General features: G+C 48.5%; 2 protein-coding genes across 5 annotated transcripts; one reads left to right on the top strand and one right to left on the bottom strand.

Moving 5' to 3' along the window:
• Positions 1–9,186: 9,186 nt before the first annotated feature.
• Positions 9,187–18,739, top strand: LOC119102941 (organic cation transporter protein-like; the record flags this gene model as incomplete). The annotated part of the gene is made up of 5 exons (XM_037226389.1): positions 9,187–9,203; positions 10,175–10,230; positions 17,124–17,929; positions 18,092–18,532; positions 18,584–18,739. Coding segments are annotated over 5 exons (1,476 nt in total), but the record flags the coding sequence as incomplete, so codon positions are not given.
• A 9,435-nt stretch (positions 18,740–28,174) lies between these two features.
• LOC119103912 (uncharacterized) lies at positions 28,175–32,536 on the bottom strand. Of its 4 annotated transcripts, none has more exons than XM_037227608.1 (5): positions 30,716–30,889; positions 30,123–30,318; positions 29,117–29,245; positions 28,773–28,946; positions 28,175–28,454 (listed from the first exon to the last, which is right to left on the bottom strand). In XM_037227608.1, the coding sequence occupies exons 2-5, from the start codon at positions 30,224–30,226 to the stop codon at positions 28,442–28,444; spliced, it is 420 nt and encodes a 139-aa protein (XP_037083503.1). In that variant the 5' UTR covers positions 30,227–30,318; positions 30,716–30,889; the 3' UTR covers positions 28,175–28,441. The 4 variants fall into 4 exon arrangements, with proteins under 4 accessions (XP_037083503.1, XP_037083502.1, XP_037083505.1 ...); XM_037227607.1 differs by having other exon boundaries at positions 28,175–28,374; XM_037227610.1 differs by lacking the exons at positions 30,123–30,318; positions 30,716–30,889 and adding an exon at positions 32,509–32,536 and having other exon boundaries at positions 28,175–28,374.
• Positions 32,537–69,034: the final 36,498 nt, after the last annotated feature.

The raw sequence follows: 69,034 nt of genomic DNA, 5'->3' as shown, positions 1-69,034 counted from the left end.
GGCATTGATAAAGAGCTCCGTTTCACACGTTGCCAGGTTGTTCTTCCTTTCTACCGTCACTAGGTGTGTCCAAATAGAGTACCCTTTGCGTCCCCTGTACGCTCCAACGAAAATGCTGAACTGGAATGCTAATTGCTTATAAACTCTTAAAATTGTTGGAGGGAGCGCTGTCCATACGTCCATGCTCCGGCAAAGGCATTAAGATATCTAGCTAGGAAGATTGGTTTTAATTGGCTGGCAGCCAGGGCCTTCATTTTAAATTGGTCCAAGAATATGTTTGCAAGACAATGGCGCTTGGGTTCCCTATTGCTATGCTCAATTTCTGTCGATAATAGTCATCTCCGAACGAGAAAACATTCATGGCGACGCTGTTCTAAAAGAATGCATACATCCTCTTTTGATAGACCAAACGCATTCATTTCGTAGAAATGTATTATCAAAAGAAGATATCTGCACTCTTTTAGAACACTGTCTCCGGGATAATGTTTTCTTGCACGGAGATAACCGTGATCAACAGACATTCGGCATAACAACGGAGAAACTTTGCACCCTTTGGTGATCATATTTTTAGACGTTTGAAAAGTGTCACGACCTTAGTTCTACGGCAAATACCCTACCGACGGGAGTGCTACATCAGTTATGCGCTACAATACTTCTACTGCAAAAACTTGTACATCATTTACCTATACGTGACGTTGCTACTACTGCAAAGACGTTTGCACATGAGTGCTACAGGACAAAAATGTATGCTCCAAAAACTTATACAAGTCACGGCACCGACTGGAAAAATTTATATAGTTTTAGCCTACACGCGAAATTACTTTTAGTGCAAAAGAAACCCATAACATGACGTAGGACGTGCAGTAGTTACTTACAGAGAAAAAACGATACAGTATGTGCGGTTATACATCACATTTAGCGCAAAAACTCATACACGACATGAGTACTAAACGACAAAACTTCTGCTGCAGAAGCATATGCCAGTCATTTCTCGATACCAATCTCGTGTGTAAAGTCTTTGCAGCGGGACTTGAAAGCCAGTGTATCAGGCAAAGGCTGCTGGTGGTGTGCTGCGGTGACTGGGTGGTAGCTCCCCGGACTCCACGTGAGCACCTTCGGGCCTGTGGCAGTCGGCACAGCGCTCGCCTGACCAGCCCCGCCTCCGTGTTCCGCTGCGGACGAGGCGTCCGGCGGGGTCCGGGCGGATGGGACGTGGGCCAGGGGGCATGATTAATGATCTCAACTTCCCATTCTTGCAGAGTCATCTTGTGTGAAGTCGGAAGACTATGAAGATCACTGAAATGAGCGCAACTACATTTCATTTAGAGATACGCATGAGGCTCTCTGAAAGTTCTCAAAAATGATATAGTGCAATGAGTGACATCGATTTATGGTGTCAGGTATGTATAAAAAATTAGTCTATCTCATGAAGTTTGAGTCCTGCATACCGTAATGTACTGTACCAAATCACTTACATTTGAGATTCCTAACGCCCTTTCAGAACAAAAAATATTCACCATGAAGACAGGATGAAGGCAGAACGAAGAGCTAATCATACAACACAATGCACGTACACGTCTAACGCAGCTCATCCACCATGAATGCCGTACGCCTTCAATTGCTTCAAGTTTCTCTACTGGTGATGGCAGCGAAGGACGATTTCATCTTTGTCCGCAAATGTACGTCAGGCCCGCAACACGCTACTCCGCACACGAAGAGGTGACATGCTACCGATTTTTTAAATCATAAAATGCTCAATGGGGTAACGAAACAGCACCGACACCTGAGCGCGCCACGCCTTGTGCACACTCAAAAAGGTCAATTTTACGCCTTCATCCCTCGAATCTTGATAAAAACGGGTCTCATGAGTTGCCAACGGCACTGAAGATGCCTGTGACATTTCCGGGTCTTTCAGTTGAGTTGTTTCGAAGTTTCAGCCTCCGGTATGTTCGTGTGGTGTGGTTGAAAGGCTGCGTTCGGCGGCACTTTTTTACTACAACAAAAGAAAACCGCACAAACCTGCACGTAAAATGATTACAAAACCTTCCAGCCAACTTGTGTGTCGTGCTTGGAATCGGCATTGCACAAGACATATTGATTGGGACCTTATAAACATTTTTAATGCATGCCGAATCATTCTTCGATGTCTTTTTAACCTGCTCTCATTTGCACATGCAAGCCTGCGGTTTGGACCCCATAATTTAACAACTTCAAAATGAGGTTTGGGCTTGGAAAGGGTTGCAAAAAACGTCACAATACGGGCCTACGCTATACTCGCGCCAAACACAGTCGTCGTCGAGTAGGCAAACATCTCTGGTGAAATGCCGTGCTCTTTCAGTTCAAAGCTGCGACGAACCACGTACTACTGCACCGCTCCGAAAAAACTCGACGGGTTCTCTCTAGCGTGAACAGAGTCAACGTAAGGATCCGTAAGCGGTACTGAGGGCCATCAATAATTCGGAATTTTTCTTTGAGCTCTTTCATCGTGCGCGCGTATCTAAAACACCCGATGAAATAATGCTTGAAGCCTAGTAATATGACTTAAAAAACATGCTCCACAAGTCTGTTTTTCGCGCCACGTTTTGTCATTCAACAATTCAAACTAATCTCAATTTCTTACGCTCTGAGAAACTGCTGTTATTTGCCCAATGTAGCTCACTTTGTACCTGTATCTTTGTTGACTTTACGGTCATCGCATTGTCAGTCCGATACCTAAATGCGCGCGAGCAATACACCTTTCTAACCTTACCAGCCCTTGCCTCTTGGCAGGGGTGGTACCAGGAGTCGGAATGCGCACGCCGAAGGATTGTTCCAGTTTACGTTTTAATGACTTGGTTGCCCCCAACTCCTTCCCTCCCTGGGTCGCCTCTGTGATGCAGCTACGCCATCTGCAGCGAATCATATGTGTTACGAAAACGGCACTCTGTACAGGGAACTATATAGATGAAAATAAACTTGCGCTTTTTTACTTTATCTACATTTTTACTTTATGCGCAATATGCACGCTAAAAAACCCACAAAGTATCCGTCCTCTTTGCGCGTTTACGTGTGGGCGCTACTTCGCTAAGTTCAATTATTGCAGAAGAACTTTTTGGCAGACACGATCAAGAGTTTTCGAAAAATAAGGGTAAATGACGAAGTGATGAACTATTTAGCATTATAAAAATGCAAGCCCGTATTACGACGCACTGGTGTTTGTTCAAGACCCTCCAAAACGACTTCATAATTTTCTCCGGCTGTTTGCGATTCGTGGTAATCGGAGCTTGTTGAACTTTGCCCCTGGGACCGGGAGCTGGATAACTCGCGTTCCGGTTCCGCGACATGTTCCGCGTTATTTCCCCGCCGGAAGGTCTCCAGGGTCATTAATAACATTGGTGCGACAGCGGCAACACAGAAATGCTCAGTGTCCTAGAATTGCCGACTTTGGGTGTAAAGCAACACCCTATGAGGAGGAATTTTTCACTTGTTTTTCCCATGCTTTATGTGAATTTTTCATTCCATCTTGAAATTGTCTAACCGCACATACTGAGCCCATATGTTCCTCTCATGTTTTTAAGATATCATCAAAGTCCTAGCCCACTTGAAACCACTAGGCATTAAGGGCTCCACTAAGTAAGGCTCCACAGACCCTGGACACCTAGGGCCACATTCTGCCTCATCTACAGCTTAATCATGCCTATATGTACAGAGCAAAGGCAGTAGTTACCTCCAAGCCCGGGAGTTCCACCGACTCAATCCGGTTACGCTTGATCTTGGTTTGTGTACAAAATACTATCAACCTGTACAGTTGTGTGCCACATGCGGGGTTTTCATACTTCCCTAATTTTATGGGTCATACCGTGCAAGCACCACGCAGGGCCTGGTAGAGAATTTTACTCCACGCAATGTTTTAATCTAAAGAGACCTGGCTGCTAAATTGCACCGCTCACGAAATGTGGGCGTGAAAAATTCAAGAAAGGTCTTCTAAATGAAGTTTGAAGGCAAAATCTTACCACTTGAGTACTCATTTTGACAGATTTTTAGTCGAGTGACTTGATAAAAAAAATTGGCCGAGCAACTCTAAGCCCTTGTGCTTATTTATCTTCTGTCGTTTTTCTTGGTCTAATGTAGAGGTGATACAAACGCTTTAATCCTGCCTTGTTGATGATTTTAGTAGATGCGGTCTATAGCCCAAAATATGAACAAATTTCGCCGAAAAATTATACAATCGCAAACTTGTACACATTCAGCACATAGAGGGGATTTATTCGCCAGCCACCCAAACACGTTTCATAGGCACCCAAGAGCGAACAATTCATGGCAAATGAAGGAGACAATTTGAAGGAAATGAATTAGGTGTAATGGAAATTTCGCCTAAGTAAACATCTGTTTTGATGCTTTTTTTGTTCATAGTGGGGCTCAGCAATGATAAATTGAAGCCGATCCAGCTTCAATGCCTCACCATGTTAAATCATTTGGCGGCCCGATGGTTTCGGACAGAACTGGCGCGGCCGATCCGGAAGTGTTTACCAGCGAAATTCTGCCCAGCGAAGCTTTATTTTCGTCATGGGTGTAGCGCAGAGGTTATCTTTCTCATTTCGCACTTAAATGTTGTATGTTGGTGGGTATGACGGACAAGTACATTTTATGTTTGTGTTGAATGGCGGTATTTGTCAGCAATCCACGCGAAAGGTGCTGGCTTTATTCGGGAGAGCAGAAGGAAGTCCGCCCGCCAGCAATTTTCTCCTGTTGGGCACCTATTTGCGAACTTGACCTGCTTTCAAATCATGATTTGTTACCAGGTTTGCCCATTTTCTGTTTTATATCCATCGAACCTTGCTTATGACACACATTATGAGTCCACAAGTTATGTAATTAAGCTATTTTGTCCCCCACTCGTAAGCATTTGTTCTAAGTTTGTTGCAGTGGTCCCTCATGTCTGTCTCAACAAGATGTTTCCAATAGTTGTGATGGTTTGCTGACTGGGCAAATGAATGTACTGTGGAATAAATAATATTTTTAACCAAGAATACCCTAAGCTGCATAACTACATCAATATGAGGTAGCTCTAGGTGTTCAGCAAATAGACAACCCCCTTTGTAATGTAAAGCCGACATTTCAGACTTTAGATAATTAAGTATTGATGGCCAAGCCTAAATGATAACTGTATCGTGATGTTACTGGCGTGCGCCTGAGGCCGCCCCTGCTCGCGCCGCCAGTCCTGCTGCACCTTGGTACGCCGCTGCCCCGACCGGCGGCGTACTGCCTGGGGCGCCGCCTACTCGCCTCGCGGGTTAATACAGTTGCCGTCTCGCAGCGCTCGTGTCTGGTCTGGGCAGACAGAACACGTAAGACTTGAATATGGCGCAGCCGCATTGAACCTAGAGTAAGCTTAAGCAAGCGTGAGCAGCAGACTAATTTAAACAGTGTGAGTTGTGAAGCAAGTCGAGATGCCTGGATTTCGTCCTCCTGAGGAATTCGACTTCACATCGCCTGAGAGGTGGCCGACCTGGCGTGATCGGTTCGTCCGCTACAGACTGGCATTGGGACTACACAAAGAGGACGGTGACATTCAAGTAGCTGCATTGATTTACAGTATGGGTCCGCAGGCTGAACATATCGTACCAACATTAAAGCTTACCGCTGAGCAGAAGGAGGATTTTGAAATTGTTGTCTCAAAGCTAGACGGGTACTTCATTCCGAAAAGGAACTGTATTGCATAACGCCACAACTTCGAGCTTAGATCTCAAAGCTCAAGCGAGACTAATGAATCGTACATCAGAGCTTTGTTCTCTCTAGCTGAGCACTGCAGCTTCGCTGACGCTGATCAGCGTAACAGAGATCGTCTCATCTCAGGAATGTCTGACAGGGAGCTGTCCCGTAGAATTCAGCTGAAGTCACTAGAGGAGGAAGTGTCTGTAAATACCGTCATTTCGATGATGCGTAATGTCGAGATCGTGAGCGGCTGTGACAGCTCTGGTCCACCTGACATCAGTAGGGTTTGTGCACCGGTGCAGCACAGGCAGCCACGCCAGCAGCACCAGCAGAACAGACGTCAACAGCAGCCTTCCACCGCGCAACGGCAACAGCATAGTCAGCGTGCCGACTTTTCCACAGCATGTATATACTGTGCAAGAGCACGTCATGTGTCTCCGAAAAATTATCCCGCTAAGGGAAAAATCGGTGACAACTGCCAGAAAATGGATCATTTTGCATCTGTTTGTCGCTCCAGCGGTGTCAGAGCGATTGAGCGGACAGCGTCCATTGAAAAACTATCGCCGCCCAACATTTTTGTTGGCGAAGTAGACAGAGCTTGCGCGCGATGGAGAGTTTCAGTCCTTCTAAATGGTCAACGAGTCGCTTTCAAAGTTGACTGGCGCTGATGTTAGCATTCTGATGCTGAAAACGTACAACAAGCTGACACTACCGCCGCTTCAACATGCTTCAAATACTCTGACAAGTGTTGGTAGCGTGCTAAAAGTATAAGGAAAGATGCACTGAACACTCATGTTCAAGAACAAAGCCGAGCCTGAGGTGTTCTTCGTTGTTGACTCAGCTGATGATCTCCTCTCCAGGTCTGCTTGCTCAAGCCTGGGCGTAATGAGGTTCACAGGTGAAGCCAACGAAGACGTCTTCGGAGAGGCAGGTCTGCTGAAGACAGCACCGGTCAACATTCAGCTTCGTGAAGATGCTGTTCCAGTCGCCCTTGCCACTGCAAGGAACATCCCGCTGCCATTGATGAAGCCGGTGGAAGAGGAGCTGAAGAAGATGGAGCATCACGGCATCATCACGTCGGAGACCGAGCCAACGGACTAGGTCTCTGCGCTGGTCCCCGTCCCGAAGCCGAAGAGCAGCGGTGTCCGCATCACGGTTGACTACAAAAGACTCAATCAATCTGTGAAGCGACAGGTGTTCCCGATCCCTACTCTGGAACAGCTGACCTCCAAGCTGAGTGGTGCGACGCTCTTCACCAAGCTGGACGCCTCTTCCGGTTTCTACCAGATCCCGCTGGACGAGGCGAGCTCCAAGATGACCACGTTCATCACTCCGTTCGGCAGGAAGAGGTTCCCGCGACTGCCGATGGGGATCTCGCTCGCACCGGAGTGCTTCCAGCGGAAGATGGAGGAGATGCTGGACGGACTGCCCGGAGCCATCGTCTACATGGACGACACCGTGGTGTTCGGAGATGCTGCCAGCCACGATGCACGTCTCGAGGCCGTCATCAGGAGGATCCACGAGTCTGGCCTCAAGCTGAACAGGAAAAAGTGTGAGTTCCGGAAGAACGAGGTCAAGTTTTTGGGGATGAAGATCAGCAAGAACGGCATCAGCATGGACGAAGAGAAGCTCGAAGCGATCCAGCAGCTCCAACCACCAAAGAATGTCAATGAACTAAGGTCTCTGCTCGGAGTAATCAACTTCCTGGGCCGGTTCGTTCCACACATCCAGGAGTGCTTAAGACCACTGAACGAGCTTGTGAGGAAGAACGTAGCATGGATCTGGACGCCACAGCAGCAGCAGGCGCTGGATGACGTGAAAGCAGCCGTCACTTCAGATCCAGTTCTGGCATTCTACGACCCAGTACGAGAGACGGTGGTCAGCGCCGACGCCAGCAGTTTCGGCATCGGAGGATGTGTTCTCCAGAAGCACGGCTCCGTCTTCAAACCCGTGGCGTTCTGCAGCACAAGCCTGACTGACGCCGAGACCAGATGGGCCCAGAGCGAGAAGGAACTACTCTCCGCGACGTGGACGTGCGAGAAAATGCACATGTTCCTGTCCGGACTGCCGTCGTTCGAGCTGCATCTGGACCACAAGCCTCTGATCCCACTGGTTAACGCGAAAAACCTCGTGGATGCGCCGATCAGATGCCAGCGCATGCTCATGCGCTTAATGCGATGCAACGCCACAGCGGTCTTCGTTCCAGGGAAGCAGCACCTGGTGCCCGACTTCCTCTCACGTCACCCGCTCCAGAAGCAGGATGAAATCAGCGCCGTGCTTCAAGAAAACATACATGGATTCTGCGAGAGAATCTTCAGCGATCTTCCCGCCACACAGCAGCGTCTGGTGGAGATCAGCAAGGCGCAGCAAGCAGACGAACCCCTACAGCGCCTAGTTCAGCAGACTCTCTCTGGCTGGAAGGAGGAAGCGAAGCATCCCGACCTGCTGGACTTCTTCGCCTCTCGGGAAGAGACGAGCGTTCTGTACCTAACGTGTGGTATACTGCTGATGCACGGGCGACACATCGTCATCCCTCCGAGTCAGCGAGATGAAATGCTCACTCGACTACATGATGACGGACACTTCGGTCTAAACAAGTGTCGCCAGAGAGCAGCAGTATCGATCTGGTGGCCTCAACTCAGCATCGACCTGAAACGTCATCTCGAGAGCTGCTCGTTCTGTCAGGTGAACACGCCCGCCCAGCACGCTGAGTCACTGGTGACAACCCCAACGCCATCAAGACCGTGCACGCACGTTGCAGCAGACGTCTTCCACTTCAACAACTGCAACTGGCTCGTCACGGCGGACATCTTCAGCAGGTATCTGGAGATACGCCTCCCGAGTCTCACCAGCAGCGCAGTCATCGAGCGTCTGAAGCGCCTGTTTTCCCGCTTGGGGATACCAGACCTCGTGACAACAGACGGAGGAACGCAGTTCACTTCAAGCTCGTTCGCCAACTTCACAGCGTCCTACGGCTTCACAAACCGCATCTCAAACCTGCACACGCCGTCTTCCAACGGAGCGGCTGAACGGGCCGTGAGAACCAAGTGGATACTTCGCCAGAGGGACCCCCACCTCGCCCTCCTCAACTACCGCACGACGCCTGTGGAAGCAACCGGATACTTCCCAGCCCGTCTCCTGATGGGACGCGAACTTTAATCTCGTCTCCCCATCGTTCAGCCAACCGGAGAAGCGACATGGCAGCATGCCAGACTCCGAGATCGGCAGAGGAAGAAGAAGCTGGAGACGTGCTTCAACCGGAGACGCAGTGCCCGTGATCTTCAGCAGCTACAGCCCGCGGATCATGTTCGGATCAAGACGGAGAAGGAGGCAAGCTGGTCCGAGCCCGCCACCGTCTCTCGAGCCAGAAGCTCTCTAGACGCAGCTACCTTTTGAAGCTCAAGGGTGCTCGCTATCGTCGCAACCGACGTCATCTGATGCAGGTCCCCCCGTTTCAGGTTTTGACACAGCACGGTTCCACGCGGCGTGCTGACCGTTCTGCACACAGGGTGCCCGCTCCAGACCTCTCCTCTGGCCGCCATGCTGAGGTGGCGCCACCGGCGCTGCTGCAACCGCAGCCGTGCGAACCGGCGCCTGCACCACGATCGGTGGTGCTAAGGCCACCATCAGCTGTGCCGTCGCCCGCGTCGACAGCGGCGCCGCCGCCGTCACTGCCGCCGCTGACAGAAGCTGCGGCCTAGCCCTGCAACGCGCAAGTGCCCCAGACTCCAGACCCACCGCCACTGCTTAGTTTCAGTCGCGTAAAACACGCAGTGGCCGCGTTTTCTGAGAAGCATCAAAGAGAAGCAGCAGAGAAGCAGGTGGGAAGCAGCAGGGAAGCAGCAGAGAAGAAGCAGTCTGAGAATCAGAAGGGAAGCAACAGCCTGAGAAGCAGCAGGGAAGCAGCAGGGAAGCAGCAGTCTGTCGCCAATAATTTCGTTTCGCAAGCGTACTAGCATTTATTTGCATTTACTCAAGGAGGAGATGTATCGTGATGTTACAGGCGTGCGCCTGAGGCCGCCCGTGCTCGCGCCGCCAGTGCTGCTGCACCTTGGTACGCCTCTGCCCCGACCGGTGGTGTACTGCCTGGGGCGCCGCCCGCCGAGGTCGGCGCCGCCTGCTCTCCTCGCGGGTTGATACAGTTGCCGTGTCGCAGCGCTCGTGTCTGGTCTGGGCAGACAGAACATGTAAGACCTGAATAATTACCTTTGCTGCAGTTTAAACGGCAAGCAGCAAAAATTGTTCTGTGGCCGTCCTGAAGTTATATTACTGTTGGAGGACAGACAGACAGACGGACAGCTACCCTAAGTTTGGTTCAGCTGGCTACTTGCACAGAAAGAAACAATGGGAGTTTTACTGGAACAATGACTCACAAATGCTGCTGTTATATAAATGGGTTAGTCATGATGAGATGAGGTAAAGCTTCTCTAGGTTAGGCTTAGTTACATTACTTTCATGGAAGTGATGGTAGGTATGTAAGTTTTGTGAGAACAAGTGACATAATATTTTCTCATCCCATTCTGACAGAATCCAAAAGTATGTCAGGTGTTACTTGTAAGGTTTGCCAATGTGTTTATGTGCATGGGTTCAAGACTCTTGTTGTCTGAATGTTTTATGCCGGTTGAATTTCATCACACATTCTTCATCTGCAAAGCAAAGCTCAAAGCAATGTATTAATAGCAAGCTTTTATGCCTTGACAGAATTTGGAAGGCATTCAAAATTCACTTTTAAGGTATGCAATAACCAGCTGGGGATGTGAAGGGATATACAAGAAATGATGGAGCCCAAATATTTTTTCAGGAAAGTGTCTTGTGTGGGTTCACAGCGGTTTCCACTAATGTGCCCTCCATAATCATATTACGCATACCGCTGGTTGTGGCAGTAAGTGCTGCCATCTACAAAGATTCATCACCGCTTACTGGTTACTTTTACCGCTAGGTGGCAGAACTTATGGTGTGACTGGTCGACAGAACTCAGGGAAGCACGCGACCTCCTGTCATCCTTGCCATTCTTGCTCTGGATACTATCGGCCATGGGGGGCCGTGGACGCCCTCACCAAGAGATGAAGGACGGCGACCTGGTGCCCTGCAGCACCCGTGGCAAGCGACTGACAAAGCATAATCTGCCAAGACACGCCAGATCCCAGCACCAGGTCGGCCCGAAAAAGCTTCGAGGTTTTGTAAAAAAGATGTGTAAAAGCGGAGGCAAAGGCAGTCCGTCAGAAGAGGTATGAGGAGCGTGCGTTTAAGGACCTGTTGACATCACAGTCCGACAGCGAAGGACTCGACGATCCGTCGACGTCGCGCGATGTTGCGTCTCGGCATGTGGATGTAAGTGTGACTTCCGGAGGAGGCAAGGTGGCGGAAAGCAGGCACGTGGGGGTGGAGCAGTCTCTAGCTGTGCATGTGGATGGAAGCGTGGCTTCTGGAGGACGTGAGGTGGTGCAGAGCACGCGTGGGGGTGGAACAGGCTCGTGGTGCGCATGTGGGTGAAAGCGTGGCTTCTGGAGGAGGCGAGGTGGCGAAGAGTGGGCATGTGGAGGTGACGCTGGCTTGTGGTGTGCAGATGGGGGGAGGAGTGACCGCTGTAGGAAGCGAGGTGGTGGATGAGAGCAGAGCCGTAAAAAAAACGTTGGGGCGGGGCAGACTGGAAATGCAGGTGTGGTAGGAGTCATGGACGTGCATGCGCTTGGAGGTATGCCGACTGCGTTTGCTGAAGTGAAGAAATGTATATGCTGTGGTTGCCGCCGGCGGCGAGAACCCATGATTGACAAATGCCTGGTCTCAACTCGAGGGTCTGACTATTCGTTCATCAGGACGTAAGCGAACGGCCACAGACGAGACGCGGGACGTACCGACCACCCTGACATCGACAGACAGACAGACAGACAACATCGACAGAGGTACCCAACCGGACACTGAGGCGACAACAGACAGCGACATAGACAACTGGCTACTACTTAACAGACCCGGCGACAAGGAGCATGGCATCTGTCGGTGGTGCAACCGCCACTCCACGGACAGAGGCACCACAGACCCGTGGTCCGATCAAGGTGTTCTCCTGGACGGCAGAAAAAAAGAACGGGTGGCAAAGCACGCGGCCTCGAACCGACATCGACTCTCTGTGACGGCAGAGCGGAGACGCAGGGCGAGACCTCTCCTCAGGCTGGTGCGGCGGCAAAGTGATGAGCGTCGCGAAGCCACTGAAAAACCTAACCATCGCACACATGATTACTCGTGGTCATACGTATGCTGACTTTGAACGCGAACACCTTCCGGATACCTTGGGGGTCCAAATTGGCAATGAGCGTCAAACTCACCTAGCCGCTGCCCAGTCTGTGGACGTGATTTATGACGTTTTCAGAGACGAGCTGAAGCAGCACATCAGGACGCCAAACCCTGCGACTGGACATGCCCGGCACATGCACTTGACCATGGACAAGGTCACAGTGTCTGGCGTGACGCGACAGGCTGTGAATTTGCGACTTCGACACCGACGGCAACACTGTGGTAGTTCACGGGACGACCGCAGTGGTGAGACCGTATCCTGACCCCGTTCCCATCTACACAGCCACCCTCCCGTCGCGGCAGCGTGATGCAGTCACTGGATGCAACGAGACCAACGGGCGGGGTGTGCTCGCTCACGTGACTGACTACCTTAACAACGACTTGGGACTGACTGGACGATATTGGGCGTCAAGTCCTCTCTACTTCTTCGGACTGTGAGGCCGTGTACTCGGGACCAGCCAGTGGCTTCGGCCGCATCTGGAGAGAGCTGCATGAGAATCCATCGTTCATGCGCATCAGTGACCGGGCGCGCCGGCTGGAGTCCTTGGACAAAATTAAGCACCACCAGACATGTGCGTGGGTGGAGGATTTTTTCCAGCGACTGAATTCGATTATAACCGTGTTCACGGCTTCACCAAAACTGAAACGACAAACTGGACGGACAGCTGAAGACTTGGACCTGCTATGCGTGGCCTTTCAGCGCCTTATTGAGACGCGATTCGTGGCGCACTCGATAGAAGCCATTGAACGAGTTTTGACGAACTGCGATGTGGCCGCAGCAGTGCTCAAGGATGGCATTGCGAGCGGTGACATCGACAAAAGCAATGCTAAATCAGTCCTAAATTACCTTCAGGACGCCAAGTTCCTTACCAATGCACTGGCAGTGCTCGCCATCATGCGCCCCGCTGTTACGCTTAATAAAGCTGGCCAGGCCGCGACGTATACGGTGTTTGACAAGGTGGCCGTGCACCGGTTCCGACAGGACGTGACAAAACTGACTGACGCTGACTTCCAGGGTCGTCTGGAGGAGGACAGACCTGCGGTCGTCAACCTGGCAGTCCGGCACAGGTGTGCCGCAGGCAACCCTCTGACGCACACCCGCCTGACACGTCCACCGACATCCTACGGGAAGTGACTTACCGACGGCGTGAGGTTGCGCTGACACTCCTTGCACTCCCAGACCTTGAGAAGTATCCAGGGCAAACTGAGGTCGACAAACTCATGACTGAGATTTTCGACTTCGCGCGCTATCCGACCAACAAAACGGACCTAGAGAGTTACGCTGACGACAAGCTAGTCGACCTCGTGACTCGACTGTGTGACGGACCCCTGACTCTCCCCAAGCCGTGCAGTGTCACGTGCCTGGGACCGAGGTGTGCGTGCTTGCTGTGGCAGCTCAGAGAGTTCAAGCGTAGAGTGGTGGCGGAGCGAGAGCGGTTCGGAGACGAGTGGCTGCCCACACGCAGCGGTGTCGTCCGCTGGCTGCCGGAGGCGGCGCTCCGATCATTTTTGCGACCTGAGACAGATCTGCACGCAAATGTTCCGGATGTCGCCGAGTTAGTTGAAATATGTCTAGTGCTCAGCCGGTCTCAGGCTGACACTAAAAGAGTTGGTAAAGCGTCAAAATTTGCTGTAGAAGGCCGTTTTGGGGGAAAGCACGATGGCTTGAGGAGCAACGACCAGGATCGTGCTATGAAGGAAATCTTCATAAGGGAGAACCAGGTCCCCTTCCGCTTCTTCCCGGCAAAGAGGTGCACGGATAGGTGGCTAAGCCGGCACCGGCACGCCCTAAAAAAGAAGACCGCTGACCAGTCCTTGACCGTCTAGCGGCTCAAGCTCAAAGGCAAACGCCTGAAATTTATGTTTAGTTCACGCTAGAGGTCCAAAACTTCGCATAAATTTAGCCCACGGCCACTGACTAGACATGAACGATGAAGCGTAGCGTTGCGGGCCAAATTCGCGCAAGTCCTACAAAATTTTACGATTTCATCGCGTTTTTCTGTCTTTTGCCGGAAGGAATGATCTAAAACAGTCATTTGCAAGAGTTATTTAGGTTGTCTTCGACACACAGGTGAATCAATTCCCGCACGGGGTCAATTGTTTTAGGAAGACATGAACCCGAGAAATGAATCTCAACAGTCGATCGATGACCGCGGCGATCGGTCGTTGCGTGCGATCATCATCCGTGTGAATGTGTATTTCTTGTGCGCGGTCATCATAGCTTAGCTTAGAAGGTGCGTTGTTACATTCAGGGTGTGAGTGAGCCTGGAAGCTGGAGAGAATGAGAGATGCAGCGTGAGTTATTGGAAAACAAAACAATGCTCAAGATTTGGTGCCTTTTCCCGCTAGAATGTAACGCATAGCATAGTACTGAATGCGCCTGCTGGCCAGCCCTTTACGGCTGTGTGTACCTTGTCATGAAGCAGGATATACCACACCACCATATGGAGCGGCAATTGCCCGCTACCCGACCTGCATGTCGACAAGTACTTTGGGCGTATGCTTTAAACACACTCACGAGTGGCGCAGGAACGCACGGATCGCCGGCATTCAGTGCTCAAATGCACATCGCGGTTGTCAGCAGGCAATATCGAATGTTTTTACTCGACGTCATACTGCTCTATTGCATATGCCACGTGGGCACTCAGTAAAATTTCGGTGTTTACCACTGACGGGTACCTGTTGCGAGCGCATAGACCCGATGAGGCTGACACCACGTGAGTGCTCAGTTTCACCCATCCAATGTGATGCGGAGCCATCGCGCAGGCCACCTTTTTTCCTCAACAGCAATATTAACTCGACAATCAGCCGGACATTGTCGTAAGACGCAATGTTCTCAGTGCTCAGCACACTGCGAGTTTAATGCTATGTTGTGCATTATGGGTCAATGCAATCCCACAAGATGAAATAAAACTTTTTCATGTTTATGATGCTACGTCCCTGCCGATTCAAAATGCGTGTATTTGTTAGCCGGGCCATCTCTTACTGGCTCGTAAGTTCATAAGTTCATGAGTTTTTTGTGAATTTTTCACTTCTATATGCTTTTTTAGGCGTAATTGTTCACTCCTAACCTTAGCTCAAAAGCGATTCTAGCTCCCTGGAAATGTTAAGATTGTTATCTGCGGGTCCTGAACACGATTGACCTGTTACGTTGATGCGGTCATTCAACCTCACCGTTGTAACGCTTCGGCCTTGTGAGTAGCGTTCTTCCTTCCACCAACGCCCATCAGTGAACGGGCGTGAAAAGGTAGCTATATTCGGTCGAGGTCCCCTTAACGAAGTGCAGCGTCACGACACTGGTGGTCGGGTCGCGTCCGCTTCTCTCCGACCGTCACTGCCCGTCTGACGCCACCGGCCTCCAAACACTGGAGATGGGGCGTTCTCGAACCTTCGACGTTGTGCAATTCTAATGCGCATGTGAGCCTGCATGAAGCAGCAGCAGAGGCGCGCTATGTCGCAACCCTTGCAAAAAGCGACTAAGGCTACGAATAACCACATCCAGCTTATCTAATAATAAGCATACAAAGTAAACAAGGTAATGCATTTGCGTCGAACGAGTTGGTCTAAGCGCGTTGTTCCCGTTAGCGAGCCGAGTGTCCCGCTGACGCGTTGACAATGGCGCAGTACCGACGCGTATTCGGTTACGCGTTACACCGTTCTCTTATTTTGGGCTTCCCGAATAGATCAATACAACTGGGGTTGTTTGAGCGTTTCATTATCGCAAGACTCACAGCCGGAATGCGCTCCAATCACACCAACAGGAATTGGCCCAAGGACCTAGCACTAGGCCTTTGCCTGACTACTGCATAGCCCCGCATGAACAAGAGACGGCACCGATCTTGCAGTACGACCACGACAGCCCACACGCGGAAGGGGGGGGGGGGGGGCAGCCGGCCGCGGTTGCGCGCCTCGCGCCCAGTCTTCGTGCGCTAGAATCTGGGGACAAAACTACGCTCTTTCACATGAAAATGAGAAAACGATCAATATTACCTAGCAATATGCTTCCATGTGCCTTGCAACTGTCTGAAATGCCCTGATCATTGTTTTTACAATGATGCTTTCAAGAATGAGCTAGAAATATTTTGGGCAGTTTTATGATAATTTTAACCTATAAATTTGCACAGTTCTCTTTCAAGGAAATGAAAAAACGCCATCGAGGGCAGGCTTGCAACCACGCACATCGAAATTGCCGAAGAATTTAACGCCAAAGCGGCACAACTGAGATTTACATGTTCCACAGGCGACTTCAGCGCAGATGGCAGCCCTTGTCCCCAACTTAATCCAAATCTGAGCAACGAGGGTGTAAGACACTGGTCGATTTATCGTGGATTTCCCTTTCTTTACCAGACACGCTCAAACCGAAATGAATGGGATTCCAAGCACTGAACATGATAGGCCATTTGCATTTGCTTCGTCGCTGTCGTATGAAATCGTGGCTCACAAATCGCATGACGGTTGAACTTGTTTTACGCCGCGAGCCCAATAGACGGTGCTTCTCTCTAATACGGTTAAAGTTCGGTGAGAGAAAGTGACCCAAGAAAAAATCGGATGATTCTGAAAACGTCAAGGTTTTTCTCGAGGCCGATTGGCGGACGGTCCGACAACATATTCAAAGCCGTACTTTGAAAACAATTAAAGTGGCCCTGGTGTACCTCGAACCACACAATTTGGTTAAGCTTTGCGGGAACTGGGAAAGGTTTACAGTTGCTGTACCCGTTCTTAACTTCGGCTACCGCTCCTAACGTATGCACATTGCACAGTGGGCGCGCACGCACATCTATATCTCCAGAACAGCAGCGTGGTAAGTGCGTCTGGAGGAGGCTCCGTAAACGGCCGCTGCAGTGCGGCGGGCGCCACTGAGGCCGGTCGGACGTGTCGCGGTGGCCGGCCGAACGACGCTGTAAGGCCACTCGCCTTCGTTGGGTGGCAGAGGCAGGTTCTGCCGACCAGTAACACGACGGACGTGAAGCACTCGCGCCTGTCCGGCGGTGCGGCGACGGACTCCGCGAGCCTACCGTGTGCGAGGGCCAGAATCACGGAGTGCGCCGAAAGGAGCGTGACGCGTCGCTGAGCCCGACGCACGCGGAAGCCGCTGGGAGTGCTCGTGACCAAGTAAGCTGTCGCGATGGCGGATACGGCAGAGAGCGGCAAGGCCGAGGAGAAGTCCGAGCGGAAGGCGGAGGTGCTCTTCGAGGACGTGCTGGAGCGGTGCTGCGGCACCGGCCGCTGGCAAACGCTGCTCATCGGGTACATGTCCGTCATGTGGCTGCTCTTCCCCGCCTTTTCCATGTCCATGATGTTCGTCGGCGCCACGCCCAAGTTTAGATGCGCCGACGGCTTCGCCGCCAACGCCACTTTCGCCTCGCTGCCGTCCGATACACCGCGCTGCTACGCGGCCAACTCGACGGCCGCCTGTCAGCGCTGGGCGTTCGACCCGTCCGTGTACGTGTCGACGGTGGTGACCGAGTGGACGCTGGTGTGCGGCCGCAAGCCGCTGCTCTCACTACTGCAGTCGTGGCTGATGATCGGCGCCTTGTTCGGCTCGGTGGTGAGCGGCCAGCTGGCCGATCGCTTCGGCCGGCGGCCCGTCTTCCTGCCGGCCATGCTGCTGTTGATCGCCTGCGCGTTCACCGTCGCGCTCGTCACCGACTACGCCAGCTTCGCGGCCGTGCGCTTCCTGACGGGCGTCGCCATGTCGGCGATGATCAGCAGCCAGTACGTGCTGGTTCTGGAGCTGTGCAGCAGCGAGCGACGCGCCACGATCGGTATCGTCTCAGTCATGCCATTCGCTTTCGGCACATGCCTCGTCGCGCTCGGCTCGTACCTGATCCGCACGAGATGGCTACTCCAGCTGGCGTACGCCGTGCCGTGTCTTATCTTCCTGTTCAACTTCTGGCTGATGCCCGAGTCGCCCCGCTGGCTGGTGCTGCAGGGCCGGTTCCCGGAGGCGTGTGCCGTGCTGCGCCGGGGCGCGCGCTGGAACGGCCGCCGGGTGCTGCCAGAAGAGGAGGTGCTGCAGCTGATGGCGAAGGCGCAAAACAACATGCTGTCCCGCCAGACCACTATGAAGACCGCCGGCGGCCACGGTCCGCTGCAAATGATGCTGCAGCTGGTCCGGACGCCGCACATGCGCCGCCGAACACTCATCGCCGTCTTTCTCGGCTTCATCATCGCCGGCTCCTACTTCGGTATCTCGTTCGACACGACGCAACTGGCGGCGAGCCCGCATCTGGCGGCGGTGTTTTCCGGTCTCGCAGACGTTCCCTCCAGCTTAGTGTTTCCCCTTCTGGACCGGCTGGGACGGCGACCCTCGCTGATCCTCCTCCTCTGGCTGCAGGCCGCCGCCATGTTGCTCACCTTCGTGCAGAAGGACACCACGCTCTGGCTGGTACTCGGCGTGGTCGCCAAGATCGGCGCCTCCTCCGCATATAACACGATAATGGTGTTCATGGCGGAACTGATGCCCACCGAAGTCCGCTCGCTGGCGTGCGGACTGCGCCAGCTGGCGGCGCGAGTGGGCGCCGCTCTCTCGCCGTTCGTGGTGGACTTGGTGAGTGAGCTGCACGAGAGCGCGCCGTCGGCCGTGTTCGCCGGCCTCGCCCTGCTGGGCGGCCTCGCCGGCCTGCTCCTGCCTGAGACCAACGGCCGCACGATGCCGGAGACGGTGGCCGATGTAGATGGGCAGCCGGTGTCCGCCGCACCGACCGGCGAACGCACCCGCACCAATGGGACGTGCCAGGGCGCTGACGAACCGTGAGCTGGCTGTAGCGGCGTCTCAGTAGACGCACCCGCAGGGCGCACTGATTACACGTGACCATGACGTGTATGTGATATAATCCATGTCAATGATTCTTTAAACGTATCCCGTTAGCTTAGGTAACTAACCGGGAAAGTTATATTTGAGCAAGTAAACGAAAAGTGATTTGCATTCATTTACCTATTGAGCGTCGTGGCAGAATAATACAATTTAGTGCAGTCAGGACTATGCTGAAAACCTGGCCGAATAAAGCCAAAACATACAGCAAAAGCCCAAAACAAAGCAGAGTTTAGAGGACATATGAAGCTTGTTATCAGAATTCAAAATCGTGGAGTACGCATCAAAGATATTAAACTTCAAGCACACCGACTAGGCAATGGCATTTGCGTAGGCCAGGTCGATTATCATGACTAGCTGAACCCTTTATGGCAAGAAATTGTGCGCTCCCTGGCAGGCAACAAATCAACTCGCGTCAACGGAAGCGGTGTTTTTATGCAAAAATTATGCTTAGTATTTATAACCATTGACGATGCATTTTCTTCCCGACTCGTTCAATCCTGCCACGAATTTGTGGTACGCAAAGTGGGCCTCTTAATGTCGCAGTTCTCTACAGCTCAGCGTGGTGTTCACATTGAGGCGAGGTGGTCGCCACGAAAGGATGGAGCTTCACACTTAATTATGCAAAACACGTGGCAAAAGTTTCGTGTTCCCGGGCGCAATTGTGTACCTTTCCCAAACATGTCGTGTTTCCTCTCACGGGTTTTAATTTTGGTTCATGCGCTCATCCCGCCAAGAACTCCTTCGGAAAGGACCGTTTTAAACAATCGTTCAGCAAACTTAAGCACCACCCACTCAACCTTGCGTCAGCTCGTTTAAAGGCCCGCCAGCGATGAAAACGCGTGCATTGGACGGAAGGTAGATCAAGTTTGACAATCATCCCCATCAAGATCACGCACAGACCACCGACCGTCGAGCATCCGTTCAGACCCGCCTTGAACCGCATTCGTGTCAGTGAAGTGCGCTTGCACTGAGTTAGCCCCCTGCGGCTGTCCGTAATCATCGCCGTGCACCATAACACGGGGTGGTAAACATGCTTTGCGCCAACGGCGAGCATGCTTCCGCCGTCAGCGGAAGGCTGACGGCGGAGGGTGATGTATGAGCACCCCTGAGGTCAGTGGTGTGGTCGGAGGGTGGCGTGGGTCCTATAATGCGCCCGTGTGATTTGTGAAATGTTGAAAACAGCAATGAAACCTTTTGGTGTCTCATGTTGAGGCTTTTCATTGAAAGCGTCTTCACTGAAAGCGTCTGTTCATACTTTTACTTTTGATATCGTTATAAAGCTGGGGAATTGCCGGAGCAAAGGTCTTTCAGCAGAAAAAAAAACAATTGAATTCTGCTTGTTTTGAAGGAAGCTGATAACTTCTGGTTCTGTGTTCTCCACTTTTGTTAGCCATCATTCGCCATCAGTTTCTGAGGAAATCGTGTCATCTCGCAATTGCAACAGCTGACAACATTTACATGACCCATCATCTTGCATCTCAGCCCTCAGATGATACAAATTACGCGTGCACATTTTGGATATATCCCAGGAAAGCTATTTTAAAATGTTCTCCTTACTGAAACCTGCATGATCCAGCAACTAGTAAGTGCAAAGCTAGCCGTATCAAAAGCGTAAGTGGCTGGGTCGGGCAGCTAAAACCACGCAATTTTCGTTCAGTAGATGAGGAGGTTCGCTTAACTTGCGGCCTCACTCACGATGGTGTTTGTATGGGTGGGCACGCGTTTTTTATGGAACTTGGGCCCACTACAGACAGTTTTCTTATTCCCATTTTCCAGACCGAGAGGACAATCCTAATCGCAACAGCGGTGTTTTTTTATCCCACATTCCAAGCACCTCGATTATTGCCGCTCTTGCGCACCTTGTCCGGCCGCAAGACTGTCGACTAAGAGCGTTGCAATGGAAGCAGCACTGGGTGGAAAGGGAAGGGGGTACAATATCAGAATTCGAAACCTCAAGCAATGCAGACCTATAAGGGACAACGAACCTTGCTCTTGAACAGCTCACGTGCGGAAATGTCTGTTATCGGAGCACTTAAAACAGGTTGCAGCGGTCCATTTCACCCAGGTATGGCCGAACGAAAACTGGAAAGGAGTAATACAAGTTATACGCGGCGGAACGCGGGACGCACGGTACACGATGACACCCTTTGAGATGTCAAAAGACACTTATTTTGTGTTCGATATATTTTTCAATGGCTTTCGACAAAAAGGTTAGGGGCCATGCGTCTCATTAGTAAACGAAATGATCGGGACAAGAACATCGACAAGCTGCTTTTCTCAGGGTATTGCAACGCGTACCCCGAGGGGACAGACGGAGAAACATTAGGTTGAATCTTTCCGATCTTCAGCTTACTGCCAGTGATATCACAGCTATAGTCATGTATCCAGGGGGACGCGCAGCTCGAGTCGTAAACGGCGGATTTGTCCCGATCAAAACTGGTTTGTAAAGGGGCTATGCATCGGCGGAGGCGCAAGAGCAATTTCTGGGCTTTCTGGAAGATATGAGAGCAAATGAGATCCCTAGCATGCCGATGCAGTGCCATTGGTGCAAGGCATGTGACTGCTTAAATGAAACCACCTGTGATGATAACGAAACTTTTTTAAACAGAGCTCCGGGGATTTGGTGATAACAAAAAGTCGATTAAATGGAGCTATTTAGTCTCTAGCAATCATATTTTAGACTAATTTGAAGGGAGTCACGACAACAGTGCCACAAATCAGACATACACGTCATTACACACACGGCAAAAACTTGTACAGCCTTTAATGATGCGCGACAATGATTTTACTGTAAAAATGCATGCGAGATATATGAGCTACACGGCGAAACTTACGCTGCAAAAAAACATATCCCTGTCATCACTTGTACAGCAAAAGTTTTATCACACGTTCTTGCTGTAGCACTAATGTCGCGCTTAAGTCTTTCCAGTAGAGCACGTGAAGTAAAATCAATGTCGTGTAGAGCACTGGTGGATAAAGGTTTTCCAGTAGAAGCAATAACTGCTAAACATTTTTGAAATATGCGTTTTATAGTGTAGCACTTATTTCGCATGTAGGTGTTTGCAGGAGAAGTTCAGTTTTGTATAATTTACAACTGTGTATGTTTTCCCAGCAGAAGAAATGACGAGCATACATTTTCAAAGCATAAGTTTTGTCGTGTAGCACTGATATCGATGATAAGTTTTTGTAGTAAAATCGATGTCGTGAATGAGTAATGACGGTATAAATCTTTGCAGTAGGGAAAATGAAAGGTATCTGTTTTCGCAGTGTAAGATTTGTCACGTAACACCAATGTTATGAACTATGTGCAGCAGTTCAACACATTAATGCTAGTATTCTGTAGTACTAATGTCCCGTTTAAGCATTTGTATATGTGAGGTCGTAGCACTCTTCGTCGGCAGAAATTTTGATGTAGCACTAATGGCGTGAAACCAATTTTAAACGGAGCCCCTGGCCGCCAGGTCATTCAAATTAACTTTCTTAGCAGCCTACATCGATGATTATGCTGGAGCATAGACGCACGGGTAGTATATCCCTGTAAGTTTTTTGTGGGGTGCGTGAACAATAAGCATCCTAATTTAGGCTACGATGGAGCATGCTGGGTACGGCAAAGGGTCCCATATTTGGACGCGCTAGTGACGAAGTGGAAAGAAGGACAACGGCACCACGTTAAAGCGGAGCTCTTTATCAAACACAAGCTCTGGTATAATTCTGCACTGCGAATCTGGGTATCCAGCTTCCATTAAGCACAATCTAACTCGTAATATGCTCCATTTGACTAGATAAGTCATCAGGTCGTACTTTCTGGTGTTAGATTAATGAATAAAAGTACGTAAACAAAACAAATGAAATAGTAAAATGCAACTAAAAACAACCTGAATGAAAACTAAATCACATCTCAATTAGGAGCTTCTGCGCTGCGAATCTTGCGCATTTGATTTACACTAAGCACAACATAATTCGTAACACGTTTCACAGGGCTCTAAACAATGCATCAAGTAGTGAACAAAAGGAGCAACAAACAAAACATGGGTTTTGCTTTTTGGGAAATGGGAATTCCCGGTGACCGTTTTGACAAAACACACTCAGGCTGAAATCCAGAGAGGTACGAAGCCTGTATCCTTTTTAGAGCCCCAAGTCGTCTGCAAAGCACAGGACCATCCAAACAGAAAAATAAGTGAATCCATTCATAAAGGGAGTGTTTCACATTGGGCGATACTGAAGAAAGTATCAGATCTGATGTAAAAAACCGCCTATAACAAACGCCTGATATGAAGGCCTCGATAACTGTATGTTAATTGGCCTTGTTCGGCGCATTGGTTATGGTATGGAAGGCTATTAATGATATTATGACGTCATGAGTGCCAAGTTGATTCTGAAATACTTCCCCGACATATCTTACCCCATTTTCGCGGGCGTGTAGCTCAGAAAGTGGAGGGACTTTGGTCTTAAGGGCCGGATTGTGAACAGCACCGAAAGCTTTTCGAGGTGGCTATTTCAGTTTAAAACTCCATGTAAAACTTCCCTCTAATAAACAAAAACTGAATGAATTATTAAATGATTCAGACTTATGATTGGGTGCGGGCACGCATATCTAGCATAATGAGTTAGATGAAGGCAGCAGCTGGTTTATCGGTTTTGATTTTTTTTTAAAAATGTGACCAAAGCCGTTCACATTTCCAAGCAAGCAATAGTTTATTCCTATCCCAAGTCCCTTGACATCGGCAATGATGGTTTAAATGCGCTGTGCTGCATTTCAAATGTTTTTTTTTCGGAAATCACTTGAAATTTGCTTTTCTGGTTAGGAACACACTGGGATGGTAATCAGTGCTTTAAGCTTTGAAGCAGCACCATTACAGCTACCATCTACTAAAATTTACCCCATGGTTGTGCTCGTAAAATCGGTTTAATATCCAGGTTCGTATACTACGTATCTGTCAGCACAGGTAGGTGCCAAACATGATCACACTGCAGTGCAATACCTGAGGCCTCGGGAAGTCGGTTTATAGCGGCGAATTGAGCATCTGACCATTGGCTGACGCCACGTAGTTGGGCTATACTTCCACAAAATATCACTGGTGTATTGTTTATTTGTTTACATCTCCTTAAAGCAGTAAGACACTTATGTTAAATGAAATTGCGACTATTTTTGATAACTTGTGTGTGGTTACAAAATAATTTGTCAATTTCAATGATTCTGCCGCACTTCAAACATCATGGGTACATATTATTTTGGTGTGGCGCAAAGAAACCGCGTCAGTTTGTGTTTCTCTGCAACATATTTATCATTCGATCGGTATTTTCCTACCCTCCTCGCAGCTTGCAACGTCAGCTGGCGATTAAAACACTGCTGATTGGCCGAGAGAAATTGCACACGGTGCAGAGTTTTACTACTACGATTCTACAACACGCCCCGGTTTTATGGAACAGTTGCAAGTTATAGTTTGTAAATTTTAAAGTACACCTTCCGGACACAAACTATTTGTAACAACTCTTAATGAGAAAGGCTACTGATATTCATTAAGTACGTTGCATTTTTTTTCACTGAATTTTCGGTAACGGACTTGGCTCACAGAACCGAGAAGTTCAAATATAAAACGGACACTAGTAGACCTTCTCATAAAGGCAGTTAGTTATAGACTTGTATTGCAGTTTGTAAATTTGCAGGGGTATCTGTAAAATGCGTTTCATAAAGCAGAAACATACAAACAACAACTACAAATAACATATCTGCAAATCCACACACACACACGCACACAACTTTACAAATCTCTCGAGAATTTCTGGAGACGTACCCTGGTATGTTTCATAAAGACCAGCTGATTGTCCAGTCGCGGTGTATTTGTAAAATTAAAGGCACAAATTGCGACCATAAATCAACGATGACCTACCCCATTGTAGAAAAGGTGACCACAGGTTTCAGGCAATGCCAGTAGCGAAAATGGATTGTGGACATGAAACTCGCAGGAGGCTTGCCAGAATCTTCTGTGGCAAAATAAGCAAGTTCTCAGGGACGTGGGAGGATAAACAAGCTCGCAGAGCACAACGCTCAGAGGAAGTAAATCAGTGGCGGTGCTGAGGGATTTAATAATGACCAACCCCGCGTATGGTCCCCGCAACCAAGCGTGCAGCAAATCCTTCCTTTGCGCTATTACCCATCTCTAAGTGACCTTGACAGCCCCGCCGAATCGATCCAAACTCTGCGTTGTCTTGTGCTTGCGTGCTCAGGGAGCGGGAAGGCACTTTACGAAGTGGGTCATTTCCCGTGAATAGGCCTGCTGACCTCCAAATCACTGGCGGGATGAAATTGCTGCACTGATAGGTAATGACAGGTCTTAAACTTAAGGGTGGTTTCTGCTCATATAAGGTTAATAGGTATGCTCCGCCTATTAAACTGCCGGCATGCGGCGACATTCACCTTGTCGCCAAATAAGGACAGCTGTCGCCGGGTGTGAACGCTAACTGGATGCCATGTATGTGAGTAGATTATAGCTTAGGTCAGTTTTATAAAAATAAAAAAATACCGTCGCTCCGTGCCAAAAAATAACTCAACCGAAAAAATTTCCTCCGCTTACCGAGTTTTATAAACGGTCCTGACCACCGACACAAATTTCCCCGTCGACGGCTTTTTAGACACGAAATCAGCTGATGCTTATCAGAAGCACCAGATGTTATTTGCCTGGAGACAAACTTTTTTATCCTAAAATATTGTAAAATGGTGGAATGGTGTAAATGTCATTTAATCTGCTATTTCCTGTGTTTGAAATTAACTTCAACAACTGCATTGAGTGTGTCATTCATTGCTTTTATATCTCAATAATATTTTAACATCTGTATTCAATGTCGAAATCCGAAGGTTTACTGTGGCCGTACGTAGTGACTGCAGGTGAAAAAGATAGATAGGTGCGGGTTGTTTGCGCGTGATTTTTGATGAGCCTCAGTGGTTATGAAGCATTCGGAATCTCATCAAAAGAAGAAAGAACCTTTCATCGCCATACGGAGCAGGAAAGAAGTAAGTGCAGTTAACTTCAGGTGCATGCTGAATAGGATGCTATCTGGTGTGTGGCTAGACATTTAGATCCCGTCGCCATGGTTGCAACTATTTTGCATTTAGGGTGCCTTTTCACTGAAACTCTCTTCCAAATTGTGCCCGTGCAATGCACGTTTCCACACTAGTTGTTCAGAAATATAACTCCCTTACTAGGTGTTCCCCCTCCTTAAATCAGCTCCGGGGAATGGATTACGTAGCAGTTATGTAGGTCCCTAGTAGCCTCCTACTTACCTCGAATTGGCGGGTGTAGGATTTAGGCTAGTGGATATCATGCCAGATGTAGTATTTAAGGAAGTAGGTAGACATGCTGACCAGTGAGCCACTCCTGACTTCGTTGAAAAAAGGTATACACCCTTACACAGCTATGGACATCCGCTACCATGCTCACTAGCGCCTTTATAGGGCTTACGAATTTTTCTGAATTGCCAGATGTTTCAGAAGTTAATTATTGATGCGCTATAACTTGATTTGCTTGCTTTTATCCGCGTTTGACAAAATGACAACCCATACGCAGATATATGCCTACAACCTCAAGAACTACAGCGCGCCAACCAGCCCCGCCTCACCACTGCATGCCAGCAGGAATTTCACGGACGGCGCTCGCCACGTACTTGACACGACAGCATTGAGAGCGACATGTAGCGGTGATGAAGAGAAGCGAAACTTTCTCTATTGAGCGCACGGGCTCCTAATTGGGCATGGGTGTACACGATGGCGGTCCTTTCAATGGACAACACGGCTTGGCTTGGTTTCGCTTCACGGAGCGCCATATGTACATAACCAAAGACGTCCCAAAATGAGTGTTTTTCCCATTCTAGCCCCGCCTGAGCCCGTCATCCTCTCCGATGGTTCGATAGTCCTTAAGGAAAGAATAGGAATGTAACCAGGGCGACTGACCACCAGCCAACAGCATTTTGTGAGATATTACGCGATGTCACAAGGATTGGGTTCACATTTGTGGGAGTTGTGAAAATATTGAACATTTACCCCACCTGTTGAGGGAAGATCTGGCAACATGTACGGCAAAGATCAATATGTGGTTTGTATTCACCCAGACCAGGGGTCGGGAAGGTTAGTCGCCATTTCCTTTGTGATCCAGCGTGATTCAGGGGGGCTGTTATGCAGAGCCTGATGTAAGGTCCGGATTGAATGCATGGGAATCCGTTATGCTAATTAGTGACTGCCAAATTTGTTGATTCTTAATGCGCCTACCCAGGGGCACGACTTGGCTACGAAAGGCGAGTGGATGAGGGGGGGGGGGGGGACAAGCGCTAATTTTGACCAATCGCTAATTTCTTTCCTGCGCCTGTCATCAACAATGCCACGTTAAAACTCAGTTAATGGAACGGTAAGTGAATTTAACAAAACAGCTTTGTTTACCAGCAACTGTACGGTAAATTCAAGGGCGCTGATGGCGCAGAGAGGCGCGCTTCAGCGTGGGCGGAAGTCGTGGCGATCGCCACTCCAATCGGCTTCTGCAAGCCTTCACCAACAATTCAACAACTTAAGAAAAACTGTATGAACAATGCTGTACAAAAAAACCACAGGCAAGTAACACCTGCGTTGCCGCCTGATGTGTATGCCTTACTTATCAACTCGTTTGAGTCCTGACATGTTTACTTCAACTTAGGACAGTATATTCGCAAAAGCTCATTCGTCTCTCCCTATCACATCTGTCCTAGATCTTTCGTAATGATTTTATGATGATTATAAACGTGGTTTCTCTGTAGGCCAAGTGACTCTGTACGCCAAATTAACTTGTCAAGCTTATCAAAACGTCAAGCTTTTCAACTATGTGCACAGGCACTTTAGTACTTACGTAGTGTTTAGCAGCCAAATGACGACCTTGCATCGCGTTTCTATCTTTCCCCTAGACAAGATGGCAAGAAGATGCCGGACGGGCACGGGGGGCGGCGCCGACGTCCAGCTAAATGACCTGGATGAGGTCATACTGGATGTCATCGGTTAGTATTAATGGTTACAATGGTGACAAATACCTGCACCGTCATGCAGTTAACTGTCATTCAAACAATGACATGTCAAGGAGCAGATGTACTAAACAGAGAGTAGTATTTTCACTTACAAATATACCTATCTTATGCCAATGGTGTGCTTTTCCCTAATATCTGATGCTTGTTTCAATATTTTGCGATGTGGAATATCCCCGTTGAGCAAGAATTGTGTTTGTCTTCATTGTTCTCAGCGGGTACGATTACGTGTCGAATCGAGCCATTGATGAGTCGCTATTTCTTTTCCGTGCTTCATCTCTGTCATCTTTGGTTATTGTTCCATAGCCGTTGTTTTCGAGTAATCAATGTATTTCAGATCGGGAGGGCGAAGCGGCCATGACCAACGTCGCAGGCGGCAGAACCGTGTCGTCGTGGGATACTGGGAGTACAACAGATAGCAGTACACATGATCTTCTCTTGGATCCGGCGCTTAAATTTGTGATATGCAACGAGCTTCAGTCCCCGGTGCTGGCTCAGGCTAACACCTTGACAGCCAGCTCCTCGCCGTCGGCGTCCTGTCGGCACGCAGTGTCCGCCTCATCCGAGCTCGACCGGCACGCTTTAGCCGAGAGGAACCGGCGGCTACTTAGCATACCTGACGAGGAGCGCACGGCAGAAGAGCGGGCTGAGGTCAAGATTTGTTTGGCCACTCGGCTCCTGGAGCATCTGGTCAATACCTTAGGCCCAGAAACCGGAACATCACCCTTGTGACTGATGTTGAGAGGCCCATTCATCAAGTTTGCTCGAGGTGCGTTTTTCTGTTTACATATATGCAAAACATAACTGAGCTGTGCCTGGCGCACTTCGCCATTTCTGTAAAATAACACTAATACCGATTTATTGATGGATTTAGTATCAAAGAAACAAGGTTGAACGGCAGACACGGACATGGACACGGAACTAGCGGAATTACCAGATGACGGCGTTGCGGCGCTCCTGTTCAGCACGCCGCTCCGCTGCACCGCCCTCGTCGAAGGCGGCCACCTGGTCGTCACCGCCTACCGCGGTCTCTCGCGTGCCTTCACCGCCGAGCCATTCCCCAAAATCACCTGCCATCTGGCCCACGCTGTGCAGGATGATGCATGCACTGGAAGGAAAGCACAACAGGGTCGCAGCATCCTAATGTAGCGTGAAGAACAATGATAGCAATGTGTACATTTTTGGCATGCCAGTGACGCAGGCCACTGGCAAGGCTAGGAAAACGTCAGATTGGCTGGGAAAGTGTAGGAAAAGTCAAAAGTGACACAGAAAACTTACCGTATGACACGGAGCGACCTCTTCGGGTCACGCGTACGCAACCCCATCTCTGGCGCCGGGAAGCAACGCTTCATCACACCGAAGGCGTTTTCGACAACGACCCTCGTGCGCGAGTGTGCCTGGTTGTACCTGTCAATAGAAATGCACATGAAAACATGGCCGTGCTCACCAACCATTATATTCCCCTACGCCACGAATCGAGCACCAAGGAATATTTAACTAAAGAACGAACTTCAACTTGGTGTAATCAAGGTAATTTGACATTCAAGACGCAAGCACGCACAACTGCTCCTGAATACCCCATCCTGCACCAGCAATTCGTAACAGAATCACATCAAATTCGCAGAGGGTCTCTGGCAGTCCAGTATTACTTTCGATGGCGCCTGGGATACAGCAAAGCAACGTGATTTGCCCAGTCAGACATATTTGACCTTGACCAACCCATTTGATCCAAACTTGCCCCATTGGTAACGAAATGGTTTCCTTCGACCATCGTCTTTTTAATATTGTGAAAATGACCAGGCGTCCCGCACTAACGCAATCTCTGACTAGATTTTGGAGCCCCACCCCTCGCTGTGAGCAAATACGTTTTGTCGTGGACGCAAGCGTTTTTGTAAACACAGACGCATTGGGTTCTTGCTACCATCTCACGCCTGCTCCTCTGGACATGCAGGTGCCGCTACTGCGTTCAACAGCCACGGCATCAGTGGGTAGGCGCTGTCGCCGAGCAAGACCGCATGACGCTCTGGTCCTTGATGTGATATGAAGCTGAACAGTGAAATTTCGTTATTGAAATGACCTCTTTGAAAAAATATCTTAAATTTCCGGACGAGGCAATTTATACCAGTTTGCTAGCTAGTTGGGCTGCTGTACACATTGGTCTAGTGGCCAAATGCATTGCCTGATATTTCATACGCTGTTTCATTTATGCTGTGTTCTCTAGTGGGAAAACATATTACATTTGAGAAATGTTCTTGTATTTTAGTCATTTAATTGTATAACTAACATTTCGACGAGGCCAGATGTCCGCAGCACTCGAGCGTCATAGACCCGACCAGCGCAATGCGTCACAGCCGCGTAGATGCTCCGGTCAGGTCCGGCAACTGCCATGCAGTTACTTGACGTGAAGCTTTTGCGGTTCACGTAGAGGGCCTTTTGCGACTTCGGCGCTCGGATAGGGATTTGCGTTCCGTCCACGCAACCTGAAAACCGTCCGTCGCCGTCTGCCGAATGCATTGTGTGTTGCCTGTCTCTGCAGGTGTGAACATACATCTCTGGGGCAATGAGAGGTGTGCGCAACGCTACCGCGTTTGATTGAGTGTGACTAAAGAAAGCTTGGGCACATTCATGTTACTGCACGCTTCGGGACATTAGATGAAGCAATGGTACGGGATGTTTTAACATGTAGCACTGCAACACGGGAATGACACCTTTACCCACATTTTACTCTTGCACCAAGCACGGTTTTCCACCTTCTGAAATTTTACAGTCATTTTTGTGGTGATGGTTTTCCATGTCCGCCTTGCGGCTTGCAGAGCACTAAACAAAACTGAATTTACCACTGTCCCAAATGAGGTAAGAATTCACACGAACACTAACCGACAACATTTGGCAGCCCGGCACGCCCGTAAAAGCCGTGCTACACGGCAGCCATGTCGTCCGCCCATCGCACGGCCCCGGAGAATGCATTGCCGATCACGCGTGTGACCCGATGCACAGCACGGAACACCGTCGCTTTTGAAGGGCCATGGGAATCACCCACAAGCTGGTAAAAGCCATCAGTGGCATAAAACCTGTGAAAATTGCATATTCTTCATTCATTTTCACTGGCATTAGACAAAGCCTAGGCACTGACACGTCAGCGATTATTGTGTACACTTAAAGGGAATATTGCATATTTAAATGAGATTTTGAACTGCAATGTTGCTCTTGAGAACCTGTCTGTGCAGTTCGCAATCCTGCCCTTCTTAAGACCTAAGCTTCTCTAGTTTCTAAGCCACACGCCCGCGAACATGGGGTAAGATATATCGGGGAGAGCACTTCAGTCACTTTGGCATTGAAGTTTGCGACATGACGGGTAGATGCATCAGAAACATCACACAATAATGCAGCCGCGCCTAACGCGAGATGACGTCAAGAGGTTACACGGGTCGCAACGCGCATCACGCAATGCTATGCTTGCGTCAGAACATTCTGGCGTTGATCAAACATTTCAGGGCCGGATAGTCGCGGGCAAAGGGCTTATGTCGCGAGCACCGTTTAGCACGTGCTCTGCTTTCTAAAAGACCTTCAGTCTTAGGGGCTCAGCCTAAATCTGCATAGCGGTGATGCGGAACGAAGCATATGCAGGAAAACGTGGGAAACAAACATTAAATGGAGTTAAACGTTTCGGAATTTAACGCTTCTGAGACCAAATCCAGATTCTTTTCCGACATGTTTCTGAGATGAGATACCAAGCAAAGGGGGTTTGTTGCATTAACCATGGCCCTCCATCCCGTCGTGAAATTTCAGACCACTGGCAGCTTCTGGTGATCGGAGTTTGACGTTACGTGATGCTCGGCATGGTCCGACATGCCCTGTGACATAACCTGATCTTTAGCGCGACCGCTGCTACGGGTGGGTGGCTTGGTGGATCGGGAAACATGCGCTTTGAACAAATGAGCTTTAGGGACGGAAAAACAAAAAGCAAAACACAAAAGCGTATGCTTCAATGTACACAAAAGTTAACTTCATAGCACGGCGTTTGATTCGAACCTCAACGTAACAAGTAACTGCTCTCGTGGAGTCATGGCCATGCTGCGGGCAGAACGGTGCCTCAGATGAGCACTGATTGCTCCTTCACTGCTGTCTGCTGTCATTGCAGAAATCCGGAATCTCGTCCTGGCAACCAAACCCCAATGTTATCATAATATTATACATTGGGGCCTCAGTATTATTCATTGATGCTACAATAGCGCTAAGGAAAAATACGCAGGAACTTATTTTGTTGTTTAATTCCTTTGCTTTGTTTTGTGTTAAAAAGTCTGTAGAAGGGAAGTGCAAAGTACAGTATCAAATTATTGGTGTTACATAGTTTTTATGTTCATCACACTGTCACGAAATTACTACGCTTTAATGCATTCTGTCTCATTTCATGACCTAACATGTCAAAAAATAAAAGTTTTGTCAGGTTAATGATATTACGTCCACGTCAAATTGAAATGTGCGGCTTTGTTTGCTGAGGCATCTCGCACTGGCCCATAAGTCCCATACTTTGTGAATTGAATTGTTCACTCCTGTATGGCCTTTTGGGGTACAATTTTTCACTCCCACCCTGGTCCAAAAACGATCCTAGCTCACTGCTCAAAACACAAAAGTGCATATTGGTCTTCCACTATCATTTGAGATCTTACCTGAAGTCTTCTCAAACTTGCCACTCCAGATTTACAAGGGGCCTAAAACTCGCCGGCGGCGCACCCTTTCATGGTCAACATTAGTTTGAAAGGCCATCCTTCCAAGCTGTGTGGAGGTCGCTGAACCTGAAAGTGTGCACACTAAGGTGAACAATAAATGTATAACAGTGAAAACAACAAGCACAAATTCTGAAATAAACTACAACAAACAATCCAGATAACAGTTAAATAACACAACACGCACGGTTCCCGGACCACGACCCGTCGGCAGCCAATCAATGCACATATCACTGAAGACCAGCGTCACCCACGATCTAATGCGATATGAAAAACACAATGATGGGGTTGATTTTTTCCAGCGTTTGCTCGGCAATCGCTGCGCATTTTCTTCCACGCTTCTCGTCGCGCGTCTTGTTCATAAACCTCAACGGAGGAAAATCGCTCCCGACAGCGGAGTATTTTTGTGCAGATTTTTTTTTGCCCCGAGCTTTATAAAATTCGGAGGAGGAAAATCTGAAAAAATACCTCCGTTGACGGTATTTTTTTAAAATAAAACTGGTTTCTTATCATGGTAATCAAACACTGGTATCATGCTGGTTCACTGAATCACTGTTCTACCGGTTTTTATGACAAAGCCAATTTTCTATGTCTTTACTTCTGCTGAAAACTAAGATTGGCAGGGGGGTGAGGTGATGTAGCAAATGTACGCAATTACGAAAGAGATGGGGTGGGGGAGGGGGTACAGGTTTACAGGTAGGTTTACTTTAGACAGCAGGAGGTTTTGTGGCCTTACGGTCCGATTGTCATAGGAGTTCAGTAAAAGATTGGCATTTAGTTCTCTCAGAGACCAATTCCGGCCATTTGTTGCGGACTGATGATAGCACCCTTTCTGTAACAAGAAAACTATTGAAGTGAGTGGTTTTGCAGCGCACATCCATATACAAATTTCTTTGCACTTCTAAGCTTGTCATTTGTAGGGAATGAAATGCGATACATTTTATAGTGGCTGTTGCTCACATTAAACGAAATAATGTCCTGATGGAACCCATAGTGCAATCACCGTATACATTAATTGCAGCTGTGAAGACAAACAACCTGTTTTGTTCGCAGCCTACACTGATGGTAGAAATGGATAAAGTTCGTCTGGTGGTGACATAATGGTAGGAGTGTCACTTTGTATGGATGATGAGGGGAAGCGAAAATCGATAAGGCTTGTCTGGTGGTGGGTTAATGGCAGGAGCGTCACTTTAGATGCATAATTAGGGGGATAGTCAGCAAGCCATAGGCCTCACAACCTTCCCCCCTCTAAATGTGGTTGCTAACAGATTTAGTCTGCTTGATTTTCATTACAAGTAATGTCTGTTCCTTTGTTATCTTATTCGCACGATTTTTTTAGCAGCATTATGGTCATGCTCGATGAATAAAGCCCAGAGAAGATGGGCTTCGTATTATCGTAAGCTTGTTCCTCATATCCTTTTGTAATATTCTAAGTACAAGTTTTGTGGGTTCGGGGAACCGGCATTGAGGGGTCCAACCCATCATGAGAGTTAGGTAGGGCCCCAGCAAATAATTTGAATCGACACAACTGCATTGTGCATGACAAATGTCACAGCCGAGCTTAACGTTGCTTGCTAGTTGGTGTGTAAAGGGCAATTTGGTTCGCTGGATGAGTTTCTACCAATTTATGGATTCTGCTAACAAAGTGTGTCATTATGCCGTACGACCTATTTTTTCATGATCTTAACTGCAATTTTTCACCAGCATATGTAAAAATAAATATAAAGACAGTGCCAAGCAATTTTAACCCTTACTCTGATTCACCGGTTTTCATAACGCGGACTAGAGGAAGGGTGGGAGGGGGATGCCGTCTGCAGGGAAAGCACTTGGAACCTCGTGAAAAAAGCAATGGTTTGTCTTTAACGAGATCTTGCGACTGGCAAGAAGTATCATGTTGTAAATAGACCCCACTTTAACAAGTCCCAGGTCAAATTTCCCAGAAAGTCGAACTTTTTCAGCCTGGCATACTCATTTGTCCGAAACCATGTCGCGTAGGGACACGGAACATAACGAGGCATGCTCCTTGTATAGTGATAAGTACAATAGCATTTGGACATATTTGTTTCACCCTATAATTATCGTGGCGGGTTTCGTTAAACAGTGTGTCTAGTCGAGCCGGATTTTGTATTGTGCTCGTAGAATTGTAAAAAAAAACTTCTGTTTACTTCTATTGATATCCTTTGTTTTTTTTTATAAATTCCCTTCCATTGACCACTTCTTTCAAGTGCCCCCAAACATCTTCTGGCTCCGCAAAGTTATCAGGTGACCGCAAAACGTTTTTCGTTGCTAATTCGCCGCTTATATCGTGAACGTATCGCTAGCGTCAGCGAATGGTCTTCCGGTGATGAAGCGCATCGGCACTGACAGCAAATTTCGGACGCCCTGACTGCGGACACTGTGCAAAGACGCATTTGCTAACAGTTTTAGGAAGGAGTGAGGAGGAGCGCGGAAGTATCACAGGTGGAATAACTGTTCCGACCATCGTCCTCGTCTGGCGTGTGTTGTGTGTGTAAGGTAACACGCGAAACGAGGGCAATAGTCCGAACAACTATTCCATCCGGTGTGTGATACAACACACCAATCGAGGGCAATAGTCCGAACAGCTATTCTATCTGGAACGAGTTGCTTACATCGAGTTTGAGGAGCGCGCCGCACTCGACCGGCTGCTAATCTTAGAATTATCCAGAATGCTACAGTTTTTCTAAAGAGCGTTAGACGCGGCAAACACGGAGGATTATGGCAGGTAATTTTCCAGGTCGACGAGAAATCTTGGATAATTTTCAGAGCTTGGTGAAGACGAGGAACCTGTTCTTCGCCACATATAGCTATGGCCATTTGCTATACACGGCGACCTCGGACACTAGGGGATAATTTCAGGACCTGCCGAACGTAAATGGAAAAAAGATGTGTGACATGATGATCGGAGGGATAATCATTTGTTAACTGGTGGTATGGTGGCCAAACGCACTGCTTCCTGAATTAATCATGAATTAATTGGCCATGCCAGTGCGTCAAATTTATTTCTATCCTTTTACGAGTTTATTAGTCGCCAGTAAAGTGCATGCGCACCTCTCGTGCCTTTTGCTGCATTTGACCGTTCTTTAAATAATATTTTACCAACCATGATGTGAAAGCTGTTTTATATTGCCTAGGCGTGAACCCCATAGCAATTTTAATCTCATTTGTCAGTTGCTCTTAAAGTAGATTGTCATTGCTGGTCATTGATAACAAGCTCATTGCAGGCCTCAGTTTAGGCCATGTGATCCATGAAAGTATGTTGGTACTATCATTTGTAGAAATTATGCAACGTTACCTAATTACTTGTGGGTCGCGCCTTTTTATACCAAATGTAGTATACGAGCCGCACAGCTTGGTATCAGACGGTGCGCCACATCTGCACCACATGTCAGTCCGCCACCACACCTGTCTGGGCACTATCATAGTAATATATAACAAATTGTCCATTCTCGGGTCATGCCCAGTATATGCTATATGCCAGTTATTAGTTTATGTTATCAGAGTGAGGAAGATAGAAAGCCTAAAAAGAATTTTGAACTCGATGAAATTAAATTTGAAATAATGATGAAATGAAATTTGCAGCACAGCTCTTTTCCACACTCCTTCCAGGGTTATCATGCGAGATGCATCACACAATAATGCTAAGTCGAATACCTACATACTAAGACAATTACGACAATCCAGCTTTGTCGCCAGCCATTGCGTGACACTTTCTACTGCTGGTGATGCTGGGTTAGTTACCTGTCACTAAACGTTTTGATAACATTTTTTCTTGGCTTCATTTCAAGAATGTTTCCGTGGTAATATTCACAAAAGGTCGTCGTTTGCAGGATATTACAACAGTTTGCATCATCCACAGTTATCAGTCCTGGAGCCTCATGCGTCCTGAAAATTTGTATACGTGCACAAAGGTGAAATATTTGTGCACAACTTTAAACGTGGTATTGATAACACCCCATCAGTACGCAGTTATTCAAAAGCAGCAGTTGTGGATTTTTTGGCGTATTTCGTATATTTCTGGTGTGAATTTGTCAAAGCCAGTTTCTCGAAGCAAAATATACGATTCAGAACTACAAACTACGGCACCTAAAAAAACACAAGATGTGCAATATACGAGACCAGTATACGCAAACAATCTTGCCTGAGTTCCCCGTAGCCATGCACATGTCACGCCAAAGCGAGTATTCTGATGGAGGAAGACCATATTTGGCAACACGATCAACAACACCAAAGCCGTGTTATCAGTATTCCGTTATTTCCCTACACGATTCCTTATAGCTCCCTATATCCCTACACATCACAACAAACTGTAGCTAAGTAAAAGGAATGTTCCACATTGGCGTGGAGTTTTTGACTGAAATGACCATATTAAAGACCTTTCAGTGCTGCTCTCAATCCTGCCCTTAAGACTTAAGCTCCGCTAGTTTTTGAGCTACGCACCTGCGAAAATGGGAAAGGCATGTGGGAGAGAGTATTTTTAAGTGACCTTGGCATTCATGACGTCAAAATAGCGTCATTTAAATCCTGCCATTCAATAAGCCATGCGGCGATCAAGGCCAAGAAGAATGTATATTTCATATCTGGCTTTCATGAGCGCGATGCCCAGATATAACGGCCGTGCATTGATTCATTCAATGCTGTGGAAGGCATGACGACAAAGTCAAGCCAAGAAGCACTGACAAGCGTATTTAGTCAGCAGAGAATTGTGCTGTCTGGGGTTAAAGTATTTTCCACAAAAAGAAACGTTAAAAGAGTTTTCCACTGAAAAGGTGTTAAAAAGAGTCTTTTCGACTTGAAATGTGTGCCAACAGTCATCAGTGAGCTGGTTTTATGATACATGATACTTTCTTCATTACATTCAAATATGAAACATTCCCTTTAAGGTTGAAGTTGAAATTGAAGCAGCAGCCAAGTGAAACATGGAAAAGCAAGATCAGCCACAAAGTTGACCCGGGGTATACACACCAAGAAAAAACCTTAGATAGCAACTGGCAGAGTGCTTAAGGTAAGTTATGTATCCTCTGAGGTGTTTGGAACAATGCATCAAAATATGTGAAATAGCAATGCTTGTGAGACGAACAAATCGATTGACACAATGAGCAAAGCAATTGCATGGCGACAGAAGCAGATCCAGCTCAGATGATGAAAGGGAAATTCTTTCGGGTGCTTGTGCTGCCTGACGTGATCGATGGGCGATTCCGTGTTTTGAATATCTGCAATGCGCCTAGGTTCCTTCCCTCACGACGACCCCGGTGACTGCTCGCGATCATGTGTCGTGAATGGTTGACTGCAGGTCTGCTCTCTTGTTCACCATTGATATCTGACAACTATGGATGGGCGCCAAACGACCACTGGAGTCGGCGCGCCCCAAAAGATCAATAAACAACAACAACAAAAAAAGAACTCCAGACAGTATCCACTTTTCCTAACACATTTGACGCCTGATGCCTGGCGTGATCGATTCGTGAATGCATCACCGCCGTCATAACTACTCAGATTTTGGTTTGTCCCGGTGAAGTGAAGAATCTTTGCACCAAAACAGTGGTATTTGGTTAGCAGATCATGCAAGCTTGACTTTACGTGTGGCCTTAGTTTGCCTGGATGCACCATTACTTGCCACACGTACTTATCGTTTCCGTTCCGTCGATAAGTGCGATTCTTCCCCTAAAAGATGCGTCTTTGCACCTGTGCAGCGCGTACAGCCATCGATGCCATGGGTGAGGAAATAGTTTTATTGAATGATTATTGATAGAAGACTTAAATTGGCTTTCCATCGCTGTCAATATCAAAAGCTTGGTCAAAATACCTGTTGGGGTGCCCTTTTGAAAAACCGAAAAGACTAGACACACTTTAAGGAGGGTGTTCCATGCTTATATGGGGTTTTGAGCTGAAAAATCATCTCGAAGACGTATCGGTGCTGTTCACGATTCTGCCCGTCTTAAGACCTGAGTCGCTCTAGGTACTGAGCTACACGCCCTCCACAGTGAGGGGAGTATTTGAAAGTCACCTTGGTTTTCATGACGCCATGATAACGTCATTCAAATACTGTCATTCCATGAGCCATGCAGCGATAAAATCCAAGACAAATATTATTATCGAAGTGCTCATACCTGGCGCTCGTGAGCGCGAACAAGTGAGCTCGTTTCCTCATGCCTGCTTCAATATCTTCAAATGTGAAACATTTCCGTTAACGTAAAAGCGTCAGCCGTTCGCGCGCGGTCCGCGAAATCAACGGTTGCCGCCCGCCGCCCCCGCCGGCCAAAGGATCATCTTGCAACGTTCCTAGCAAACCGTTGCTTGTCCGAGACCAGGAATGCTCGGGTCACTTCTTTGTCTCAAAACATGTGCACTGGGTGCCACAGAGGCTGCCAAATGTTTGAGCGCGACTGCACAATATGCAAGACCGGTATTCCCAGAAAATCTTAGATGGAGGGGGGGGGGGGCGTGGCGTCGTCCCCCCCCCCCATATCAGGGCGAGCGTGTAGTTAAGACAGAACATTCGGTCTGATATGAAGCTAGTAGCAAATTTCAATACAGTTTACTTCTAAGGACACGGTCAAAGCCGCCCGCTAGACAACACGAGTCGCGCCACGCTTGGAGCATGCCTGAGACATCATGGAGAGTTTGATGGCAGTGGGGGTGAGGATCGAAGCGCACACTTGATTTCCATTAAGAACATGGCCTCGAGAAGGCCCACCTATTGGACGTCATCCCCCAGTGCTACCTGCCACCGGTTCGAATTCGGCCATGTATTCAGCTGCCCTGGCTGTGGAGGACCTTGTTTTTTTTCTCTCGGAGTATTGAGGTCCCCGGGACGGCCACGGACGTCCGGAGACAGCCAAATACCGGCTTTGACCCGACTCCGCCTGGGGTCAGAGTCGGCAGTGGAATCATCCAAGTTTTCGGTATAAGAACACCGCGTTGAGTAGGTTCCAGGGAGAATTTCCTATCTGATTTCTTCGCTCCACAGTGTTCTTAGTTAGACCCTTGCGTCACATACCCTGGTGCAGTTTTCCGTCTTACGTGAATCTTCATATGCGCGAAACTTGGTACATGCCAAGTTACAATGACTGCATGCATGATTGCATTGCGCGCCTCGTTTTACAGTAATTTGTATATGCAATTCATTGCATGACATTTACTCATGCTCAGCATTTTCGCACATCTTCGTCGCGTCAAATCTCCTCGCATCGCCGATCAATGGTGTCGCACTTCTCTTCGCGCGCATTTCTTCATGTCGGGAAATATTCCTACCCCATTCCTTGCCACATGTCATATTTTACATCACCTTGCTATGAAAGCCTAATTTTTGACATGACAGTTCGTCAAATCTGAAATTCTTTGGTTCCAGCGGCCAACTGTGGGTAGCGTAGGGTAGCTCACGCTGCATGCGCGGTTCTCATCTTCACAGAGCTGTTGTGCCAAATCATATGTGTGTATGTATCTTTGCGAACTTGAGAACGATACACAGCTTGCGCGAACTTTGCATTACATGACTTATGCAAAGAACCAGCGAGCTGACGGCAGACATGAGTGATGGCACCTGGAAAAATATCGGCAAATGTACCATCGTCATTAATTCATCTGTTGTGGATGGTTGATAAACAGCTGTGTAAAGTTTCTTACATGGTGACTGATCGGCTTAACGTTTGGTTATTGACTTAGAGGAAATGTGACAGCCGCACATGGACCGTCTCCATAAGCACAGCGCTCGACTGCGCTAACCGACTGGTCATTCGCTACGGGATGCCCCGAAGTCAGCTTTGAACATGAGCTCCGTCGTTCGCTGTTTACACGGTTGATGATACTGTACAGAGGTCATTAGAGCGGCCCCCCGCCGGACGACGCTACAGAGGCGCGCCCATGATGTTTGCGACACTTCGGCCCGAGTGTTCAACGCCTTGTTGACAGCCTCTTAGTCAACCAGCTTCATAAGGTCACGTATAGGGACGGGGAATCAGCACATACACGAAGAAGTGATATATGGGCCCCGCTAAGTACGGGTCATACAGCTAAGGAACATCACGGTGATGATGTTGGAGGGGAAGAGGACGGGTTTACGAGCGTATTGACTTCCAAAAGTGAGTTTTCATCATTGGTATGGGGTTTTACTTAAAAAAGTCATCTTGAATATCGCTTCTCAAGACCTAAACCTTTCTCGTTCCTGAACGCCCATGTCTTTGTTCATACGCTAGGCTTCAAATGTCCAGGCGCCTACACATGGCCTTGTCATGATGGTGCTTATCGCTTCACCCGGCTTACCTATTGATAACCTTCTACTCGTTCACTTTGACATGCATTTCATTAGCGGAAATTCTAAGGGCGCTGTTCGTTGTAAGGAACGTCGCAGACTTTGTAGCCTGATCTGCCGACCTGTTACCAGCAAGTTCGACGCAGCTTGGATCCAGATTAGCGCAGTGCGTTTTCAGTTTCCTCAGCGCACAGAGTTTTCATGCGAACAGCGATAGCAGGTAGGCCTGAGACGTAGCATTCTGTCTATCTATTGGGTTTACTCGATAATTCAAGTCGTGAGACACGGTCAAGGCAACGCGAACTAGCGGGAAGCCCTGCAGTAAAAGCTGAGTCCGAAAAAGGAGTGCTATCCGCCCGTGGTCTCGAGACATCACGTGCGCGTGCCGTACCGTGGCCGTTGGCCCATCCTCGTGGAAATGAACACAATGCCTGCATGCTGTACAACGAGCTTCTGAGCTTCCTGCTTGAACACGGCAGCGTGTGTAGAACCCGTGCGGAGCTAGCTGATTCATATGCCGCAAGTGGGTTGGACAACACACGTTACAGTAACAAACACAAGCAAATAGATGGAAGAGAACGTGACTTTCCCCCCTCTCGCAGGTTCTCTCGGATAATATTCTCGGTATCCACCTGCCTACGGTAGAGGAGTGTACATGCCAGAAGTCCTTACGATTCTAATGAGTCGGTGAAGTTTTATTCGGGCTATGAATGATCAAACTTACTGAGATGTGCTCACGAAGTGTGCGCCTTAAATTTCCTTTTTGGGGTTCAGCAGAAATTAATTTATTTTTAAAATACTGCACTTACACGATGATCTTGGCTGACGCCTTGCTCTTGCGTAGGCGCGGCTTCTTGGCGTATAAAGCTGGGAAGCGCATCTTTAACGTTCGGAAGCATTAGCGACAATGATGCGTGTTCTTGAATGAACGCCGTTGTACCTATGGGAAGACAATGGCATTTGCATTTAGATTGCAGAATACCGGTTATAATGTAGACGCGTTTGCTCAAACACTACGACCATGAACGAACATACGTGAATAACAGCGATGCTTCGTTGCTGCTCTCATTAGTAACATATAAAGTATTTACAGGCAGTGGCTTATTAGCTGTCGCAGTGACTTCGCCACGATTCTGACGAGTTGCAGCCAAAACACCGGTGACGTTCGAGACATGCCCGCGCCGGCGGTTCTAACGTGATTGTTGATTGCCGGCGCGCAAAGCAGCACACCGAAACAACAGCACTGTCACGTGGATATCAAAATCCAAAGGATGCCTTCTCTCGGCGTATGTTGCCGGTGAAGCGACTGGTGTCATCAACCAGGGGAGGCAGGGGTAGGAGATGTCCGCCAGAAGCAGCCCATCCGGCATCGGTTGGCCGTTCGCAAAACGGAAACATTGTCATCGTTTTTTTAAGTCATGTGCGGACCACGTTTAGGTATTGCCAACACATAGCGGTTGGCGCATCCGATACGGATACGAATATGCAGAAATGTTCCCCAGAACGCATGACACACACAGGTGACATACAAAAAGACACGGCATATTTTGAGTGCATGGGGTGGATCAGATCAGATCAGAAATCATTAATTCACAGAGTTGAATGATACTGAAATATTCCATAATGATGAAATCATTTTAACAACGCCCAGAGAAGTGGGTGTCGGTAGTGTGGTGGTCTACGCGTCTGCGTTAACTACTGCGCGTCTGGGAAGCTAGAGGTACGGGATTCGATTCCGCGAGGTGCCCGCCCTCCCTGCCAGGGTGAGAGGCAGGCGACGCCATATAGCATCAGCAGCTGAGTGCGTCGTAAGACTCCAATGACACACATGCTCAGAGAATAAATGCAATATGCATCGCTCGGCAGTTTACTACCGCGGACAAACACTGGTTATTAGGCACAAACCCACAGCGTACGTTCAGGCTGACGCAATACCTACCCGTCTGTGAGCATGACACAAGGTTCGCATGCAGCTATATGTGAATGTCATGAAACGTGTGTTTGTTTGAAAAATATAGTGCAATAGTCACGCATGACATGAGAGAGAAGCCATCACATTTGGGACGGGGAAACCGATCACGTTGTGCCTTTTAGGCTGCCAGCGAAGAAAGGTGGGATCTCTACGTTTCATGGCACCCCGCCCCACCCCCTTTCAAAATTGTTGATATTTACACCACGACAACCAATGAAAAAATTACATGCAAAATGAGTATGAGCGACACCGCTTATTGAGCCGTTCTTCTGCCTAGGTCTCGGCACGCAGCGCCAGTCCACATATTACCCTTCCAGCCAAGCACTTCCATTAACCTTCCGGCCGTCTCATGCGAAATCTCGAATTTCACTGCATGGCATAGCTTTTCTGCATTTATAAACTACTGCAATGTGCTCCAAGTGATTCCTGGACACAACGTTATTGAGCTAAGTCCACTCCGAGATACCAATAGGGCCGGTGATAGCCATGAGCGGACTCTTCACGTTTCGGCCGCCAGCACTATCTACTTATTTCAAACGTGTCAGTAGTTTCCATCGGTGCAACGACTAGTGGACACTATTCTAAAGCTATTTAAATTGCATTCGGAATATTCTAGCCCCGGTTAGCTTTTCACAGACAGTACCACGGCCTTGTTGATTACGGCCTCTAGGGCAAATAACCATGGCGTGCGTTAAGATCTACATAATACCCACACGAGCCTTCGAGCGTGAAACACGGTGTGTAAGCGGCTAAATGCATTTACCATGAAACGCATGTTTACCTGAAAAATCACGTCCAACGGTCACATATCACACAATGAAACGAAGCACACATCCCAACGAGCACACAAGAGAAGCAGAGTCGACAATAGGGCCGGTGATAGGTATGAGCACTCTACCATTCGGCTGTCAGCATTATCTGCCGATTTCAAGCGTGTCAGTCCAGTTTCCATCAGTGAAATCACTAGCCGACACTTTCCCAAAACTGTCTAAATGACAATTTACATATTCTTGTTGGCGGGCTGTTCCCGGGGACCAGCGCTGCTAACTGGGCAAATAGGAGCAGCGTGCCACGTGTCAAGTGCCACGAGCAGCGTGCCACGTCGGATAGACGTAACACCTAACAACCTGGGTATTACGTCGGATATTTTGGTCACGACCCTGAAAGAATTGTAGCCTCGAGAGATTATTCCTCGGGGCCCTCCAAGACCTACTGGGCACAAAGCCACAGCGTGCGTTAAGGCCAACGCAATACCTAACCGCCTGCAAGCCTGATACAAGGCTTGTATGCGGATATGTGTATATACCATAAAACGCGTTGGTCACACCTTACAAAACAGAGAAAACGCTACGTCAGTACAGCAAAATGAATAACACAGTCCACTTCCGGCTGGTAGCGCCCATCGCCAAATCACCATTTTGAATCAATACTCATTTCCATTACGACCGCCTGCCGTGAGATGTCTTATTTGACTCCATGACCCTACTTTGCTACATTTAGAAAGTACTGAGTTCCAAATGATTCCCCAATATACTTGCATTGAAATCAGTCCAATCGATCTTACCTATAGTGACCGCTGATAGACATAAGCGGACTCTTTACGTTTCGGCTGCTACCATTGTCTGCCCATTTCAAACATGCAAGCGTAGTTTAAATCGATGATATCACTAGCAATACCACTTTAAAACTATGCATACAATTTCGCTATCATAATGGGGACAGTGGACCCATCCCTCCTGAACAAAATGTCATTCGGGTGTGCCCACTCGGAGTTACCAATAGGGCCGATGCTAGGCGTAAAGCGAACTCTTTACGTTTCGGCCGCCAGTATCATTCGACCATTTCAAACGTGTCAATATAGCTTCCATCGGTGCAGCGACGAGTAGACATCATTCTAAAGCTGTTTAAAACGGCATTTGAAATATTCTAGCTCCGGTTAGCTTTTCACGGGCAGCACCACGGCCTATTGGACACATAGCCAGGACGTACGTCAGGGCCTACACAATACCCACACGCCTGCGAGCGTGAAACACGGTGTGCATGCGGCCCATCGGAAGTACGAAGCTTCCTCGGCACGACGAACTACCTGTCACGGTTCATACCGAACTGCGCCGACCTCACGAGCCCGCTGCGAGACCTCACCAAGAAAGACACTTCTTGGGAGTGGACCAGGCACCACGAGACTTCCGCGACTCAGCGACTCAAAGAAGCTCTGAGCAGCTCTGGAACGATGTCCTTCTTCGATCAGAAGAAGGATACGCGCCTCATCGTAGACGCCAGTCCGCACGGACTCGGTGCCATCCTGTGCCATACCACACCTGAAAATCCTGAGGACATCAAGGTCATCGCATACTGAAGTCGTACTCTGACCAGCGTGGAAAGCCGGTATTCGCAAACCGAGCGAGAAGCCCTTGCCATCGTCTGGGGATGCAGACACTTCCACCTGTACATGCACGGTCAGAAGGTGAAAGTTGTAACGGACCACAAACCGGTGCAACTCATTTGAAGCAACCCCGCATCGAAGCCTCCAGCAAGGGTCGAGCGCTGGGGTCTGCGCCTTCAGCCGTACGGTCTCGAAATCGTCTACCGACCTGGAAAGGACAACCCAGCCGACTATATGTCACGCCATCCACCAACCAGCGATTCAAGCGACGGAATCACCCTGTCCGATCAGACGGAAGCCTTCATCAACTTCGCCATGAATCCTGCTGTACCGAAAGCCATGACTCTCGAGGAAATCCAGACCTACACCGCAAGAGATGGAACTCTCCAGAAGGTCCTCGAGCTGGTGAAGTCGAACCAGTGGCACACCGTCACTCACCGACCTCAAGAAACCGGTCAAGACGACGTCGACTACGACGCCCTGAAATGCTTCGCAACCATCCATGGAGATCTGACTGTCTCGGAACACAACACCGTCATCCTTCGTAGAAATCGGCTGGTCATTCTCGCTGCGCTGCAAAGCAAGGCCATTGCCCTGGCCCATCAAGGATACCAAGGCATCGTCAATATGAAGAAGCTCCTGAGAGAGCAAGTGTGGTTCCCACGCATCGATACACAAGTGGAAGACACCACCAAGACCTACACTGCATGCCAAGTCACCGAACCAGTTCGACAGAAGGAACCTCTTCAGATGTCGCCGCTCCCAACTGGACCATGGAAGGAGCTGCCTGCTGATTTCTGTGGACCTTTTCCATCGGGTGAGTATCTCCTTGTTGTAATCGACGACTACTTGAGATTTCCGGTCGTCCGTACGGCAAAATCAACCCCTGTTGCACCATCATCCCCATCCTGGACGACACCTTCTCGATGTTCGGGATCCCCAATGTCATGAGAACAGACAACGGACCTCCGTTCAATGGACATGAGTTCGCTCAGTTCGCGAACCACATCGGCTTCAAGCACCGCAAGATCACCCCGTTGTGGCGAAGAGCTAACGGAGAAGCAGAACGTTTCATGAGAACGCTATCAAAAGCTGTGAAAGCTGCTGTCGTCGAGCAACGCCCGATTAAGCAGGAAATGAACAAGTTTCTACGAAACTACCGATCGACACCGCACACCACTACTCAGAGGAGCCCGGCTGAACTACTGTACGGTCGCACAGTGAAGATCATGCTGTCGTCTCCGATGACGACACATCCGGAGGATGGAAAACTCCGCGAGACGGACACAGCCGCGAAGAAAATGAAAGAACGAGCTGACCGTGGAGCCAAAACAACGAATCTTCACATCGGAGACCAAGTTCTGATCCCCAAATTCAAGAAGGGGAAGCTGACATCCCGGTTCTGCCCAGCGCCGTACAAAGTGACCGGAATCCAAGGCACCATGGTCATCGCATCACGTGGATGTCACCAGGTGACGAGAAACGCGTCGCTATTCAAAGCGTGCCCGCACCTCCATGGACAGGACGCTGATCGCCCTGAAGAAGAGGACGAAGAACAGGCGATGGATGACATCCTCCAGTCCATGCGGCGCCACACCCCTACTCTCCACGCCGCTACTGCGTCCTCCCACGCCACGACGTCGTCCCCGACGCCAGTGTGTTCCCCGACCATGCGTCACCGCGCGAGGCGCCAGCCCGCGTGGATGAAGGACTATGTGTAAGCAATCGTCTGAAGAAGGGGAGGGATGTAGTGTCTATGTATCGTTGAAATGAAAATCATTCACATTCCCCTGTATTATCATACCCTCCCGGGCTACCATATGCAATGAATCCCTGTTGGACCTTGAATAAATAAACGGTTCCCCACCGACCGTAATCACGCGTTTTATGGCTCGCACCGAACCAGACCACACGCAAGCTCATCCAGCTCCATAGACACTGCAATCACTGTAGCGCCTTTTCATTGCACTGACAAAAGGCTGCCAAGACTCCCATCAGCATGTTTCAAAATGCACGGATGGAATATAGGAAGTCACTTACCCGTTCTCACTTCTTCCTTTTCATGATGTGCCGCCGAATTCCTCTACCTGTGGTCAGACGACGATCCCCTGGCACGTTTCACGCCCCTGCACCAGGGCAATACAACACCGGGTAGTCCAAAGTTTTGACTAGTAGGTATCGACACGCACTTTAAGTATACCAGAATCGGGATTGGTACCAGATTTAGTATGTTGTGCCAAAAGTTTGCAGTGCTGTGCTAGCGGCATCCTTGGTTTGTTTGTGGCGATTAAGTGTAATCACGTTTCTCAGTCGCAAGACACTTGAATTGCTGTGCGGTAATGGGGATGGTGGTTGGGTGATCAGATTGTGTTCAAGTAATTTCAGATGCCTCCGGGCTCATCAGATGTATGTTGTTCTTTGCCAAGTCACATTATGTCTCAGTTGGCTTTTTTTACTTTGGTACCTGTACGGCCGACAGAGGAAAGGGCTACGCTGGCTGCAGGGTTTCATGTACTGTTGTGCTGGGGAAGTGCTGCGAGGCATCAGCTGACACTGTGACGTCACTGAAAATTATTTTGCATCGATCGGGATCGGGGTTCTTTTGGGCCGACTGAGGGCCATAAGGCTTTTGCAACTCATATGATGGCACTGGTATTCGACTGGGTATGTGTCGTCACTGGTCATGAGTTTTTAGGTAACTTTTGGGTCGACTGAATGCCGTAAGGCATCAGCTGACGATATGTCGTCCCTGGTATAAAAGCCCCTCGTTCCATCTTTACTTTTCGTACCTGTCTGTTGCAAGCAGTTGCGTGCCGAATACAGGTTTGACCGAATCACCTGAATGTCTGACGTCACTAATCAACACTTGATACGAGTGCACTTAGGCCCCACGGCCACGGTGTGTCATGTTCCGTGCAGTATCACCGGATAGCGTGACGTCACTGGTATTCGAATAAATATTGGGCGCAACAGGTCGTGCTTCATTTTTACCTTTGTACCTGTCTACTGCAAGCATGGCGTGCTGGATGAAAGCTGCCGAACCACCTGAGTGTGTGACGTCACTTGTCATGAGTTTCATCGGTGCTTTTGGGCCGCCTGAAGGCATCAGCTAACGACGTCACATACACAGTCGGTGTCAGGTGTCAGCTAACGACGTCACTGCTATACGACTGACTGTGTGACGTCAATGGTCGTGGGTTTTCACGGGCCCTTTTGGACCGAGAAGCCCTCACGGACCCCCTTTTCTTTTTGCCGTAAGACATCAGCTGGCGATATGACGTCACTGGTGTTCCGCTGAACATCATACAACAGGCCAAGTTCCATGTATACCTTTCGTACCTGTCTACTGCAAGTATTGGCGGATTTGTTGAGCCAACTGAGGACCATAAAGCATCAGCTGACGATGTGACGTCACTGGCATTCGACTGTGTGCGATGTGGCTCGTCATGAGATTTTACGGTCTCTTTTGGCCCGACGATAGGTCATACGGTATTAACTGACGATGTGACGCCACTGGTATTCGAATAGACTTCAGGTGCGACAGGACATGTTTCACCTTTACCTTTGGTACCTGTCCATTGCAAGCATGACGTGCGGAAGGAAGGCTCTGCCGAATTATCCGAGTGTGTAACGTCACTAACCATTAATTTGTACTCTTTTGAACCCACTATAGGCCACAAGACATCAGCTGACGATATGATGTCACTGGCTTTCGGCTAGACATCGTGCACAACAGGCCATTTTCTATCTTTACCTTTCGCACCTGTCTACTGCAAGCATTCGCGTGCTACATGAAGGCGATGCTGAATCATAAGTGCGTGACGTCACGGGTCATGAGTTTATACAGGTTCACTTGGGCCGCCCAAGGCCACAAAGCATCATGTCCCGTGGAGTATCACGGGAAGACATCACGTCACTGGTATTCGGCTCAACATCAAGCGCAACAGGCCGTGTTCCATCTTTACCTTTTGTACCTGTCTCTTAGAAGTATTGGCGTGCTAAATGAAGGCTCTGTCGAGTCTCCGGAGTGTTGGTGAATACTCAAGTGAATCGGCAGAGCCTTCATATAGCACGTGAATGCTTGCAGTAGCCAGGTACGAAAAGTAAGGATGGAACATGGCCTGCTGCGCCTGAGATTAAGTCAAATTCCAGTGACGTCATATCGTCAGCTGATGTCCTATACCCTATAGGGGGTTTAAAACAGCCCGTAAAAACTCATGACCAGTGACGTGACACACTCAAAGAAACTTCACAGAGCCTTCCTTCAGCGTGCCAATGCTTACCATAGACAGGTACGGAAGGTAAAGACGAACATGGCCTGTTGCGCCCCGTGTTTAGTTGAACACCAGTGACGTCACAACGTCAGATGATGCTTGATGTCCTTCAGCCAGCCCGCGCAATTTCATGACCAGTTACACCACACGCTCAGGTGGTTGGGTAGAGCCTTTATGTGGCGCGCGAATACTTGCGGGAGATAGGTGCGAAAGGTAAATATGAAACATGGCTTATTGCACCTGATGCTTAATTGAACACCAGTGACGTCATATCGTTATCTGATGTCTAATGGCCTCAACTCGGCCCAAAAAGGCCCGTAAAAACTCATGACCAGTGACGTCACACACTCAGTGGATTACCAGTGACGAGATATCGTTAGCTAATACCTTATGGCTTTCACTCAGCCAAAAATAGCCTGTAAAAACCCATGACCACACGCTTAGGTGATTCGGCACAGCCATCATTCAGCTCGCCAGTACTTTAACAGGTGCGAAAGGCAAAGATGGATTCATGACCTGCTACGCCTGATGTTGAGTCGAACACCAGTGACGTCGTACCGCCAGCTGATATATTATGCCATATAGGGGGTTGAAAAGAGCCGTAAAAATTAACCAGTGACGCTACACCCTCAGGAGATTCGACAGTCTTCATTCAGCACGCCAATGCTTGTAAAAGACAGGTACGAAAGGTAAAGATGGAACATGGCCGTTGCGTTTGATGTTAAGTCGAATGCCAGTGACGTCATGTCATCCCGCGATGCGTCACGGGGCATGATGCTTTGTTGCGTTGAGCGGCCCAAGGGAGCCTGTATAAACTCATGACCGGTGACGTCACACACTCAGCTGGTTTAGCATCGCTTTGATATAGCACGCGAATGCCTGCAGTAGACAGATACGAAAGGTAAAGATAGAGCATGGCCCGTTGCGCATATCTAGTCGAAAACCAATGACATCATATGGTCAGCTGATGTGGTATGGCCTATAGTGGGTTCGAAACAGTCTATAAAAGTTAATATTAAGTGACGTTACACACTCAGGTAATTCAGCAGAGACTTTCTTCACCATGCCAATGCTTGCAATGTACAGGTACCAAAGGTAAAGGTGGAGCATGGCCTGTCGCGCCGTAAGTTTATTCGAATACCAGTGACGTCATACCGTCAGTTAATGCTGTATGACCTTTCGTCGGCCCAAAAGAGGCCGTATAATCTCATGACCAGTGACATCACACACAGTCGAATGCCAGTGACGTCCCATCGTTACCTTATGCTTTATGGCCTTCAGTTGGCCCCCCAAAATCCATTAAAAAAACTCATGACCAGTGACGTCACACATACACAGGTCATTCAGCAGAGCCTCCCTTCAGCACGCCAATGCTTGCAGCAGACAGGTACGAAAGGTAAAGATGGAACAAGGGCTGTTGCGCCTGATGTTTAATCGAATACCGGTGACGACATGTCGTCAGATGATGCCTTGCGGCGTCTATTTGACTCGAAAGAGCCCTAACAGGTCACGACCAGTGACATCACATACCCAGTCGAATACCAGTGACATACTGCCAGCAAATGCCCTATGGCCTTCAGTCGGCCCAGACGAACGCCGATCGATGCAAAACCATTTTCAGTGACGTCACAAAGTCAGCTGATGCCTCACAGCATTTCCCCAGCACGACGGTACATGAGCCCTGCAGCCAGCGTAGCTCTTTCATCCGTCGGCCGTACAGGTACCAAAGTAAAAAAAAAAAACCGTCTCAGTTTACATGTAACGACTCATTTAAACATTTTGCAGCAAAACTGATCATGTGATGATTCAGTTACTGCACAACATGCCAGTGACGAGTGTTGTGGCCTACGCTACCAGCTGTTGAATGCTTGTGGAATGCTGCATGTGAAGTGACTGGCTGAGGCATGCTCAGGTATCTTTACATTGAAGCTAAGGGTCTTGCTATTTTTCAATACATGAATATTGAGATTGTTGTCTGATTCGCACTTGAGTATTCAACATATGCATTGATAGCCTTTGTCCACATTGACATTACCACCCATGAAATGGGTCAGCCAGTAATTATGTCAGTTCAGCACAGCTGTGTGATTGCATTAGATGTATTTATTGAGACATAAAAGACACTATCTTGTAATGTGGTGTGATGCAATGTTGTGCACATAACTAACATGACCTTTAACCAAAGGAGTGATCTGCCTGCACTGTTTAGAAAAGGTCATCTGATATAAAAAATTGGCTGAGTTTTCTGGCATAATTCAACTTACATGAAAACTGTAAGTTGTGTTTTGCCAGATCAGAAGAATCAATGTGTGTGGCATATTGGTGGGCTGTGTTGAGGGTGACTCTACCTTACCTCCACCTAATGTGTGTTTCACATTGTGTCTGGACACCTCATTTTGATTAAATGCTATTTAAAGTTGTAGTTTTGTGTCTTTCCTTCAAAAGTCCAGCCAATGTTATCAAATGATGCCCAAAGCAGGTGATCATGATGGTATGATAGTTGCTTTTACCTTAGTCTGTTTTGCAATATTCTATCAACAACATAAGAAGGGCAAGCCAACATTTGCTAGTGCATTTCAACATTGTTGGAGGAGGCCACCATCACAAAATGCAATCGCTCCATGCAACTGCATGCAGCATAAACCTAGCATTGAACAACAACCTGTGCTTGGCAAATGCATCCAATGTAAGCAGCTAATGTTGTACTTAATGTATTTAATGGGTGCAATGGTTTGTGCTGTACCTGAAATGTACAGTTGCTCAGTAAGATAACTCATCTTTATGATTTATGCTAAGTCTCATGCTAAAATAATGAGATCATGTAGGATACAGGGCTATCAAGTTCATTTCAACATCACAGAATGGCTGCCTGTGCAAGGGAAGTTTGCAGATTTGTGACATTTATAGAATACGTTCTATGTCAAATATTGCAATATTCTGAATGCTAGCTGAAACCCTATCCACAACACTGTATCTGTTACACAACATCATTGCATAATTTATATCAACATAATTTCCTTGAACAACATGAGCAAATGTTGAGTACAAGGTGATACGGAAATGTTATATCAATACAACATCTTGCATTTATGTAAAATGTGCATAACTGGGGCATGGTTCAGGACAATCTAAGGTCCATTGAGAATTGGTATTGTCTTGAGCCAAGGCTGCATGTTTCAGACACTGATGCAACTTCTAAATCTGTCTAGGCTGCCCATTCCATTCCATCTGCTTAGGTGCACCTTTCCTACTCAGATATCAATGGATGGAAGTTTTGAAGTTATAAATTACACGGCTTGATTGGGAATATAAAAAATTGTCATATTAATGTTCCAAATATTTACTTTGCAGGTTTTGTAATGTAACAGCGAGCTTTTCAGGTTCAGTTCTTCGGTGTAGCCAGTGATAAAACGTTTGTATTCACCTTATGCCCAAAACCCCTCCTGCAAATGGTTTTAGGGGGCGTGGTCATTAAAACCACTGGTGTGTCAGGTGTTTACGGCAGGGTATACATTGTTACCTCATGTTAAGAAAGAGCATTGTACATCAATGGTCGTTTTTAAGGCAGAATATATCGTAATTTATCGTAAAGCAGGTCATCTAAGCTCTCACCTTGGAACTTTAATAACTACGATAGCGAACGTCCGAGCGCAAACACTCACCAACCACGACCCCAGCGCCATTTCTACGCGTGATCGCAACATTACTGCGTAATTGCAACATAGCTGCGCATCAAGAACCATAAAAATGTATGAGGCCAAGGTAACAAAAATTCAATAAAATGTGTCTCGCGTATCCAAGCCAGTCTTCTGTATTGTTTGTAGATTGGTCAACATGGCGGGGAAACATGACGTTTTTGCGTGGGAATGAAAAGCAAAATGAGAATATGGCGGCTAAACAAAACTTCTTAGGCTGTGCGTATACACCCTCCGAAACGTAGGGCGGTTACGCACCGGGCTTATACACCCTCCAAAAATCTTTCAGATGGTTGTACGTGTCAAGCATACGTGCAGTGGCAGTCTTGGAGGCAAGGAAGTGCAAAAATGCGGAATTTCGTGCGAGAAGTCGGTTCTATGCTTGATAAACATCACACGATCACTGTGATATTGTAGCGAAGTGTATTACGGCAGTGTTTCAACATGCTCCGCTGCGCCGTTTGGAAATATAACCAACTCACGAGTTGATTGCGACGCCCCAAGCGACGTGTGTGGGATTGTGCTTACAGGCGTGTCCAGCCTACAAAGTCCCATCTCTCTTCACTGAGCGTGTATGGAGCAAGACTAGCGGTGAGGATATTAATTTGCATTTGTTATTTTCACGCTGAATTGCCCGCCATAAGTTTAGGATCCCGCCTGAAAAGAGATCGCATTGCCGCAGTTTGATGTGACGCACCCCGGCCAGTCGCCTAAATCGCTCCGTCGGCTAGAAAACATGTGTCTGGCGATGGAAGTAGAAGATCCTGCCCGGAAAAAGGCTACTTGCTCCATTTTGCTGGCCCTGCAGTGTTTGATCAGCAAGAAACACTGCCAAAGCCCCCGCCTGCTGCGGGAGAGGCCGCAGATGTCCACAAAAAGGTGTGCAGGCAGCTTGGTCTTATTTTGTTCCACAGAAAAATATAGATGATGAGTGTGATGTGTTCCACCAAACGATGCAAATGGAAAGTGAGTCCACTGACGCATTTGTGGCTGGCCTTGGGCACCTTGCCAGCACTTGTGATTTCACCGATTCCGCCTGGGAAATCTGCCAGCAGGTGATCATGGGAGTCAGAGATTCCAGGGTGACGGAAAAGGCCCTGCAACAGAAAATGACACTCAAGGAATTGCACTCATTTGCAAGAGGCTTGGAGCAAGCCGGAGCCCATGCATGTGCCATTGAAGCATGCCATTCAAACAGATTTGCTGTGCCACAGGCAAATGTCCAGGCACAAAACATAGTGCAAAAGCAAGAGCCCACCTCAAACCTGATGCAAAAGAAAATGCACCAAAGCAACCAGGCTAGTCAAAGTGTTTCAAATGCAGAAGATGTGCAAGATGCTACAGCCTAAAACATGGCCAGTGGGAGTGCTCCTTTAAATAGTAGGACTGCTTTCATTGTGGAAAATGTAGTGTGGTCACACTCAAACAGCATATTGCAACAAAGGTCAGCATGGTTTTACCATAGTAAAACAGATGGACCAATTGCAACATATGCAAGCCCAGCATGAAAGCCCACCTGAGGAGTACCTCCTGAGGATCAACAAGTTTATACAGGAGACAACAGCAAGTGAAAACCATCCAATCAAGATAACAGTGCAAGTGGATGGAAAGCCAGTGCAGTGGGAAGTCAGTACTGGTGCAGCAGTGTCAGTGATGTGGGAACAGCTGTTCTGCAAGCTGTGGCCAAACAGGAAATTGGAGGAATCTGGACAGAGACTGGAAACCTATGCTGGTGAGCCCATCTCTGTGATAGGGGAAGTCAAGGTGATTGTGCAAGAAAGTGCTACCCCTGATCATAGTGTATGGATCCAGCAAGTCCCTGCTGGGTATAAATTGGCTCTCCAAGGTGAAACTCAACTGGCATGCAATCTTCCATGTGAAGGCCTCACTGGAGGAAACAGCACAAGAGATACGGAAAAAGTTCCCAAAAGTTCCCAAATCTGACAAAGCCCGAGTTGGGGAAAGCCAACACTGAAGCCCACCTGGAGATAAATTTGAATGTCAAACCAGTGTTCTGCAAACTGCGATCGGTGCCCCGGGCTCTGCAACCATTGGTGAAAGAGGAGCTAGGTCGTCAAATCGAAGCCAGAATCTTGAAGCCCTGCAAGTCAGCACAGTGGGCTGCATCCCTGGTGACAGTGTTGAAGCCAGATGGCGAAGTAAGACTGCGGTAGCTACAACCTAACCGTAAACAGAGCCAGTCACTTGGAGCAATATCCACTGCCCAAAGTGGAGGAACTTCTCACCCAACTTGCTGGAGGTCAAAAGTCCACAATAATTGACCTGGAATAGGCCTACTTGCAGATTCTATTGTCAGAGTCAAGCCAAGTCTACACAGTGGTCAACACGCACAAAGGTCTTTTTGAAGCAACCAGACTGGTGTATGGATTTAGCATTTGTCCTGCTATTTTCCAGCGCCACATAGAAACCCTGCTAGCTGGCATCCCAAACACCATGATGTTTCTTGATGACATTTGTGTCACAGGTCCGAACGACGCTGCACATCTCGCTAACCTGGAGGAAGTACTGAGACGACCAGATTAGGAGAACCTGAGAATTGACCCAAGAAAGTGCCGGTGGTTCCTGCCAGAGGTCTCCTACCTCGGGGTGCAGATCGACAAGGTCTGCACGCAACAGAACAGAAGGTAACAGCTGTGCGAGGCGCCCCACGTCCTGAAAACGTCGGACAACTGAGGACGTATTTCGGCATGCTGAACGACTACAGTCGCTTCTGCCCGAAGCTGAGTGCGGTTGCTGCACCGTTGTATGCATTCCTGAGGAAAGACGTGGAGTGGCGATGGGGCACAGAGCAGCGGGACGCCTTCAGGGCAACGAAGGTTCTTCTCTCAGAGGCTCCCTGTCTCGCACACTTCGACGGTAATGCGCCAGTCATCGTGTTAGCAGATGCCAGCTCCTATGGCCTAGGAGCTGTGTTGTCTCAGATGACACCAGAAGGAGAACGCCCGATCGCCTTGGCCTCCCGCACTCTGAACCAAGCTGAAACGGACTAAAGTCAGATCGACTGTGAAGGTCTGCCTCTGGTCTTCGCCGTCAAGCGGTTCCACAGCTTCGTGTATGGAAGACCCTTCACGCTCAGAACCGACCACAAGCCGCTCCTGGGGCTCCTCGGGAAAATCAAGAACCTGCCAGAAGCCGTCTTACCACATGGTGAGATGGAAGGTCACGCTGTACGTCTACCAGTACCAGCTGGTACACGTCCCCAGCAATGCAGAACAGCATGCAGCAGCAGACGCCCTCAGCCGCCTGCCAACCTCTGAAACGGTGGCAGAGGCTGCAGTAGCTCCGCTCATGGAAGTCATCCAGATGCTGGAAGCTGTTGATGAACTGGTAACTGTGGACGATGTTCGAGAATGGACCAGAAGGGACGCCGTTTTCTTTGAGGTCTGCACTTCACCCGGTACGGATGAAGTCGTCAGAGGTGTCGCCAGCTCTCCTGCCGTACCAGTGTCGAAATGCCGAACTGAGGATCCAGGGCGGTTGCTTGCTCTGGGGATGCCGAGTGGTGATGCCACCACGGTGCCGCGAAAAGGCACTCAAGCTCCTTCATGAAGGACATCCCGGCATTTGCTCTATGAAATGTCGTGCCCGCAGTCAGGTCTGGTGGCCTGGGATGGATTAATACGGTATATATATATATATATATATATATATATATATATATATACCCTATATATACCGTATATATATACCGTATATATATATACCGGTATATATATATATATATATATATATATATATATATATATATATATATATATATATATGGCATGGGACATGGATGCCAATGGGACACTGAGTTGAAGGAGATAGGGTGTAGATGTTCAGCCTTAAGCACGACGAATCGCGTACAATGATTTTTTCTAACGTTAGGTAGCAATGTATACCTCACCGTTGTTTAAGCTCTTCAGGATCAATCAAAGAAGTTTGATGAATTTTGTCATATCAGGGCCACTGTGCAGTACACCTCGCCATTATGGCACTTATCATTATCATGCTTACCATCCCACTTTTTAGCAGAACTGCTCACCAATCAGAGGTGCTTGCAATGTTGCTATGCTATCGTTGCTGCGCGGGTTCTGAGGCGAAATCGCCGGCCCCGCAAAGCAGTGGCCGCCAGCACCACAACTTAAGAACCTAACATAGTGTCTGGTCCTATCTCTGGCTGCGTTGGACGGCCAGCTTTGGACCGCTACCGTCGCGATCGGTTCCATGCGTCAGGCACAATAATGCTATGCACCACAGCCATAGGCTGTTGCGTGTAGCCCGATGGCTGCATAACGCCTGTCAGGTATTTTTTTATAGATATAAAAAGATGCCATGTGTATTTCTTGCAGTCACTCGCAGCATGCTTCGCATATATAGCATGCATGCTTCATATATATATATATATATATATATATATATATATATATATATATATATATATATATATATATATATATATTTATATATATATATATAAAGCTAACCAGAATATTGCTGCACTCATTACTTCTAGCACCAGTCAGTGACCGCATTCACCCCGTGATCCATCTCAGCTCTGCGGAAAAGAGTTGGCGGCAGCGGGATTCGACCCCACGCCTGGACATCGCGGCGCGTACATCGATCAACGCTTCGCCTGGTAGTTCGAAAATGAGTGCCACGGCGCGCACTTTTGATCCCAGAAATCGAAAGAGAATTGCTCAAGCTTCATTTCTATGCACTTTTTATGCATAGATATGATCCATATTTAGAAAGCCTTGGGCCTGAAGAAGGGCATTTTAACATGGGAACCCTATGGCCAGTCGCGAAATGTGCGCCGTTGCTGCCATATTTTGTACTAGACTGGACCCCCGCCCCTGGGACCATATATTTTTTCGTACATGCGCATCCTAGCAACCACGAACAGCGGTGTTAGAAATAGTGCTGAGCAAAATGTCCCAGCTATTGATGTTCTGGCAAAAATGTTTTGTCTTACCAAATATCAGAGGTGATGAGAAATGGACTTATATTATTTTGTATGTACATTTATATTTACTGTAGGTCAACAACTACCTTTCTAGAACAACGAGAAATATGGTTTGGGAGCAGGAAAGCTGAGGCCACTAAAATATACATTGTCGAGCATATATTGGATGAAAGCGATGGAAATGCAGCGAAACTTGCCCAACTATGTTGCGTTTGCTTCTTTCTCTTATTTTTATGCATTCTTCTTTGTAAGCAGTTAAATGTCAACAGAGCGGTCCAATGGTCATGAGATCGCCACGTGGTCCGGGGGCTTAAGATCGTATTTTGTTGAGGGCCTCGACTTCTCGGGCCGCGGACAAATCGCAGCTGAGCCAACGATTGTATGCCCGGTCCCTTCTCTTTCTCCCACTTCCATCTTACTCTGCCGTAAAGACGTGGATCCCTACAAAATAGCACGTCATACTGATGAAAATCCCGCGGAATGCAGGCCTCCTTGAGGAATTTTGGACGATGCAATATCTTCGATTTCATATCCAATTCCTGACTCGCTTTTGCCACTCAGTCTTCAGATGCCAAAGGAAACATAGACATAGGAACTTTAACGTTCTCTCATAAATGTGCCTAAGACACCCACATACGGAGAGAATGGGCATGTAATGTAACAATTGAGGGAATGAACATTTGGACCCTGACCTAGACTTAATTGCATTCATTTAGTACATTTAAACCTCATGTTTACCGTGCCCCAGGTCGGTCAATCCCGCGCTCAATGCTTTCCTCAACAAATTCGACGAAACCAGAGCTCTGATGGGAATCTATGACAACTAAACGTTATTAGTAATTGCACACGCTCCTGGATATCCGCTCTGAAGGCAACGGAACCTAAACCATGTTAATTATACAGGTGCCTAGATTGCTAGTTTATTCCATGTCGTACCTTGTATAAAGAACGACGTAAAACCGGAATCCCGGATTATCCCACGAGAATACCCAATGCACGGGATCCGAGTTGGAGCAGACAGGTCTCGCGCTGTCAACTGAAACCTCCCATCATTTCTTGGAACCCGTCGGCTGTACTCTTTTAATGACATAGCCTTTAAATGAGATGGTGCACTGTACCGGACGTCATTGACTTCTTATGGTAATGATACAGTGGCCCTCATACAATAATCCCGGCTAAACACTCGAAGGCCTACAAATCGTGGACGGTGATATGAACGGGATCATCAGCTTCAACATGCCATGTAAGTATATCCAGATCGACAGAATACACCTTAGCAGTCAGAAAACGGCGACAGTTTAGACACATTCCACCTAAACCAGACATAACACATTACGTCCAAAGGACTTCTCACAAACACAGTAAAACAACATTCACAAGCTGTCTTAGTGTGGTTTATGCAGCCACAGTGGTTTATGTGGGTTATGCAGCCAAAAAGGGGACTGCACCTAGCACAGCGTACAGTTTCCCGTCCGCAGGCAAACACATCGTCATCATAAAACCATCGAATACACCACTACATACCATCGTCACACATCATATCAAGCCACCCCCGCTTCCATAGCCACAACGAAGACGAAGACCAATCAAGGTTAAATCGGACTCCTTCCCAGGCCTACGCACAGCAGCAGCCTGAGCCGGCCGGCACCCGGTACAGGCATGCAGGGAGCGGCTGGGCGTCCCAAGATAAACATTATAGGTTCCTGTGTGCACCACCTCTATTCTCCAATACATGCACACACCAGATATCTTGCACACTTACCCAAGCACATTCAGACTTCAATGCGTGCAATCACCTCAAACTCTGCATTTGGAACGACTAGAAAGGCCACAGATAGTAAAGCCCTACTAAACCTAAGCTTGTAGGTATATGCATTTACTGAAAGGCCGGGATATTTCCAGGACAAGGCATCTCATGAACATGCAATGATCATGACACTGAAATGAGAGAAAACAGCCTGCATGAGAACATTTCTATGGTGCGTTGTCTGTTTAACTACCCAACTTGGCTTTCCATGACCTCAACTTGACATGACATGTTCTGCGACCCAGCGCTCGATTTTGCTCGACGCAGTCCTGCAGACTGTGCGGCGCTGCGGCACGACGCTGTCCCAGATACCGCTGGTACGGGTGATTATGCCCTCCGGTCTTCGGAGGACGACCAGCGAGCACACGCTACCGTCCACGAAGTGGACAGGCTTTCCGCCTCTCCGGCGGGGGGGCAGGGGTGTGGCGGCAACGCTTTTCCGCTATCCTAGCTGACGTTGCGCATAGAGCTGGCTCTGACTGAGGGGGGGGGGGGGGGGGCGACGGAGGACGTGGCGGCGCACCAGCTAGTTATGAATGCCGACAGCGCCTTGTGCCATGTCGGGTCATGCTTAGGGTGATCGTCCAGATCTTGAATAATGGACTTATTCATCTTGCCTAGGAGACCCGACATGGTATTATGCGCACCGGCCGTTGGGTTAGCCACAGGCGGTGGCAGATGGGGGGGGGGGGGGGGGGGAGCGGGGACGCTGGGACCACCGCGGGCGCCGAGAGGGCAAACGATCTGACGTGACGGGGATCCACAAAGTCATCGCCATCGCTGTCGTCATCGACTCGGTCCCTTGGGTTCTCCGTGAAAGGCTGGAAGGCTGGCGTTTCGGCGGCCTTCCTGGACGGCCTTCTTGGCATCGGATATATGGTGGGACTGGCCTCCGCCCTCAGGGTGGCAAACCATCCAGATGGTGTATCACGTCGTGCTGCCAAGAAAGATCAGTCCAATGGTCCTTTGAAAATCGGCTGATGTCATTGGAAGAACATAATGTGCGTCCTCCCAAAATTATATGCAATCTACAGAGACGACTGACTTGATCATGGCTGACTTGGTGTCTGACCAACTATTTCAGAGTGATCCTGTTTGTAAGCCATGTTATTTTTTAAGTTTCAATGATCTGAAAGCGTTTAAGTCTTCCACAATTTCTCAACATGTTTTGACCCATCATAAACACCCACTGCAAGTATTCTTTGCAAAATGTAGTGCAGCTTATGTGAGGCACACGGACGGTGGAACAATGACCAGAGTGCTGATGTCCTGTAACAAATCACCTTGAAACCTCACACTGCATAGAACTTCAAAACCTTTCATCCTAGTCGTCAAACTTTGGGCAACCCTTTCCATGCACGGGGTATCTGGTGCTAGGATGCAGTAGCGAGATGTACTACTATACTGATGCTCCTGGGACATGTATTTCTAACCCCATGCTTAGCTGTGGTCATCAATATCTTTTGGCTCAGCCATCTGTATCTCCTGTAGCCACAACCTTTAGTACCAGGCATGAGGCATTAGAATGTGGGAGCTGGAATGATTGTTTATTTTTGGCGTCTATTGTCAGGGTCTGCACAGATCTGGAAACTTTCCTACTTTACTGTCTACAAGTCAATAGTTACATCTAAGCTGTAAATAGGCCTGTGAGACCACAAGTGTGCCTTTGAAAGCATGTTAAAAGCATACTGGAGCCATGAGCATGTGACACTGGAGTTTTTGTGAACCAAAGCGTCACTTGTGCGCCGGAAATGTGGTGAAATATGACAACCCAGCCGGAATCGGTCAGCACTATTCCTCACGTTGTTTACATCGGCTGCCTAGAAACGCATGTACTAAAAAATAATGCCTCCTGGGACTCCCCGCGCGCATGCCACGCAGTCAAGGATCACGTAAATAAAACGACTGCCGCGTTTGTAGATGCACGGTCGGACTCCCAAAACTTCGTCGGAGTTCAACATTGCGCATATGGGCGTTGCCTCAAACGAAATGGTTTCAGAATCTCACTGCTCTCTTCCCGCAACTTTTGACCCAATACGGAGTCTTTGGGACTGACTGGAGTTTTCGTGTTACCTGTGATCTGATCTAAGGTAACTACGGCCGCAGGTGGAAAGTTTTTCGATAATGCTGGACCGATTGCCTCACCTAACCCAACTTACCTGTTCTGCATAGACCTACTAAGCCTAACTTAACCTAACCTAACCTAGCCTAGGTTTACCTCACCTAACCTAGCTTTACGTAACCTAACCTTACCTAAACTAACCTACCACAGGCTCTGTGACCCGATTTCTTTAGCCAAGATCCCCATTATTTCTGCAGAGATCTGCCCCCAACTGTCAGCCATAATTTTGGGCACTGGAAATGTCAGGCCGATTCAGATCGATGTTCTACAAGCGTGCATGCGCAGATACAAACGGTGCAAAATTTGCCAATCTGACACCAAAATATGCGAACAAGCAGGCTTCCCCCAGGATTTTGCCCGCTTTCTTCCTGAAGATCGGGTGACCAAAGAAAGTATCGCTGACCCGTTTCTAACTAAAAAGGAAACTACACCCCTGCTTTTAAGCTAACGTCGGAGCACCAAATGTCATACAAAGGCGGTTGAAACAGTGTTGCACCCATACTTTTATGGGAAGACAATTCTCATAAGAACAATACGCAACCAACAAAATGTTGCGGTAATTAGAATGTCCTCAACAATATATCTGAAAGAACATCTGAGTTTGGTGTGTCACAAAAAAATATATGGGAGCAACATTCACAGTTCTTAATACGCAACGCCAACCTTATGCTCCCTGAACGTCCTGAAAGTGGACAGTCAACAGGATTGCATCGTAAGACACATGGTGTAAATCGCCGCTTTGGTGCCCATACTGGACCTAACATATTTCTGGGAATGGAAAATACCTCTTTTTGACACATTTTGACAATCAAAAGACTAATCCAGGCCGCACTAAAACGCTGTCAATATCCTCTTTTTTATCCTGAAGTTTCATGGGTGTCTGCGCACTATTTAAGCTGCACTTATTTGCTCCAACAACATGCTTTCAGATTTTTTCTACATACGGCGCCAACTGTAGCCTTCTGAAGGCGCCGTTAGTGGACAATCAGTATGACATAACATAACGGCGCCTCGGTCCACCTCAATGGCGCCGTATGAGGACGAGAGGCACGCGTTGCGCCCAGACTGGACGTATTTCTTTGCTAAAATGGAAAACATTAATTTCTGGCCTATTCTTACCACAAAGTGAACTTTTAACTGCCTTGGACGGATATGCTGCTCATTTCCCTTTCACTTATCGAAGGATTCGTGGTTGTCCGTGCGCTCTTTTGTACTGAAACCTAAAACTTGAGATGCGTTGTAGGATCAAGCGAGTGTTGTATTATTCTCATAGGTTTTCATCGTAAATTTCGGAAATCGAAAATGGAAAACTGCTGTGCTACAAGAATATGAAAGCATATTAATGCACCATCGTTGCTCAAAACATCTAGAACAAGCACGGCATAATTTCGTATACTTCATGCCCGCCAATGCCAAAGAATTTCTTTAACCGAAGTGAAAACTGAAATTTGTTTTTAGTGCTAGCACAAAGGCATTCTGGGGCTTACGGCGCCAAAGTCCAAGGCGAGCGCCAACAAATGTCTTTTTTATCTCATAAGCCAGACGAAAGTGACAAGAACAATATAGTTGTATTAGAGTTGTGCCGTTGAGCGTGGCATTTCAACGACGGTTGCTGTCAATCAAACCAGTGGTTCGTTGGGACCCTAAACATATTTCTACGATTCGGTCCTCGCACGGCGCCAAAACCGGCATCAAATCAGGGTGGATTTTCGCCCGAGGGCATCTTTCCTCATGCAGCGTCAAACTGTCCAGTTGAGCGTCAAGAAATCCGCTACCGGCGCCAATGCCATTCCCATCTTTGTCGGCAAATGCACTTCAGGCCCGCAACACGCTACTCCGCGCGCGAATAGTGGTGCCACGCTACCGATTTTTTTTAAATTATAAAACGCTCAATGGGATAACGAAACACCATCGACACCTGAACATATCACGGCTTTTACACACTCAAAGGTCATTTCTGCACCATCATCCTCCGAATCTTGATAAAAATGGGTCTCATGAGTTGCCAATGGCACTGAATTTATTGTGACCTTATAAACATTTTTAATGCATGCAGAATCATTTGTCGATGTCCTTTCAACCTGTGCTCATTTGTACGTGTAAGCGTGTAGTTTGGACCCCATAATTAAACAATTTAAAAGGAGGTTTGGGCTTGGAAAGGGTTGCAAAAAACGTTACAACACGGGCCTACACTATACTCGCGCCAAACGCAGTCGGCTGCCGGCGCAATACCTCCCACGCGTCTCTCCGCACAGGAGGCAGCAGACTGCGGGAGGGCGGGGGAGATGGCGGGGGGGGGGGTATGACAGGGCGGTGACAGTCAACAACGGTTGGAATCAGTGACGGGATTGGTTGAATCCTGATACAAGTGTCTCCTGACCTGAAGCCACAAGACTCTATACTTACTCTACGATCAATCATCGGGATCAATCGATCCCCCCATGTCGAGTCAAACCTGGGCCCCTCATTTTGTCTTGTTCTGCCGTCGGAGCCCAGGCGAAAGGCTTCTCAGTTTGCCCGTGATCTTAAAAAAAACGGAACGAAACCCAAAAAGAAAACAATGAAAACGCATTTTTTTTGTTGAGAAGAAGATAAGCGCATTGTGAAACGACACTAAAGTTAACAACGCGACGGGTCGCATGCAGGTGGAAGTCGGCTAAGTGCGCCAGTGACTAAGTATAACTCACTCTAACTTACCAAAGCTCTGGAAATCAAGCAACAGCTACTTCTCGCCCAACGCCTGAAGCTACCTCAAGGACAGTGACAGTCTGAGCACTCGCCGGGTTACTTTATGAACCTTAAGTGTCTTTTGGAGTCTTGACCGTAGTCAATATGATGCTAAGCTCATCCTCTGCCCGAAGGACCTCTACCTTTGGTACGGAAAAGCATACACTCTGCACGTTAGCCAGTGCAACTATGACTTCGGACAATTTGGCCCACAGCTCGTCCATTGGCAGAACAAGTTCAGTTATGTACAGCGATCGGTGCTCACCCACTGGCTACTAAATCTGATTCCATCGAACGAATCCAAAATGTCCGCTGCTTGGGTATTGACTCAGTCAAAAGCGATCGCACACCATCCGGACTCGGACAGTTCCTACATTCAGATTCAGACAGTTCCTAGTTCGCATCATGTTTTTTAACTATTTTAACTATTTAAATCGTTCGGGCTGTCGGTTGTACCAGTGTCCCAGGTGCACACCACCGTATCGGCAACGTCATCGTCCCCCGTGCCGTTGGCACCCCGCGCCCCTTCTGAGGCACAGGCCAGCTGGCCAGTTGTTGCCTCGCCGCCTCACCCCTCCCCGGCGCTGGAGAGCCCGGTGCCCGCCGTGGTGCCAGCCTCCGCGGCATCATCTGATGCGCCGGCGGAGGGAGAGGGATGGACGGTCGTTCAGCGTGGCCGGGGCCTGCGGACTTCGCCGGCCTCACCATCCAGCACCCAGTTGCCGTCGTCTCCAGTGACACGCGTTGCGAGCACTGCTGGAAGAGCGCTTGAAACCCTAGAGCGCCACGAGGCAGACAGGCGCGCCCGTGACGCTAAAAGGGCGCGTCTGGCTGAGCAGGAGCGGGCCGAAGCAGCCAACAGGCTGTCAGGAGCGGACAAGGAGCCTGCTCCCCGGAGCAATACTCCCTCACCACGTAGACCGGTTGAGGCTCCACCACGGCACCAGGTGGTGGGCAGGGGCTCAGTGATGGCCCCTCCTCCGCCACCACCACATACGGGACATGCTGGCTCCAAGCGTGTCCCGTCTGGGCCCTTGTCCCCAAGTGACAGGGGTAGCCCAAGGTCTCGCCCCAGGCTGGGGCACCGATCTGTGGAACTGGGTTCCAGGACTGAGATATCTGGCGCTTCATCTGGAGCGGCGCAGTTCTTTTAAATCTCATCTTTTAAGTGTGAGATTACAGACGTTTTTACAGTGGAACTGCTGTTCTTTTGAACCGTGTCGCGTTTTTAAGTGTGACTTTGACCCTTTTTTAGTGCGCCCTCTGGCAGGCGTATTGACTGTGATATTCTGCGCGTTGTGCTGGTGAGCTAGGCGTGTATGGCTACCCTCACTTTTTATTTTTATGACAAGTATCTTACAGTGGAACTGCAGGGGCGTGAGAACTAGTCTACACGATCTCTGAGTCATTCTGAATCGGCGCCGTCCGGCCATCGCCTGCCTGCAGGAGACCAAACTGGCACCTGGCTCTCATTTTAGTATCCCGAGCTACACCGTAATGCGTCGGGATATGCCAGCTGATCCAACTGCGCAGCGGCGGAGTTCTTTTGGCTGCGCTCCACAGTGTCTCCGTCCAACGCATGGTCTTACACTCGGACCTGCTAGCTGTTGCAGCTAAAATACTCTTTGGGCGTCGTGCAATAACCGTCTGCTCGCTTTACTCACCTCCTGGTGCTCCTTTTCCGACGGCAGAAATTATATTTCTGGTGGCCGAGCTTCCTCCGCGTCTTCTTTTCATGGGTGACTTCAATGCTCATCACACATCTTGGGGTTGCGCCCAGACCAACACTCGCGGTAGACATTGCGAAACTTTTTTACATGATGAATCTCTACATTTTAAACACCGAGACCCGAACTCACATGACGCTGCCGTCATGTCAGACATCGGCGCTGGACTTGAGTTTTGCAAGCCCCCAACTGGCGGCACACCTGACATGGTCGGTTGACAACGACTCCTTTGGTAGTGATCACTACCCCATCTGGTTGCGTCACCAGAACGGAGCAGCTCTCGGTTCCGGGCCACAACGGTGGAATCTTAGAAAGGCTGACCGGGATCAATTTCAGGCACGGGTGGAAACCAGGCTGGCCTCCGGTTCGGTGGATGCGCCTGCGTCGATAGAGGAACTCACCTCCACAATCTTACGATCGGCACAAGAAAGCATAGCACGTACATCCGGTGCCGCACGTCGTCCCCCTGCTCCGTGGTGGACGGACCAGTGCCGCGACGCCATCTATGCGCGTAAGAGGGCCCTTAGAAAGCTTGACCGTCGGAGCACGACTGAGAATCTTATTGCATTTCGACGAGCACGAGCGACTGCTAGACGCACCATTCTAGAGGCTAAGCGGGCATCGTGGCGATCGTACATCGGCCAAATAAACTGCCAAACACCTGCATCCAATGTATGGTCACGGATCAAACGCATTGCGGGACAGCACTCGTCTGTACCACACCCTGTGCTCCGTATCAATGGACGTGATATTATACACCCAGCTGACGTAGCAAATGAAATCGCTCGCGCATTCTCCGAACGGTGTGGTAGCGGCAATGCCGTCGCACAGCTTATGCGTCACCGGATTCGCTGCGAGGCATCCCCTGTTGACTTCAGCACGACGGAGCAGATGTCGTACAACCAACCTTTTACAATGGCCGAACTAATTTCCACGATCGGATCGCTGCGCAACGTGGCAGAGGGTCCGGATCTAGTTCACAACGCCATGCTTAAGCAACTCCCCACTTCAGTAGTTGAGGGCCTCTTAGCAACGTGCGACAATCTCTGGGAGAATGGAGGTTTTTCGGAGTCGTGGCGTGTGTCACATATTGTCCCTATGCTCAAGCCTGGTAAGAGTGGGGCTGACCCTGCCGACTATCGCCCTATCTCACTGACATCATGCGTTTGTAAGTTGATGGAACGTATGGTGAATGGGCGTTTGTCTTGGTTTTTGGAGCGATACAACGTTTTTACGGCTGCTCAATGTGGATTCAGGAAAAATCGCAGTACCATTGACCATCTAATAGCTCTCGACACAAACATTCGCACCAGTTCTAGGGAAAAACGACATGATGGCGCTGTGTTTTTTATGTTGAAAAAGCCTATGATACGACGTGGCGTTACGGCATCCTAAAAAAGCTCTTTCATTATGGCATTCGAGGAGCCATGGGCACGTTCCGAGCGAACTTTATGACCGATCGTTCTTTCAGAGTTCGTGTTGGCTCACACTTCTCGGATTGGTACCAACAAGATAATGGCGTGCCCCAGGGCAGTGTTCTGAGCGTCGCTTTGTCGCGGTGATGATTAACGATATTGGTGGCTCCCTTCCAAAGTCGGTCAGCCGCTCTCTCTTCGTGGATGACGTCGCCATCTGGTATGCCTCGTCAAATTTTGCCTCTTTGGAGCGTCGCTTGCAGTTGGCTGTGATCAGCCTGGAAGGATGGAGTGTTATAAACGGACTACGTTTCTCGACCTAGAAAACAGCCGCTATGCACTTTTTCAGACGTCGTCAATGCCCCGCTATGGCTTTAAGGCTATACGGCCAGACCATCCCGAACGAATCCAGTGCCCGCTTCTTGGGTCTGCAATTTGATAGCCGTTTATCGTATGGGTCACATTTGAAAAACCCTACGTGACAACTGCTTAAAGCATTGAAGATACTGAAGTATGTGTCTCGAACATCTTATGGAGCGGACAGAAGAACACTGTTACTGCCATACCGCTCACCTATACGTTCGAAACTTGACTATGGCTGTTTTATTTATGACCGCGCGCCGAGCTCCTTCAAACGTTTATTAGACACCGCGCACCATACCGCATTACGCATTGTGACGGGGGCATTCAGGACGTCGCCAGTTGCTAGCCTTACAGTGGGAGTTAATGAACCGGCGTTGGCACTGAGAAAGGAAATGCTTGGCATGCGGTACTTTTGCAAGCTGGCTCAATTTCCCAACCATCCGACTCACCGAGCAATCTTTTCATGTGATGTGGAAAGCAAGTTCCAAGGTATCGGGAGGCCATCCGCTACTCCATTTGGTGTCCATATGAAGAAGCTGTTCCGGGGAAGCGACATAACTTTGCGTGGTGTGCAAAGGTCGCGTCCCGTATTAGTGTCTCCATGGGAGCTTATCTCACCAAAAGTGGATGTATCCCTTTCATGCACCAGCAAACACGGAGCGATCCCATGCAACCTGAGATCGAAGGCTCTGGAGCACATCGGGTCGTACATAGGTTTTCAAGCCACATATGCTGATTGGCCCAAG

The sequence above is a fragment of the Pollicipes pollicipes genome, unplaced genomic scaffold, assembly GCF_011947565.3.
Source record: "Pollicipes pollicipes isolate AB1234 unplaced genomic scaffold, Ppol_2.1 Scaffold_5724;HRSCAF=6776_pilon_pilon_pilon, whole genome shotgun sequence".
Lineage (NCBI taxonomy): Eukaryota > Metazoa > Arthropoda > Thecostraca > Pollicipedomorpha > Pollicipedidae > Pollicipes > Pollicipes pollicipes.
This window is presented reverse-complemented; position numbering and strand designations above follow the sequence as displayed.

Coding starts and splice junctions, on each gene's coding strand:
- LOC119103912 (XM_037227607.1), bottom strand. CDS start 30,226: ATGGCAGTTGCCGGACCTGACCGGAGCATCTACGCGGCTGTGACGCAT. Junction 29,246..30,122: donor ACATCTGGCCTCGTCGAAAT/GTTAGTTATACA, acceptor TTCTATTGACAG/GTACAACCAGGCACACTCGC. Junction 28,947..29,116: donor AGGTCGCTCCGTGTCATACG/GTAAGTTTTCTG, acceptor CTTTCCTTCCAG/TGCATGCATCATCCTGCACA.